The sequence below is a fragment of the Platichthys flesus genome, chromosome 23 (genome assembly GCF_949316205.1).
Source record: "Platichthys flesus chromosome 23, fPlaFle2.1, whole genome shotgun sequence".
Lineage (NCBI taxonomy): Eukaryota > Metazoa > Chordata > Actinopteri > Pleuronectiformes > Pleuronectidae > Platichthys > Platichthys flesus.
In genome coordinates, this window is record NC_084967.1 from 14,328,792 (window position 1) to 14,397,861 (window position 69,070).

Consider the following 69,070-nt stretch of genomic DNA (forward strand, 5'->3'; position numbering starts at 1 on the left):
TCGACCCCGGACCACATGACCCACATAGTGTCGGTCAATGCTCCCCCCCCCCCCCCCCCCCCCGGCGCTCCATCACTTTCATGAGTTTGATCTAATTGAGATTCTTTTCCACGAAACAGGAGCAGTTGATATCCTGCTTCCTCCAATTTTTTCGAAGACGACATGAAAATGAAAAGTGACTGGAGTCCTGCAGCGGAAAGAAGAAGCCTTTTCCCTGACACCACACAGACGCCATTTCCTGACTCTCTCTCTCTCTCTCTCTTTTTTACGGCCAAAAAAGAAACCGAATAAAGATTTGGGTCATCGCAGACGGCAAAGATTCATCCGGCGAAATAAAAACAAAATTGTCATCACTCTGCTTTTGCTGAGGCAGAGTTTAAAGGGAAGAGGAGGAAGCCGGCGGGGGGAATGGGTTCACAGGGAGATAAAGAGAGAGCAGCTGTGTTGCTGTATTACGCTCCTGTCAGCCTGGGCTTATTGAATTGATGTCACTCCTTTAAACTCCACTGGGCTGGGTCGCTGTGTGCAGGTGTGCATGGGAGAGTGTGTGTGTCTGTGTGTGTTCGGGAAACACTGATAACTGTGGCTTTCCTGTGAATCTGCACAACCTTGCGACCTTCCAGAGACTCAAGGAGGTTTCCAGCAGCTCCTCCAAAAAGAAATTCACCTCCAATTCGATAAAAAAAGAAACGTGTGGGTTCTTCCTCATGCACATTCACGTCGGCGTGTGTGTGTGTTTGTATGTGTGAGCAACATGCAAGTGTGTGTTTTCAGTCATAGCCTCCCACACACACACAGACACACACACACAGGGCTGTGTCAGATTGTCGTCAAAAGTTTCCCGCGCCATTATCAAAAGGAGAGAAATCAATATGCGACCAAAATTCAAGGTAGCGAGGCTTTAGAGTGCCTCGCACAACGTAATCAAATTGTGCGTTTAATCCAATTTTGCAGGCTGCTCTCAATTCATGTGTGAAAGAGGAGATGAGATGAAAAGAGGACCCCTCCGATGGAATATGGAGGAGCAGCGTCTCCCTCTTTGATGGCGGTGGAGCCGGCTCCTCGTGAGTCACCGTGTGAAGAGCATGGAAATGATTTGTCGACGCGTCACAAGTATTTTAAACTGAAAAGATCAAATATTGATACGGCAGAAAATCGCTTCTGGTGCCCTCTCTCCCCACCACCCCCCCCACACCCTTCCTCTCTTGCCTCAGTGGCAGCAATTACAATTACCAAAGTTGGAGATTAATCTCATAATGTCCTGTGCACTCTGCACACTGACTCAGCTGCTGCCCACTGACTGTAATCGTTTTACTGCAGGGACTTTCAATACGCGCTGGAATGTTATTATCCTGCACATATCCTTCAAATATTGAGAGAGATTCAAGTGCGGCTGGAGTCAAACAGCTCCGTGGGACACTTGAGTAGACGAGTAGCGTCTTAAATGTGTCGACTTCTTTAGTTTATTTAATGTTTTGTTCTTTCCTAATGTCCCCGATGCATCAACGCGCTGTAAACTTCACCGCCTCAACAGGAAGCTGTTTTAAAATAATACCTGCATCAAATGGCTTCTGGCTGATGCAGATGGCATCATAATACAACTTTTAATTAACTTTATTTATACAGCAGTTTTTCACAATGCAGCACAAGTTGCTTTGCATTAAAACTAGTTTAAATGGAACAGAGGATTAGAAACAGAACTTATTATTATTTGATATTTCCCTCAGCAGGTGGTGGAGACTCAACACGGAGCTAAAAGAAGAGTTCAAGAGGCCAAAAACTACACTTGAGGCATGTTTCGCTAATTCCACGATTCCGTAAATCCACCGGCTCCGGCCGACTGTTCATGGTCCAGCGTCCCCCCACCACCCAGCGGCGTAATGGACTATTGACTTTTTGTCCCACATTTGCAAATAGGCTTGTACAAGGCTGAAATAAATATGAAAGTGTGATGCGTCACTCATGATGTTTTGTAATGCCCCCCCCCCTCTCGGCTGCAGTCATTAATACCCAAAAAAGAGGGGGGGGGGGGGGGGGGGGGGGAGATCGTGCACAGATGGTTTTTGCAGCTCGGCTCCGTCACGGCTTGGTGAGTGGTCCTGATGCTGTCTGTGAAGTATCATGTGGTTAGACAGGTCTGACTGAGGTTGTCTCTGCATCGTGTTCGCCCGCCTGTCCTCATTAGACGCTGGGAGATTGACACAACACCCCCCCCCCACACGCACAAACGCACACACATACACACAACAAACACCTTCTCTCTCTCTCTCTCTCTCTCTCTCTCTCTCTCTCTTTCTCACCCACCCTTCAGCCCTGATGAAGCCCTGCAAACGCCAGCAATAATGAATCCCTATTAGCCAGGGCCACAATGGCTGACAGCCAATTTGCAGGGGGGGGGGACTGTGACATCCAGGTAGATGTGCACGTTGAACAGCTCCACCCAGAGGTCACAGGTATTTCTTCTGTCGTGCTTCAGAAAGGACAGATCAAATCTCATCTCCTGATGTTTGTCTGTTTTCACTGACTCGTCTGAATGAAGCTTCAGGGGCAGAGGAACGACTTCCTGCCAACGTGGGTGAATCCTGACATCTAGTGGCTGCTGGAGATACTGCAGCGGAGGGGACCTGTCAACTTCTGAGTTGAAGCTGGTGACACATTTTATTGCTCAGTGTCGTGGGATCAGATTTAAATTGCATGAATCAGAAATGATGACAGATACTCAAAAGCTGCAGTTCTTTTATAAACCTTCCTGTTTCGCTGTCTTCTGAGACTGAGGCAACATTAGTAGTTCTATTTATAAAACAGACTTTTTTATTAATCTGAAATAAGAGTAGATACCATAAAGTAAATCACTTTTATTAAAACTATAAAAAAAACAGGAAATTAGTTTGTTTTACTGGATTATTCAACTGCTTGATGTTAAATATAAAATGAATATTAAATAATATATATAATTAGCTTTTTATATTAGTCATTAATTAATTATTTCAGTTTATATTGAAAAAGCAAAACTATTATTTAAAATTAGAAATGATTTAAAAAGAGCGAAGATTAAACAAGGTAAAATATGTAACAATAAACATTAAAAAAATAAGTTACATGGATTAAAATAATAAAAATAAAATAGATATACCAAATAATACAATGATGGTGTATCCTATGTAAAGAGCAATTGCGAATAAAAAGGTTTCTAGATCAAAAAGCTGTAATGGATTGAACATATTTCCTCTCATATTAATATATACCATTAACTAAACTTGTGGCACAAGAAGTGTTAACAACAAAAACATCTTCACAGAATTCCACAAAGCACAGATGACATCTTCCAATTATAAATAAAATAACTTTGCAGCGTGTGAAATCTTAAATAGCTTTGTAAAGACCTTTATTCATAATTTATGAAACAAAATATAAACAAAGGAAATGATTTATGGCTCAGATGCAGCCGAGCTCAGCACGCCTTTAAACAAATAATAACATCCTGAGTGGTTCCAGGAAGAAGAAGAAAAAACAAACTAACAACCTGGAACATCTGCTGGAAACTCAGCTTGTCTGGTGCGGACGTCAGACAGAAACATCTGTTCCGTGAGAAGACGGAGAGGAGCAGCTGAAGAAATCTCACTCACAAGCAACTCGAGGAAAGAAAGTGTCTTTGTGCTGGAGCTCCTGTTCGAGGTGACGGGACAGAGTGAAGGTCACGACCCCTCCATCACATCACAGGGCCAAAGCTGCAGGTTTTTGATGACCTTCAGTGAAATCTTCCTCTGCAGCCAAAACCTCCTGAAAGTTTTTGGTTTTAATTTTTTATTTGTTGCTATTAAACGAGGTGAAACGCCGTGATTGAAAATAACCTGCTGTGTAGTCTTTAACTGTATTTTATAACTTTTCTTATTTACTCCATGTTACACTAATGGTTCAGTGTTACTGCTTTAAGTCTTATTGAATCTTTTAGTTTTACACTAATGGTTCAGTGTTACTGCTTTAAGTCTTATTGAATCTTTTAGTTTGAACTCAAACCAGTTATTCTTGACTTCACTGGTTTGTAAATATTTGAAAGTGACGCATAATCTTGTGACTGCACTTCAGGCAACATTCCTTTCTTTATTTTCAAACACTTCAGAGCCTGTAGAGGTGGATGTTCACCACCGTTCACAAGTCAAAAAGCAAATATTGTTAAAACAAAACCATAAAAATGAACATAATTGTGTATCTGCTCTGTCTTCATGCTTCAAACTTGTGAAAAGCTGCGTAGATTGAGTGTGTGAGAGTGGTTGGGGTGTGTTAAGGGTTAAAACATTGTGTCTCCTCCTCCTTAAAGTGACTCAACACAACAGGAAGTAGGAAGTGCTCTCAGTGCAGCACGTCTTCCTGTCACAGGCTGTCGGGTATGTTTACATCCAGCTCCTCCTTTATAAACTCCCACTCAGCTGATCTGTGAAAGCTTCTAAACACCGGTTTGTGTGCAGCAGAGCTCGAAGTGGAAGTGCTTGTGGGTATGAACACAAAGTGTCCCTGTGCTCGATCATGTGTCTCTGTGTCTGTTCCACTTTCGTTTCCCAGGCGTCAGCATGGCCGGACGGCTCTCTCTCCAGGAGGTGGACCTCTCCTGTCCCATCTGCTGCGAGATCTTCAAGGACCCCGTGGTCCTGAAGTGCAGCCACAGCTTCTGTGCCGCCTGCCTGCAGCAGTACTGGACCCGGCGGGACCGAAGCCGCGACTGCCCCCTGTGCAGGACCCAGAGCGTGGACGACCCGGTGCCCAGCCTCACCCTGAGGAACCTGTGCGAGTCCTGGATCGCCCCCGAGGACGAGGGCCCCGAGGAGGGGGGGGAGCTGCCGGGCGAGCCGGGGGAGATGTGCCCTCTGCACGGGGAGAGGCTGAAGCTGTTCTGCCTGTTGGACAAGGAGCCCATCTGCGTGGTGTGTCACACCTCCAGGAAACACAAGCTGCACGACTGCTGCCCCGTCAGCGAGGCCGTGGCCGACGTGAAGGTGAGGTCCGAGGTGGAATGTTGAAGTGCTCCTCCTGCAGGCTGTTTGTCTCAGCCCCCGACGAGCTGCCGTGTTTGAAGACGTTACAAATATGAGGTTATGTTCATAAGTTTCTCAAAATATGAATTCTCTCCACTCAGGAGAAGATGAAGTCGGCCATCGGCGTGCTGCAGAAGAAGAAGGACGCGTTCGACAAGCTGAAGAAGAACTACGAGGACACGGTGGTGCACATCCAGGTGCTGCTTCCTGGTGTGAACGGGTTTTCACCACGTTGATCATTTTCCAAACCTTCCCCCGTCACACGCGGCTTCTCATTTCAGGTCCAGGCCCAATTCGTGGCGAGACGAACCCGCGAGGAGTTTCAGAAGCTTCACAGCTTCCTGCAGGCGGAGGAGGACGCCAGGATGGAGGAGCTGAGGAGCGAGGAAGAGGAGCGGAAGCGAGAGATGATGCAGAGGATCGAAGAGATTGAGAGAAATATAACGTCGGTGTCGGCGTCCATCACAGAGCTGGAGGAGGAGATGGCTTTAGAGGACATCTTTGTCCTTCATGTACGTAAACACCTTTAAAAATGAGCACGAACACATGAATCTCAGTTTTCTAAGTGAATGGTAACGTGTTTGTTTTTCAGAAATGCAAGGGGAGGCCGCCGAGGTAGAAACTCTCTTATATTTTAAACTTTAGTTTGTCTTTTACTGTATAATTTGAAACACAAAGTCCATGTCCTCACTATCCTCATGCAGGGTCGATGGTCCAGCTGAAGCTCCTGTCGCGGCCCCAGCGGCGCTCATCGATGTGGCCAAATACGTGGGATCTCTGACGTTCCACGTTTGGGAGAAGATGCAGAAAATCATCAAATACAGTGAGAACGTGCTCGGTTACTTTTCAGGTCACGCTGAGGTTTATTCTTTAAAGGTGACACGGGGTGGACTTTTACTTTTTAATTTCTTCTACTGCGTTTTGAAGTTTTATTTCTATTCGTCAAAGTTAAGTAAAGTTTAAAAGTCCAGACTAAAATCACACCTTGATACTTCCTGGTGATTGTGATGTCATACCCCCTCATTAGCATAAGCCATGCAGCGTTTCACCATTAGTTATCTTGAGCAGGGATTGGTTGACCAATCACAACAGATTGGTTCAGCTGGCCAATCAGAGCAGACGGGCCTTAAAGGGAGGGGGGGCCTTAAAGAGACAGGAGCATTCGGGCCTTCTCTGAACACAAGTAACAACCCAACGTAAAACACCTGAATCTGAGCAGACAGAAGGTTTCAGCTGCAGTTTCCTTTTAGATGTTTTGATTCAACCACATCTAACAGCAGCCCTCCATCTTGTTTCCTCCAGCCCCGGTCACTCTGGACCCGAACACGGCCGCCCCCTGGCTCACCCTGTCGGACGACCTCGCCGGAGTCTGCGACAGCGACGAGAAGCAGCTGCTGCCCGACACGCCGGAGAGGTTCGACCCCGACACGGCCGTGCTGGGCCGCGAGAGCTTCACCTCGGGGAAACACTCCTGGGACGTGAACGTGGGCGACAACACGGCGTGGGTGGTGGGCGTGGCCAAGGAGTCGGTGGTGAGGAAGGAGAAGATGTCGTCGGTGCTGAGGAACGGCTACCTGTGCGTGTACTTCTACCACAAGATGTACTTTGCGGGCACCTCTCCTCTGACCCGCCTCACCCTGAAGAACAACCCGCAGAAGGTCCGGGTGCTGCTGGACTGCGACAAGGGCCGGGTGTCGTTCCACAACCCGCTGGACAACGCGCTCATCTACACCTTCAAGCACCCCATCGTGGAGAGGGTGTTCCCCTACTTCTGGGTGGGCTGCCAGCAGTGTCCGCTGACCGTGGAGCCCAAGGAAGTTTCTCTGAAGGTTGTTGAGTATTTTTGAGAGATCGCAACTTTTTTCTTCCCAGCCCCCCCAAAAAAAAAGAGGGTGAGGAACATCTTTGAATAACACAAGGAGAGAGGCGGCTGCTCAGAATGTGAAATCAAACAGCATCAGATCTTTTGTGTTTCTCCACAGTGTCCACACGATGAATGCCTTATCTGCTCACTGAGAATTATTCAACTCCAGCTTGATCCCTGCACTCGAAAGCCCCCCCCCCCCCCACCCCTTGTCTGTGGTTCTTCATATCTTAATGCTCTGTGACCTTGAAATCAGCATTTAAGAGAATTATCCTTTTATGAATATAAGTTTTCATAATGATTCTGCACTTGCACGTCAAACTCTTGAGCCCAGTCCTGTTTGTTTTATGACTAGAAAAAGCTTTATGTGCTCACTAATGATGTCATTGAGGTTTGTGGGAACTAATTGATAATAAATCATTTACTAATATAAAGACTTCCCTTGATTTTGTGCAACCTATGAGTTCCTCCGGTGGTTTTAGGAGCCATCTGTTGTTTTAGCCTTAAAAGAGACAGTGAGTGGTTTGTTTGTTTGTGTTATAATAAAGCTACTGAACGGATTTTTCCAAGAAACAAAGAAGAACGCATCAAATTCTGGTTCTGATCCGGACAAAGGAGACGACTTCCCAGAGAGTAAGTCATGGATCCTGAGGAAGGAGATCAGGCATGTTGAGGAGACAGACGTGAGTGTTGGGCCTCGTGGAGGTGGTTTCAAGAACCTTAAAGTCTAAAGTGTAAAATATATATCACATTTTTAAGTTTACGATTATTACAGTAGACACAGTGAACAAATGCACATCAGCCATTTCAATACATAAGATGTTCATATCCCTACATTGGAATTGGATGGGGGGGCAGTGCAGAGAAACCCTGGACAGATGAAAATACCTTATTTCAGCTTAAACAATATATATACAGATCATATATATATGACACAGATTGCTCGTTTATTGTATATATATTATTATCTTTATAAATGATTTATTATTTAGTTATTGTTGTTATGTTACTATTATTATTATTATCAACAACCATTTCAGATGAAACTGAATATTTTAAAATGTGAATATGAATCGTTAATAATTGTTATTTCTGTGTATCAAAATAAAATTAACAAATCACATTAAGTTATTGGCTGAATTATGTGTGTATGTTCTTATTATTCATTCATCGTGTAAATTAATTTCTTACTTTAATTTGTTGGGCTCTTTCCTTCACCTTACTTCCTTCCCACCTTCCTCCCTTACTTCCTGCCTCCTCCTCCTCCTCCTCCCCCTCCTTTTTTTTTATATCGACGGACGAATCTTTATTTAAAAAACTTTATAACGAGTTAAAGTTGAGTTCGCACGTGAGTCAGTTGGTTTCCTCTCGTGATGAACTGAGCAGCTGCAGCTGGAACTCAAAGTCAACGTCCAGGTAAATCACGTTCCATCAGTTTCTCCTGTTGATCAGATGCTAACTCATTAGCTGCCGTGCTAACTGAGCATGTGGAGAGTAACTGCGTTTTAAAATCATAATCACGTGTTTAATAGTTCATGTTGTTTATTGGAGCTTCAGCAGATGATTTCCAGTGGATGGACCAAAAGGCAGATCATCAAATATTCAGAGAAATACATATTCATACGTTTATTATTATTATTATACCCTTATTATAACATCAGCTTAATTCTGTACTGTGGATTTTAAATGTTTTTAATACATTTATAATCTGGTTAATAGTCTAACATGTAATTCAGTGGATTTTAATTCAGTTTATCTTCCTCTTTGATCTTCTGAGTTTTCAAAAAGTGATTTAGGAAATTCAAGATGGCCGACGTCTCATCCGGCCGGGGCGTGAAGAGAAACATGGCGTCCGATGTCGTCCCGCCCCCGTCCAACTCGTCCCAGGTCACGCTCCTGAGCCCGTCCCTCCTCCTGCTGGGGATCCCCCCCGACACCGACACCAGCCTCCCGGTGTGGGACGCCGTGAGGTCCCAGCGCGTCCACGTCACCTGGAGCGTCAACGCCTACAGCGTGGGCGTCCGCTTGACCCCGGCGACCTCCGACCGAGCGAGGGACGCCTCCTCCGGTGGAAGAGAGGGCGCCTCCATCGCCGCCTGGACCTCAGCGCTTTCTCTCACGACCCAGCAGCAAAGTGACGCCTCCCAGTGCCCCCCCAGCGCCCTGCTCACCTTCTCCCAAACCGGCACCCATGTGTCCCCATGCCCACCTCAGATGATCCCTCCGAACCCGACCACCTCCCTCATCGTCCCGCTGCCGCTCATCATCTCCCAACGCCAGCCGCCCCGCCAGCCCGGCGCCAAGACCAGGAAATTGGCCGTCATCCGGACCCCAGCTCCTGCACCCCCCAGGCCGCCAGCCCCGCCCAAACCCCCCGTCCCCTGTCCTTTCCACACCAGGAGCTCCTCGGACGTGGACATCTGCGACAGGTTCCTCTTAGGCTTGTGTCGAGCGGGGGGGAGGTGCCGGAAGCACCACACGCCGTTCCCCTACCACTGGCAGCTGATGTGCTCGCTCACCGACATGTGGGTCAGCATCTCGCCGCGCTTTCAGGTGCTGCTGGAGCGGAGCTACTGCGACGCCGCCCAGGAGGTGGTGTCCATCGAGGACGGGTGAGTCGGAGCGCCGCCGTCTCCCTGAATCCAAAACAAGCAGCCGTGAGGTTTTGAGTTTGAGTCCTCTGGTGCTCTACCCCCTGCAGACACGTGAGCTGCACCGTGTTCTTTGAGTCCATGGAGCTGGACGAGCTGTCGAGGTACGGTGGAGTGAGACGGCTCTCCAACTCCGACAGGAACCCCTACTTCCCCAGCAGATGGAAGATCTACTGGTTGAACGACAGCGGCTGGGAAGAATACAAAAAGGTTCCTGTTCTTCTTTTACTGTAAATCTGTGTATTCGGTTTCATTACTCTCCTGTTCACCGATTGGTTGGTGTCCCTGCAGGACGTGTCCGAGCTGCTGATGAAGACGGTGGCGGAGCTGGAGCCCGAGTGCTCCTTCTTCATGGGCCTGCAGGAGTACAAGCTGGACTTCACCACCATGACCCAGACCCATGTCTCCACCGGGCTGCAGAGAGAAGTCCGCTGCCGGCCGGTGTTCCGCTCCCCGGAGTCCATGCAGCCGTACCTGCAGTTAATATCCTGGAGCTTCACAGGGCCACACACTCAAACCTGCAGGTTCCTCTTCATCACGTTAACATCCTTCCTTCCTCTTCTTCCCACACATCAGGACGGGAATCCTGCTCGAGCCCACCAGGCCTGCCGGGGATCTGCCCGGGGCCAACTTCAGCGTGGACCCCCTGGAGGAGTTCAGCTCCTGGTATCCTCCGGTGTGGTGTCTGGCCCCGGAGGAGGAGTTCAGCCTGGTAGACGTCCCGGCGGGGACGCAGACCCACCACAAGGTCTGCGACTTCTTCTACCAGAGCCTGTTGGAGACCAAGGTGGAGGTCGTCAGCATCCAGCAGGTCCAGAACCTCCTGCACTGGGACAAGTACCAAAGGTAAATCTGACAGTGAACCCGACTGTTGCCCGGTAGATTGAAGTATGTTTTCAGACAAGAGCTCTGGATCGTGTCCTCCGCAGGCACAAGACGGACATGCAGAGGCAGCACACGTCCACAGAGCCCCTGGAGAGACACCTCTTCCACGGCACAACCAGGGAGGCCGCCGAAGACATCTGCCACAACAACTTCGACCCCCGCGTGTCCGGCGTCAACGGGACGACCTACGGTTGCGGCTCCTACTTTGCCACCGCCGCCACCTTGTCCCACGGCTATTCGGCCAAGGCGGGACCCGGCCAGGTCCGCCACATGTTCCTGGCCAAAGTGCTGGTGGGGAAGGCGAGTGTGGGGAGGAGCAACTACCGCCGCCCGCCGCCGCTCAGCCCCAGGACCAAGCACCTGCGCTACGACACCTGCGTGGACAACAGGGACAACCCCACCCTGTTTGTGGTGTTTGACAGCTGCCAGTGTTACCCCTACTACCTGATCAAGTACCAAGACGTCCCCCAAGACGTCCCCATGTGAGGAGGAAGAGGAAAAGAGTTCACATGCGTTCAGATGTACGAAGACTTGAAGTTCAGTTTGCTCTCGTTAAAATTTACAAAACGTAGATTATGTGCAATGAAGTTCTACCTCAGAGCTAAAATGTTAAAAAATGCATTTAAAAAACAAAAACATGTGAAGCACTTTCTCGAAATGTCTTTTATTTTGGTCATTTAAAACATTTTTATTTAAACGTTTGTTGAAATAAGCACTTTTGTTTTTTCTACTTGGAGATGTTCTGAATAAAATTGACATCTGTCCGTTGATGAAAATAAACAGTTCACCGGATACATTCGTGTTTCACTGCGTTTACATAAAGTTTTTAGTGTCATATTTTCCATCTGTTAAAATACAAACATACCTGATAGCGTGTTAGTTTCAAATAGTCTCTTCTTTTAAAAGTATTTCAAAATATCTTCTATAAATCTTGATTTGATTTTCAAACCAACATTTTTGGTTACAAAACACGATTTTCTATACACTGCTGGCACAGTTATTTTTTAAATATCTTTAATTCCTTTAAAACCATCGATTAAGGATCCAGATGAAAACAATTAAAAGTAACTGTGTGTAATACACAGTTCTGTTTCCAGGGGTACTTCACAGGCGCACAGTACTTTAAATCAAAGTACTGGTGACGTTCGATGATGATGTAAAGCCTCATAAACTAAACTGTCCCTTTAACTTCCACTCATAATTCAAAAGAGAGGTTGAAACAGACGAGATTTAGACTTTAAACAAACGTTCTACAACTCAACAAAACGTCACTTTAAAACGACATCTACAGTCGACTGAAGATTAAAGTGAAATCTTGGTTAAATAATGTGTGTAACCATGAATATATGATTTATCAACTTAAATCCTTCATTTCAAATTTCCATTGAAATGGCCTTAACCATTTTAAGACTTGAAAAGAAATCAGAAAAGATATTACATGTTCTTGTATATACAGTTTCTCTTAAAATGTGCAATGCTGCGTTTGTTTTTTTTTGCTAGTTTTTTTTTTACCATTATACAAATCATCTTTAAGACAAAAAGGAAAAAAGTAACACGGTCACATGATTAAAAAAATTACACTTTCAAAAAGAACAGGTCTGTCCTGAATAATGCACTTTCCACACGGGAACAAATCAGAGGGCTGACGACACGAGAACAAAGGAAGGAGGTCAGACTGAGCTCTAAGGGAAGGATAGAGAAATCACACAGACAGGAGGGAACAAGGTTAAAAACCAAGCTAGAGTCGAGGATGGATGAAAAAGAACTGGTTACTGACAGATATAAGGTTTGGCCAGCAGGTGGTGCCAGACGAGTGGACACGACAGAAAAGACAGGATTAATACACACGTCCTCACACAGGGTCGGAGGTTTGAGTGTCTAACAAGAGCTCCTGTCTCCAGCACAGATAAGAGCCGTGTGAGTGTGTTTCCCTTTCACTTTGTACACACGTGCATTTGTACACACTTACAGTACACAACGGGTAAAAACTGATTGTGGAACAAACTGTAAAAATTGGAACAAAAAACTCAAAAACAGGAACCAGGAGAGTCGTCGGATTCACCGACACGTGACCAACGTCGTCTTTTCACTCTCATCACAGTTTTTTCTCTTTTTATCCGTGCGACTCCCGGGACGCCCATGTGACAGCGGTGCTGCCGGGGCGACCTCCTGAGAGGAGATCTGAGGACAGAGGCGGCGGGGGGGGTGTGTGCGTGCTCATTCGCAGGCCAACTTGCTGTCAAAGCTCGACAGGCCGATGGCGAAGGCTTGGAGGGCGCACATGGGATAGTTGTAGTCCAGGGTGAAGATGTCCTCGGCCACGCGGCCAAACTGCATCACGATGTAGTCGGCTGGTTGGGGGGGGGGAAACAGACTCGATCATACACTGGATGGAAATATATGAAAGTATGCAGAGAATATATGATATGAAATGTCAAACATTTTAAACACACTCGTAGATATTAGTTCACTAAATACGTTTGATTTATTTAATCAAGATCCATGAATTATTAGTTTCCTAGAAATATATTTCATAGTTTTTGTGTAATCCTCCTGACAAACAAACAAACAAACAAACAAACATACAAAAGACAGAGGGGAAATCTAACAACGATCAGGACGGATGTGAACTCACGGTCGTTGTCGTGAACTATCTGAAAGTTCTTGACGGAGGCCTGAGTGACGCGGCCGTGGAAGTTGAGCACGTAGGACTGAGTGTCGTCGTTCCACACCGGGGCCTTGTTGTGCAGCTCGATCAGGTTGTCCAGTGAGTGGCTGTTCCACCTGCTGAGGAGGCTCTCCTGCTCCTGTCACACACACACATCCCTTCTAACAACCTACACAACAGGTTTGTGCTCAATAACACAAGTTTGAAATAAAAGGAGGCGTCACACTCACACTCTGAGGTCTCACGGGGACTCGCTCGAAGTTCATGTTCATGCCCGGGATGACCACGGTCATTTTCCGTGGTCCTTTGAATCCCAGTACGTTGGTTTCCTGCCAAACGGCACAGAGAGTTCCGGTTCATATAACGAATGAACAGGAGACACACTGGTTGTTACTGGTCTGTCACTCACGTAGCAGATGGCGGCCAGTTCCTGTCTTGTGTTGCTCTCCTCCAGCAGAGCCCCGGGGTTCTTGCAGGGGTTGGTGCCGTTGTCGTACACGGTGAATTTGGTGCCCATGAGGTTGGACCTGTAGTGGGTTGCATGGATAGAGCCTTTGGTCATAGTCCTGGTGAGCTCAGCTATTTGTCACACACTTGTTCAAGTTGATTTTATACCATCAGCACAAAATTCCATTGCCAAGCACGACCCCAAAAAAGCTTTTCAGGAGGATATCAGGAGGATTTGACCGTGACCTTTCACATTTAAATTCAGGAATGTTATTGACAAGCAGGCGGATCTGAGAGGAGATTGTGGTTTTACCTCAGTTTACCGATGAAGCTCTCTCCCTCACGAGACAGGTCGGTGGCGTCCACTGAAATAAGGTAGTTGGACGTCTTACTCTTCTTCCTCTTCCTGCCTGCCAACAGGAACACCTGGAAAAAGACGATAAATGTCTCCACATGTCCCAACAGGGATTTAATGAATTCTCAGAATAGCACGGCCCTCTCTCACCTTCTTGCCGTCATCTCGCTCCATGTGCATGAAGTAGGTGGGGTACAGGCCGCGGTCCATGCCCTTCTTGTCCCGGGAGATTCGACACTTCACCGTGATGCCGCGTGGAGCCGGGCGGACGACGAACTCCTCCAGATTCGCCACGTCGATCAGAGAGCTGTCCGGTGTGGGGGATCCTGGGGTCACGACCTCCTGGGCAGAGGGACACAAAAACATTTGAGTCATTCGGATGACATTGGGATTAGGTGGTCTATAACCTGAGGCTGGTCGGTGACTCACTGAAACGTCTTTGCCGCTGGCAGCAGACTCAGGCCGGGTGGAGTCTGCGTGAGGCGACAGGGAACGTGTCCGTTCTTCCTCCGTGTCCTCCTCGTTTTCACTGGATTCATCGAAGTTCATGCTGCCACAGAGGCCTGGTGAGGAAGAGGAGGCAAAATGAAAGTATTCATTATTCTCCCGCTGTGATGTTTATTCAAACAAGACATAAGAAGGAAGATAAGTCCCAGAGGTTCAAATCAAACTACGGAAGAGACTGAAAGACTTTATTTTGTTTCTTCCCAGAAGGTTTCTTTACTCTTGGTACAAAATTGTCCCTCAGGTGTATTTTTTATATGTTTCTCAAGAACTGAGCAACAGTTGAAGCAGGGAGTAATGGATTACAAAGTTACACACACTCCCTTTGAATAGTTATATATACCGGATGATAACAATTAGACAAAGTGAGCTTTTTGAGTCATATTTTACATTAACAATCTATATTTTCTAGATCTAAGTTATATATATTTTTTTTAAATGAAGACTTTTGCGTTTCTCTGAAGTGTTTTTCTTCCACATGGAGGAGACTGACTTCAAATCTGAAGCAGCAAAGGAAGAAAATGGAAGGAATAAGTGAATCCAACCGAGTCATCTCCAAATATATCTTTTTATCAGACTGAACAACACGATAATTCAGTTTGCTCATCCAACCAACAGTTTACAAGTCTCTACTGAAGCTGTACCTGTCACAGTGGATGAATCTTTCTATTAGTCAGTTTGTGGGTTTCATGTTTGGAGATGAAGGCCCACGTCCCTCCGTGGGGCTGCGTGTTCTCCACAGAGACGACTCAGTGCGGCCACACAGTCGTGAAGATGTGAGAATGGACCTGGCTGACTGCAGCCGATCTAGACCGCTTGAGACATCTGTCTCTGCGCTGATAATTGGATTTATCCGCCGGGTCGCGGCTCTTGGCTGCAGCTGCGGTTCCATCTGAAACATCTCGGTGAGCAGGGGAAACTGTTTCTGATGTGTTGACGTTTGTGATTAAATGTAACGTGTGAATCAAAAGCTCGACCAGAAATGATGATAACATCTATAGAGTATGTTAAAGTTGGACTAATTACATGGCGCCATCTTCACACACACTGAACACTTTCTACTTGCTCTCAGACCTCAGACACTTCTGCCACCTCCTCCTGGATCTTCAGCAGATTCTAATGAGGTCAGGGTTTGAATTGACTGATGCTGTTTTGTATAAGGCGAGTGTTAAAGTGTTATTTATCACTGTTTAATAACACGATCGCAGGTTCGTTTCTGGTGTTTTTACAGTAGCTGAACCGTGGATGTGCAACTTTCTACCAGACAAAGACCGAGTCATTACAAATACAGATTGAGACCCACAGTGACTACAGGGCTCCAATTAAAATACCAAACAAAGTTGTGTGAGTCAGTGGCTCATGAAATCAACCATCTGGAAACGTCAGCGCGGACTCACAACGCTCCGATCAACAAACTGCTGAACAAAACCGTCCACAGAAAAGTTTGCACAGGGCAGAAAATAAAAAATTCACACATCATGGACAAAAACACAGACTTTGACTGAATGAGCTTTCACATATTTCCTCTATGTCCTCAGGCGTGGGGATAATAAGCAAAGACGGGAAGCTAAAGATAGAGGACGTCTTCCTGTCTTTAACAGGACACTAACAATGAGCGCTTCCATCAATGAGAAGCACAATCACATCTTCTACTGGAGCTCAGACCGGGGCAGCCAGATTCTTGTGTAATGAAAGTACAGATGTCAAGAAGACAAACTTTATTTTGTCTACAGGGGCAAGTGGATAACAAATTAAACTATAAATGCCGCCCTAGCAGCTGGTGGGGTGAGTGTGGCTGGCAGAAGCTGCAATGGTGCCACAGATAGACGGCAGTGGGAACAATGCTCTGCCCTATTATTAAATGACCCATTTCTCGCTGCGTCACTGTCAGTCCCACCAGCGTCTGTATCTCCGCTCTTCACAGCAGCAGGAAAGCTTCAGAGTCAGAGCTCCTGATCCGTGACTGTGATCACTTTAACTGAGAGTGGATTCACACACTTATTAAGACGACAGCTCATCCTGATCTGAGGAACCTCCTCTCGTCTCTCCTCTCTTCAGTGTTTGTTTATATCTGAGCTTCACTTCTTCCACCTCATGTCACACTGAGCTTGTGTTGAACTGTCTAACATTGTTTACTAAGACTGGGAATGAGATCAGGAAATAGAGCAGCAACAAAGCAGCTCTGCACCATGCTGCCAACAACTTGAATCGAATTCAACTTTTGCTGCGATGCATCACGGCGTCATCCGACAAGACGCAGGATTGGCCAATCACTAACATGGACTCGAACCAAAACCAAGCAGGATGTTTAAAACTCTTTTTGACTGTTAGGCTGTTTTTGGAGTCAGTGCACAACTTCATTCTACCAGAAAAGATCATGTGTTGTGGATTTTTAGTCTCTGCTCTCCGGTACATAACTTTTTTTGACAGATTATCTAGGTTTAGGAAGTTGTTTATTAATCCAAACACTTTGGTTCTTTGTTCCAAAAACAACAATTAGACAGCTCTTTTCCTAATATGGGTGATATCTGTCTTGTAAAGTCTTAAGCTTTGTCAAACGTCTCTGTCGGGACTCACCTTGTTTCTGCAGTAACTCGTGGATGTCCGTCTTGGGCTCGAGCAGCGTCTCAGTGTCTCGGTCTCTCTCGGGCTCCTCACAAGCTGGAGACTGAGGCTGGGATTGAAGCTGGAACTGAGACTCAGACTGGGACTGAGGCTGGGACTGGGACGTGTTCTGGGTTTGGCTCGGTGAGAGGATCTGGATTCTGGTTCCGAGATCAGGGAGTTCTGAGCTCATGAAGGCGGCTGGGCCATCAAAACCTAGTGAGAGAAACAAGCTGTAAGTCAGTTGGACCTTAGTTGTAAATGTTCTGGTTGTAGGAAAGAATCATAGACTGTAAAAAAACGACGCTCCCCAAATGTGAAGGGGGGGGGGGGGGGGGGGGGGGTTTATGATGAGTTGTTTCCCCCTCACCATCCATGTTGACATCGTTTACGATACTGGGTTGGAACTCCACCAGTGGCGCCTGCTCCTCCCCGCGCCGCGTCCTGGAGCGCCGGGGCCAGGCCTCCGTGTTGGGCTGGACCATGAGCGGCTCCTGACGCTTCCTCCGCTGCTTCTGTTCCAACAGTGCCCTCTGTTGACCAAACGTTTAACCCTGTTAAATATATTTCGATATGGAAATAAAGCCATCAAATAAAGACCAAAGTAATGGATGCAGAGTCTCATCGGTGTTGTTTGCTCGTCCATCACAAGAAGATTCTGTCTCAACATCTTCAAACTGTGACAGGACTTCTCCCTCTTCCTTCTCAGCTTAGTGACTAAACCGAATTGACATGCTCCTTTGGCTCCTGTGATATAAACCTATAATGACTTCATGTTATATCCGCTCAACCCTGCGCCCCGGCCTCTGCGGTCAGAGCAGCCCATGGATTATGCAAGCGCGTTAATTGGCGAGTCAAAGGCACAGCGATGAGTCCTGTTTAGTGATGCTGTTTAGTGAGCTGGAAGACACCGGGAGGCCTTGTCTCATATTTGTCGGGACTAAAAAGCTTTCATAACTCAGCGGTCATTGTGCCAGAGCTCAGGGTCGGTCTTGCTGCCCCCCCCCCCCCCCCTCTTTACAACCACACAGTAACCACTCATCTGTGAAAAACCTTATTTAATATGATTACACGTGAGAGTGTTGCAAATGTGGGAAATAGTCATTTAATTGGCAAGCTGTAGCTGAGCGGTACAATCCAGACCTTCATCTGTCTCTTCAAAAGACGGAGGATTTGCACGCTCGCTTTCAGCAAATGAATAAAACATGAAGCGGAATTTTTATAATTATTAAATGGTGATCTGGGGAAAAAAGAAAGTCTAAGGATGAACGAGTTCCACATCTCCCTGCAAATGTTTTGATGCACCATGAGTATTTAAACATTTATAGTTTTATACTCATTATAGATTCAGCTAACTGAAATCACAAAAAGTTGTTTATATAAAAAAAAAAAAAAAACTGAGATTAGCGGCACACTGAACTCAGGTTGAGTAATAAAACAATATCAATAATTATCACAATAAAAAACTGTCATCGATGGCAATATAACAAAAGTCCAATATAGCTGATACAATGCTTATGTATTGTGCTCTGTTAATCAAGTATAGGTAAGAACTTAAAACCATAACCTTCACTCAGGAGCAGAAATCTGTCCTAAAAGTTAAAAAAGCGATATTGATATACTTGATCTCATGATTGACCATATCACCAAGCCCTACCCTGAACTTATTCTACACACAATCAAAGTTTGACCAGTTTGTTCTCTCTTCCTTCACAGTGAACTATTTTGAGCCAATCTATTGTAATATTCCTTCTTGTGTAAAGACTCGGCCCAGGATGTGACTTCACTCAGGCTTTTACAGTCTTTCCTTTGTCTGGCAAAACATGGGAACAGAGATGGTGACTTGAAACATACTGTATAATCATGTGTGCCCTTTCAAACAATCTGATAACAATTACATAGGGAGGAGAAGAAAAAACAACGAGGGCACACACATCACAAACTGAGAAGTTTAAAGTTAAAATTGCTTGCTGGATATAACTGGAACAATCTTATCTGGAGACAGATGAAAAAGTTACAAACCCGTTCCATTGACATCCTGTAACAAGCGTGGGGCAAAGTTTCTCTACAGGAATAGCATCACAGGTCCTGGTGGTCTGGAGCTCAGATACAGCTAAGTCCCAACAGCAGCGTTTCTCCTGAGCAGGACTTTCTCTTCCTGTCGCTCATTCCTTCTCTGGGGCTGAGCTGGAGGATCAATAAACCAACAGCCTCCTCTGGAAAGAAACCGCTCTGTCTCTCATCCAAATACTGAGCGCTGGAGTGTGTGTCTGTGTGTGTCTGTGTGTGTGTTGCTGACTGAATCAGTGGTCATTAGCACTCCAAAAGGAGAGAGAGACAGAGAGACAGAGAGGGAGAGAGGGAGAGAGGGAGGCTGTGAAGCGCGCTCAGAGTGAGATATACGCTCAGTCACAATCATTCTGGATTTAATATCTGAATGATTTTCATTTGGCTCTTTGAATCAAGGTGAGGGAAAATGCCAACGTGAGTGCAAACACAGGGGAAATAATAATATATGTTTAATATATTTATTCCTCTTTACCACAACTTTCATTTGATCTCCCCTCTGGACTCGATTGCATGTGTGTTTGTCCTTGTGAGTTATGTAAGGACAAAAGACTCAAGTGAGGCTGTTGGGGCTGCAGCATGCACAAACAGGCGCCCCGCAGTAAATCCTCCTCACTTTGAACTCACCAGTCTGGTTCTCCTGTTTCTCTCCGCCTGACGTTTGAGATAGCGCCGCGCGGCTTCGAGCTCAAATCAAAGTGCAACGCCGCCGCTCTGCAGCGACGTTCGGGGATAAAGCGTCTCACGGAGCGTTCGGGAGGAGAGAAAGGATGAAAGGGGAACAAATGTGCGGCGGAGGAAAGGCTACGTCTCGTCATGTAGCAGACAATCTTCAGTGTCTCTGCTTCAGCTGCTGCTCGCGTTTTACCCAACAACAAGCACAAAGGGCACATTTCTCTCCGATGCTCATTTCCGTTCCGTTCCAGTTCAATTACGGATTGATTTTTGAAATCTGTTTGATATATTTAACTGCTCAGTACCAGTTATATTAGAGAGCTGCTGTCTCATATGCACCATAAGCCATATGATAAGATCTTCCTACCAACAATTGCTAGCAGTGCTTAAATCAAGGCCAGTAACTGGGGGTGACTGGTTAAAATCTTTGCCTAAAACCTGATTTTAAACTGGTTATAATGGACATTTGTTTTTCTTTCATTCAATCTTCCTTATCTGTGTTTTCTCTTGTTTTCCTTCCCATGCATTTCGTGAGGCACTTTGTATTTTTGTAACGAGCGACAACAGGGAGCGGTTCAGGGTTGAGGAGTCAGTATGAGCATTAAAATTCCAAGTGACTGTGCAGGTGAAAAACACTAATCAGCAAACTGCACACCGCTGCATGATGTTGAAGCTGCTCCTGCCAACAGCTGGCACCCCTCGGTGACAAAAGGAGCAGAACACAGGGCCTCCTCTGCCCTTTCATTTACCAGTATCACTCAAAATCTTAGCTGGAGCTCATAAGGTCGATGTTTGCCCTCAGCCTAAAACAGACATCTTAGTGTGAGTAGTAATAACAGCAGGGATCTGCACCACATTGGAGACACCACTCTCTTTTTAGAACAATGAAAGGAGGAAACAACAGAAGCTTCCGACCTGTTTTTCAAGCTTCTGCTGCATAAGACTGGCGCTGTCATCTTCGATGCCGCTGCAGAGAGAAGGAGAAACATCGTAAGGAATCAGAGATTTCACATTTCACAAGGCATTTAGATTGGATTTAGATGTTCCCTGCTCAAACCAGTAGAGGGCATCACTGCTGCTGCGTTAATATAAAGCAATGAAGCCCTTTTATCATGTATGATATTTAATCAAACATAAACTATTCAAGGCGTTTCTTTTCATCACAGTAGCAGCAGTTTTAAAAAGAAAATGTAGTGATGGAAAGAGAATTAAAGACATGTAGCTTACAGGACCCTATATGGACTTAAACTTAAAATAATATGACAGGGATATCTTTGACCTTCTGAGACTGAAGCTGTAACGTGGCACCGCTCGCTCATAGAGGAAAAAACGGAAGAAAGCGAGTTTGTACAAGGAAGAAAGAGAAGGACAAATCTCCAGCTGAGAGAATGCCTCGCACACCGGGTCCTCTGGGCGTTCACCCTGGACACCTATCTGAAGGGACTGGGTCCATGTTGCTTAGCTACATGGAGGAGAGAAAAGGGCAACAGCAGGAGTTTGTACTGTCAGCGTCTGAGTCAGAGACATACACTACGTCTCTGCTGTCTTCCTCTGTGTGCAGGGTCACAAACTCCATTTCTCATATCTCTCATCTTACTCAGTCGAGTGAATCTTCAGGTATTACATGTTCTGCTTGGCACGAATGTTTTTTTTGATAGAAGGGAATTAAGGGGAAGAAGAGAAGCGTTATCTCCCCCATAAGCTCATCAAATGTTTGACTCATTCCTCTGTGTCTCTCAGTCGCTTTCGCATCCTCTCTGAAGGTCTAGTGTGTATAGGTGATGACACACACGCTACTTAAGGATCTCGAGCCTGATGCTCGCTGACGTAACACATCACAGCTCATCTCCGGAGGACAGTAGGTGAATGACAAAAGGTGTTGAGTGCCGGAAACTCATTTGTGCCTTAATAATCCTGTTCCACTCTAATAGAGAACACTGAACACAATCAAGGGCTGAGGACTAGAGGAAGTAAGACATTTGGGTGACAAACACACGTGGACACAGAGGAAGCTGTTGATGAGCTCTTCCTACTGTCACACAATCATTTATTAATCAATTCAGTATTAACACTGAGCCAGTGAGTGTGTAAGAGAAGTGAACAGTGGATAAAACCTGTGAATCACTCAACACATGTCAGCCAGATAAGTCAGCTAATAAAAAGTTGAAAACAACTAAACCTCAACAATAGTAATCCATGTTTGCACTCTGGTAAACAAAGAGATTTACCTGGTGCTGACAGGCGTGATGAGCATCGTGTGAAGTCATTAGCATTGTGTCAACACACAGCACAAGCTCGAGTGTCAGAGGAAGTCATTGAGTTCATGGTGGCAAAGATGCAAATGTGGCATCAGAGGGAAGGACTTATCAGAATATCTGTACCCTCTCACATCCTGCTGTCAGCTGGTAATACGGTTTAAAGTTATTAAATAGTTACTGATCTATAATTATTAGTTATTCAATGTCAGTCAGATAAAGATATCTGCTATCATATTTTTCTTTATTATTATGAACACATATTAGTGACGTCTTTTCAAACCCGATGTTTTCTACCTGCAACACGATCTCTGTTGTAATGATACTGTTCTCTCTTTGTCTGAACAGTGTGATTCAGGGACGTCTAACCAGATAAAGACCTGCCAATTAGTTTGTTTCCAGACAAAAGAGGAATCAAAACTAGTGACTCATCTTATCAAGGAAAAGGAAATAGAAACTATGAAAAGATTAATTTGGTATTTGCGTCATGGATGCTTTTTGAAGATCTCCCCTCGTACTCTAATTGACCATGCACCAAAGTTGCTGGTCATTTAATGATGATCTGTAATTTGAAATCCATTTTTAAGTCTGTCGGTAATCTTCGAGTAATTCAACTCACAGGTGTAACAGGAGATGCTTGTTGTGTGAGTGTGTGTTGTGGGGTGTGTATGTGTGTGTTGCTGTTTACCTTGTTGTTGCGTTTGAGGAGAAGCTGGCAGAGCTGGAGGGTCTGGAACATTTGGCAATTTGGCACAAAGCACCGGACATGTCGGAAATAAGAGAGTGACACAAATTAACAAGATCCAAAGATGTATGGGATATTAAATAAAATCGACAAATCCAATCATCCTGTATGGGTTAATTGATTTGTTAGTTGACTACAAGCAGAGGCGTTAATTAAGTGGACAGTTATTGATAATGAACTCAGAGGATAATTGCTGAGCAGGTGTCAGGTAAAATAAAAGACATGATCCCTTAGAGTTTATCATTAAGACGTCAATCTGCAGGGCGTCAAGACAACCCCCCCCGGGGACACACACACATACACACACACTTGGTGCCTCATCACAGCTGTGAGTGATCAATGTTTCATCAGAGAGCGACACGCCACTGTTGTCCCTTCCTTGTGTATCAGACCAAAGTAACCATGGGGATTCCGGCTCCGTCCACAGCTCGCCTCCACCAGCATTGATTAAAAACCTGCGTCCAGTTCAGTACAGCTCCATCGTAACTGGACGCCTTAGCACTGTGCTGTAAAGACTCACTGAGCGACAGAGGAGGAGGAGGCGGCGGCTGAACCAAGGCGTGTAATTGTTTTTCTGCTGCACACCTAAATACAAATACTCAGGACTAATGTGATTTTGATACGCCATTGGTTCAGAGGTGACAAGTCGATCAGTGACTTATTTCCAGAAGACAATATCAAAGCTATTTTTAAAAAGAAAATGTGCCTGGCATTAACCAGAGGGCTCTTATAATTGGAGTAAGGTCCAATTTGTCTGTTGTCAATTTTAATTAAAAGCCTTCCACTTTGCCTACTTCAAAAAGAAAATTTGAAAGTTGAATGAAAGTGTAATTAATTTCTGCCACAGGCTGTTCCAACTTGGAGAGCATGCAGGATTAAATGAGAGCTGATAAGATGAAATGCTTCATTGCCTGTGGCTGAGAGCAAAGTGAGCACAAAGAGAAATTATACCAAATTATACCAAAATGACATGCATGAAAGGAGGATGGGCACAGTGTAGCTCTATGGACAGGCAGTCTCTGGTGGCTCGTGTTGGGTAGAGCTCACATAGGGCGGTAGATTGTTTGTGTGCAACTGAGTGAGCATATAAGTGGGTTTACCACTGAGCAGCATCTGCAGCTATAATGATAGTTTATGGTCAGGGAGCGCAGGTTTTGCTCTATGTGTCTGTTCAGACACTGTGGTACAAAACCTGATAACTTCACCATCACAACACTTTCACTGTGAAGCTAAAACGTAAATAATTATGCCACTTCAAAACTTCTGGATTTAGCTGTGGAGCAGCTTCAAGAGGTGTTGAGCAAGGATCTGATGATGTTGTATCTTTTATCTCTTTCCTCAGCATCACTGTGTCTTCCCACATGCTAGTCAAAGACCAGTAGATCCTTCAGGAAAACATGAAGTGGTTGATTTACAAATGCAATGATTTCAGACAAAGATGTCAAGTTGGAAAGACTTGAAGATTCAAGCTTCCAGAACAGAAATTATAATTCATGTCCTGCCTCCTGTGTGCTCTACCCAGGCGCCACTCCTCACATGAATGTTTCCTGTGAACTTGTCATATGTGAACCAATCTTCCGGATATTTTCTAGAGTTCTTGTCCAAAAACAGTACAAGAGTAGTAGTGATACTGTGATTACGAAAGCATCTAGACATCACGGAGCCTCAACAAAGAGACGCATTTACCAGTCAGAAACAAATTCAGCTGTTTTAGAAATCAGTGGTATCTAGTTACGCATGTTTTAAGTTGTTTATATGCCGTTTTAAAACAGCATATAGGAAACAATTTGGAGTAGACACACGCACAAATCGTCTGGACTCTGGTTACAGCACACAAAGTCACAGCCTGATACTCTGAATAAGTAAAGACGTGGTGGTGGAAACATGAGCAAGAGGCAGATCTTTGACTGCAGGTCGACCATCCAGCTGGGAATCCTAGCTCCAGTGTGACTGGAAGAAACATTACAACAGCTCCAACCTCCGTCCTGGCAGAGGCTGCTCTGCAATTCTAAACCCTGAAATACAGCTTGGACGACTGAAGCCAGAATCTGTGTCTGTGTTGATGTACGAGTCCAACTCGAACAAACAAACTGTAAGTCTTCCGAGGGCAGCAGCAGAGTGGGATGTGTGCAGCTACCTGTATGACCAGCGACTGTAGACAGGCTGAGATCCCTCATTCTTTAAGGTGTCCATGGATGCGGCTGCAGGAATGTATAGTCCTGGGGCTGTCCTATCTACACTGTTACAAAAATATTAATTTGGAGGTACACCAGCGTTACTGTGCAATCGTGCCCAGCGGTAAGCCCTGCAGGCACCAAGAGCTCTGCTGTTATGTCACCGCGTTAGAGTAGCTGTGTCCCACCGAGGGGAGTAACATCTCCCAGTGTTGAGGCAGACTGAGGTTGGGAGGGTTGGAGCTGGTGTTACCATGACTGCACACTTCAGGCAATGCACAGGGATTCAGCTGGGGATAGGTATGACAGTGACGGGCTTAAATCATGACATATCACCTCATCAACATTAACAGAGCAAAGTGGGAATGTTCGACAAACTTCCCCCAAAGTTATATGAACCGACAGGACAGGTAGCAGCAGGGGGCCGGCGGGAACATCTCTGGAAAACTGTTTGACAGAAAGCTGGAAGTATTTCTACATTAACAGCCGTCACCAAAGTTCCTGTATTTCACTACTTTCGACAACTTTCAGAATCACTCAGCTATCCGTCATTTCCTCTGACTCATACAGGAAGACACTGTCTGTTGCCTTGTCTGGCATCTCATAAATCTTTAAATAACCCAAATGTCCCCTTAACATCACTACGTTGCCCGGTATTGTCTGTCAGCACTTGAGTAAAATATTCCAGTCTTCATTCCCCACAATATGCCTATAGATCATCATCCTGTCTAAAAACAGACAGTGAGGGGGACTTCATCTAGTTGCTAGGAAACCACAGCCTCCCAATCGTGTGTTTTTTTTTTCCTGTGCTTATTTGCAAGAGCAGGGGGGGGGGGGGGGGGGGGCATCGAGGTAAATGATGAGCGTGTTTGTGTTTGTTTGTCCTGAGAGACGGTGGGATAATGACAAATATGTCAATGGATGATAAGCAGGGGAGTCGTTCACCAGAGGGAGTAATTACTGAGCTCAAAACAAATGATGGAAATGTGCTACAAGAGCTGGTAATAATACCAATTCTCTTGGGGACCACAAGGAAGACACATGACGCTTCCTACAGTGATGCTCCATCTTGTTAAGGTGGATATGAAATGAGAGCTGCTGCTCGTTAACTGTTTTACAGACGGATTCTTCTTCGGGTGAAAGCAGTCTTCTTAACATGATGCTAGAAACTCTACCTCGTCCTGAACATACAGCGAAAACTCTACAAAATGTTGGTACGTCTGAATTATTCAAGTGAGTTTTATTACAAATACCAGAAATGTTTCATCTTCCAGTCTCTCAGCACGTGAGATACTGAGTGTGTTACTCGGACCAGCTGGGCCGTGTGTGTTTGGAATCCACGGGACAACCACAGTAAATCACAACTCCACCACAAACCTAAATGTTTGAGGCTGCAGCAGTCCAGCGCTTACCATGAGGAGAATTTGTTTTAATTGACTTGATTTATAAGGATGGTAAAACTCTGCTCTTATAAGATGACACGCTGATTTTAAATGTCATACCAATTCCTTTTTAGGAGGCCTGCACCACATGCTGTTTGGCCAAACCCTGGTTGGTCAACTCCATGTTTCAACTGCACTCACAATTTCTGCAAAACCCTGATATATATATATATATATATATATATAAATATATATATATATATATATATATTTATTTGTGGGGGAAGCTTATTCGTAGCCTTTCTTTGCTTGTTCAAAAGTATACTCTGCAAAGATTGTACATATAATGTTTCATTGTTAATCATTTCTGGATAGTGGGAGGAAGTGGAGGCGCATCATCATTCTTTATAAAGTCTATGGTTTTAACTTTCTAAAATTATAGTTGTAATCTTACGCAATCGTGTTCACTATGGTGAGTAACAGACAGTAATGGAGCTGTTAACTGTTAGTTATCATTATGTGTTAGAACCGTGCAACAGAAAGGAGGAGACACATATATCAGCCTCCCACTTTTAACACAACACTCATGTTGGGAGTCTTTGCAACTTTACACTTGTGATGCTGTTGTGAAACTGTCTCTCCTCAGATGTGTCAGCCAGAGACCACCAGTCACCAGTTCAATTGAAGGGGAGGAAATGTTACGCAAGTTCTCGTTCTTTGGAAAATTCTCCAGTGACTCGCTCTTACAAAGAGCAATCGTAAGAAACAGGGACTGAGATTATTGCAATGCTGAAAGATGAATAAAAAGGAAAATTAGAAGTAGAGACAAGTACCTCATTAAACCGCCTTTCAAGACTGATCATTACAAAACGCTGCAACAGACATCTGTGAACCAACACAAACTGTGTACATCACAGCTGGTGTGCTGATCAGGAATGAGACCACGGCTGTGTCTCACATTACCAAACCGACACAGTAATAAGGCCAAGACTATTCCTTGGGTAAGATCGCAAAGCTTGTTGGACATCTGGGGGAAACATAAATATGGTGGTAGCTCTGCAAAGTAGTCGTTTCTATCTTATAATCCTGGATAAAGCAAGAAACATACAAATTTGTAAGGTTACTTGTAAAGAAAATAGCTTTTCATCACCACTATGATGTTATAAACAATGCTTTGGATTACATGTCTGATAACATCTAATAATCAGACTGCAACTGTAACAGGAAAAAGGTGGTGGCTACTCTGATTTCTATCTCCCTGCCAAATGAAAGCAGACCTCTGCTCCCGTGTTTGAAATTGCGCAGCTTCCATCGTGCACCCACAGAAGCATATACGACCCTTTCTGTCCAACACCTGTTTGTGTGACCTGTCGAGTGCATGTCAGAGGAGAGCTGCAGGAAGCACTCTGACGCACTCTACATTGTACCTGATAACATGACGGTATACTTTCCCCAAAATGAGATGCAAAAAGATGATGAATAAAACGACAAAAAATATGTATATAACAATAAAAACAGCCCAATAAGATCAATAAGACCCAAACATTACAAGACAGACACACACACCCTCACCTAACTCCCAATCATAGCTGACTGTATCTGGGAGTGATCACACACCTTCCATACAAACTCAACAGGAAGAGAGAGGGGAAAACCATACACAAAGACAAATATACACACGCAAATACACACTGGGGTGAATCAGAAGGCAAGTGCTCCAAACCGTGAAGCAAACAAAATTCTCCCTTGAGCCGCTCAGTGAATATTTTATTATTTCAATTTTGAGGATATCTTTGAGGCATTGGGATATAACAGGAGTCTTGGCAGTAAGAGCGTCATACCACTGGCTATGACAGATATGACTGCAACTATTGAAGTTAAGTAAAAGGGACATACTTTAAATTCCCGTAGGTATGAAGCTCTGGGCAAAGCTCCATCCCCAGCTCCTGCTCCCATTTAGTTCTGGCTTTAGTCGTACCACTATCTTTAAATAGCATGTGGTGAGTTATAGATTTGAAAAATGAAGGGACTGTGGTGTGGAATTAAAGATGTGCTGCGACAATCGAGACATTTTCAAGAGTTTTCCTTTCACACAGAACACAGTAGGAGGTTGTCTTATTTAGAAGAGTACAAACAAACATGAATCCACTTCAGGATTCTTGTGTTTTAACTTGTTCTTTGTCTTTCCAAGGTGACATGTCTTCTACCTGTATGGCACATCTTTTTCATCCTTAGATATTTGTTTTCAATTCGTTTTTTCAGTTTTGTGTCTGTCAACGCACCCACTCACTCACTGTGAGTTTCTGGATAGTATCGAGCTGCAGACTCACATGGGCTCACTTACAGATTCTCCAGAATTTTAACAAGGGGGTTGCAGAATTACGCTCTTCTTGCATGAGATCACAGCCCCTCAGCAAAGTTATATTAAGAAACATTAGACTTCAGGGCAAAAGGTGGGAATTAAAAGAGGAAACACTCTCCATATTCCAAGTCAGTGGACCATGAAGTATGTTTTTGCTACATGGAAGATAAAAAAAGTTGTAATGTGTTGCTTTAAGGTTTCGAAACAGTTGCCAGATTTTGTGTAACTTTTAAATAAAGCACACATGACAGGAATGTATACGTCCGCGGCCGTATGGCTCATTCGGGTGGTGTGGACACGAACAACCCTACAGGAATGCTCTGACACGGCACAGACAGACGCTACAGACTGACGTGCTCAAACATGACATGCAAACCTTGTTGTGTTTCGCCTTGTTTGTTTTGCATATCACTGACTGTAGTCAAACACAAGGCTGCACCGTGGGAGCAACTGGACACGCTACTGTAACACAACCGGTGATGCAAATCATGTAGCATGTTTAATGACACTGGGATGTGGGCTTGTCTAGTCATTTAAAGATAGATAGATAGATAGATAGATACCTCAGAGCTGTCACTGATAAGAATTATAGTGGAGATATTGACAATATAATATTTTAAGTTTAAGTAAATACCTGAAACTATAAAAAGTTGTGCATTAGACTAACATTGCCTGTAAAATGAATGTTGCAGCAAATGTAAGTTTATTTAAAAAGAAGGTGAAAACAGTGCAAGAATAAAGCTTAAAATATAAAACTATAGATATCAATAAATAGAAAATGCCATATATTTGCATGTATGCTAATTCCATTGAAGTTAATGGGTAAGGACATTGCTCGCGATGCAGTGTTTGTAATGACAAAGACCATCAGTGTTAAATAAACATGGATGGTCTTGTACAGAATTGCAGAACACAGTGTTGCCCACTGTTTGGTGCGTTCCTCAACTCCCACAGGTTCGAGCACACGTACATTTAGCGCCCTGGTTACGTGTGTTAGCTTTTTGTGGTTCCAGCTGAATGTTTCTTCTCCGTTGTGTTGCTAAAAAAATTGTGCAAGTATCCCCCCCCCACACCCCCGAGTATGGCTTCAATGTTACGGGCGTTAACTCCTCCGCTGAGCTCCACGTCCAGGGGCCAACACTCATCGTCGAGCCCGACAAACCAGCTCCTAACGCGGCCGCTGTCACTTGTTTTCCTCCCCGCCAGCTGGAGCTAGCTTGTTACCGTTAGGAGCAGCTAGCGTTAGCCGCCTGGACGCCGCGGAGCTCGGGGAGAAAGTTGCGGGGCGAGAGTGAAGTTTCTCGGGGGAGGAAAAACAAGAGACGGAAGAGCCGCAGGTTCGCTTCTCACAAAACAGTTTGCGGGGCTGAAAACCCGCAACGGGAAAGTAACGTGTTTTATGAATATTGTTTTTTTTACCTTATGCTGTAGTAACTCATGTTCGTCCACGGTTGCTAAGGAAGATCCTCGTGCGGCGGCTCACGGTCTGTGGAGGACTGATGTTACTGCGGTCCTTGGTTACCGAGCACACCAAGAAGCCGCGCTCCTATTGGTCGGCCCGCGATCTTAGCTGGACGCTGATTGGAGGATGTGTCCGAGCGGAGGAGGAGAGTGTAATTGAAAAGGATGGAAAGGAAAAACCTTTTGTAACAGAAAATATATCTTATTAAATATATATATATATATACACTCTATATGTATATTTATATATCTCTATAAGACCTCCATTTGGCCATCACTACAAAAATATCAGATTTCTGGAAGCATGACAGAAATGTTTTGCCTAAAGTTTTTTATTCAACAGTGTGTTTTGATTTTAAATTTCATTTTTACAAGCATAACAGCTACCTGCCCCCCCCCTTACCTACACTGCTCCTCTTTCTTTGCACACGTATAATTATTACACATCTCTTTTGTTGTAATACATGATGTTTAGAGATACATGGGATTGCATCAAAAACATAGATCAAATTTTCAATTATTTTATGAAACCCATGATGTTGTGTCATTGAGAAAAATATGGTGATATAATGTCAGTTATAGTTCATGTAGGCACAGCCCGGATCAATAGATTTTGTTTCTACCAGAGGTTGCAATTTGAAAAAAAGACTTGCCTTTGATTTGCAACATTATCTTGAAAAGCCCTGTATTAGTGGAATCTGTGTAAACATATTCTGAGAAATGGATATTGCAGTAATTAGACCTATAATCAGATTTATTCAGTATTAGATTTGAGTCTTATACAGACAGGATGGGTAAGGCAGTTATATCATTACCCCCTTGTCTTGTCATTAAAATTTAATAAACAGTAAACAGACAGTAACCTGATGTTTGACAATCAGAAGCAGGAGCTCAATTCAGTTCAGTAAAATGCTTGATGGAGAATTCTGAGCACATAAATTGTCCAGTGAATAACAGGGGTTTATTCTCTGTTGACATTATTGCCTGATTCTCTTCTCACCAAACCTGAACATCAGCTGTGAATGATCACATCTGAATCAGAGAGAAGACCTCGTGTTTTTAAAAGCAACATCAGACCCTTCCGCTTCCTCCATGTCACCTTCAACCCATAATCCCTCTCTGGTGTGTCTGCCACCAATATGTCAGGTGGCTGATTACTTGGCGGTGAACATGATTGAGCCACTAGCAAGTGTACGGAGGGGGAAGAGGGACAACTGCTCCCCTCTTGTGTTAGTTTCGGAGTGTCCACATCGGGTGGTGGGCCGATACTGCTGAACTCAGCTGAGTTGGGTGTTAAAGCGTTCGCTGGAACTGTGCATTTCTCTCCTCGAATAGGTGAGGCTTTAGCCTGGTCAACACATCTGCTGGAGGATGCAGCACCGTCAGAGAATGTCTCCACTTTCTTTCTCCTAATTGAGGCCGACTGTCTCTTTGGCATCTGTACCTGCTGTGCACATGAAACTGCCTTTTTGATTCGGCATGATTTGTGTGGTAGATTTCCCTCATCGGGCACAGCAGCCGGCTCTATGGCTTTCTTTGCGCGTGTGCTCTTCGGTTGATTGTCCCTTGACCTCGTCTGGAACGATAACGAGGGGAATTTGCACACACTGGTTTTCCTGGACAGCTGACTGCAACGGTCAAGGATGCTCGTGGTAGACTGACATTTCCTCCTCCCTCTTCTTGCTGGAGGTGCAGCCGCGAGTGAGGTGTCAAATTGTGGGTGTACCTGAAAGATTGACAAGTCATATAATATTCATATTTAGCCGGTGAAATAGCTGCACAGGAAGCTCACATCGACGCACAACTTACCCACGAATTAAGAGTGGAGCTGCTCTGGGCTTGTGTCTCTGTGAAGAACTCTTTGGGTTGAAGAGCTGCTCGCACATCGGGCTCATTTTGGAGTCTGGCTCCGTTCAGTGGTCGCTCCAGAAACAGCAATGGAGGCTTCCCTGTGTTTGAGGCTTTACGGGGCATCAAAAGAAGTCATTCCCGGCCAGCTAAATAAATAAAAACACCGATAAAACTCTTTTAACACATTAAGCAGAGCATCACAACAACGTACACCCACAAGCAGCTGCTTTGTCTAGTTACGTTTCCATTCGTAGTTACAGCCCAAATATTAAACTTACCTTTATTTGGTTCCTTGCGTAAGACACATGCGTCATCACTTGTTATTAAGACACATGTATTTTAAAGTTAAATATTCCGTTGTTGTTTTTGTTTAACTCTGAACGTTTTGTTTTGCTTTCGTCGCGTTCCAAATCATTTCCCGGTTTCCGCCATCCTCACCTCTGATTGGCTGCCTCGCCTTCTCCCGTTGAGATGCTATTGGTGGAATCTTGCATTGACGTCATCACAGCGGGCCGGGGCAGCGCCAAAATTCAAAAACGTCTCCGGGCTGCAGAAGACGTCATGTAAATACAAGAAGGAGCTTTTTTGTTTTATTGATATCATGGCATATTTGGATTATTTGACTCCTCGCTGAATGAAGACACTGGTTTGAATCCCCAGCAGCAGCAGCGCAGGTCGAGCGGAAGAGCCCGGAACATCGCAGTAATGTGAAGGTTCGTCTCTGGTTCTTCACAATAGCACAGGGCGACTAGCCATCCATGCTAACGTGGCTAACCCTTAGCCTCCCTGTCACATTTAGCCCAGAGGAAACCTCTAATGTCGGATAACTCGTCGCAGCAGCTTGTAGCCGGAGATTCATTCAGGTTTATAGAGACACGAGAAGTCTTTCGATTAATTTAGCTGCACGACGTGACGCCATTGTTCCACCGATTCCCCTCCTGTTGAATTCAACCCCCTCAACACGCTATTTTAACGGTTTCACCACTTCCTACTCACGTTTACATCGTAAAGCAGATATTTGTGATGTTTTTATCAACAATTTTACGCAACTGTGTGATTCGGCATGGTTTAGGTCAACAACACATCACTTATTGTGATTAAAAAATACTTATTTCGGACTGCACCGCCCCTTGTAGCCGGTACAAAGCAGCTGTACAAACTGTCCTCAGATCAGTGGAGCTGTTTGTGGGTTTCTTTGTTATCCTGGTGTTTTAATTAAATTTCAGTTATTTGCATTACACGTTACACAGAACCCGGCACGTAACTGTTGTCTGTTGTTCTAGATCAACTGATTCGTGCAGACAGATAGTTAGTTAGTGCAGAGCTGAGAAACTGAAACACAGAAATTCATTTTAACCTTTATTATTATTTGAATATGTATTATTACCAGTTAGGATTGCTTTTCTTTGTTTCCAAAAATCTATTAGCGAAAGGAGCAAAGGTTTGAAACCAGGCTAACAGGCAGCTAGCAAGTAGCTCACCATTTTCATATGCTTCATGTTAGAAAGCTTAAACACAGAATGAGAAACAAATCATTACAGTAAAATGGAGAATACACACATAATGTTATTTTTATAAATATTAAATGGAGGGTTAAACTATTACCACTCACTGATTTAAAGTTTGCGAGGATAAACAGTTTATAATCAGATTTAAAAGCGGAAGCACTTGTAGCAGACCTTACGTCAAGTATAGAGTCTATTATAAGTATTAAAAGGACATCTTTAACTCAAATTTAATTTACAGAGAGTTATTGGTAATGTTACCCTGTCTTTTTGACAATCTTATGTGTTTCTGAGTCCGCTGCTTGTGTGTTTGCTTTGTACAGAATTCCAGTAAAGAACAAGCGGCTTTTCAGTGATCTGCTGACCATGAGACGGAGTCCAAGGAGACCACTGATCCTCAAAAGAAGGAAGCTGCCTTTTCAGCAAAATGACGCGACAACAGCAGCTGGTTCACAAAGCCAGATTGCTGAGTCCGGCTCAGAAGAATCCACGAAACCGGACGTGAATCGGTGCTTCCCTGATGGGATCCGCATCATGAACCACCCCTCCATGCCTGACACTCAGGTGGTCGTCATTCCCAAGACAGCTGACCTGCAAAGTATCATCGGGGCCCTCACTGCCAAAGGCAAAGAGTGTGGCGCCCAGGGCCCGAACAAGTTCATCCTTCTGAGTGAGAGCAGCAGCTGCAACAATGGATCCTTTTGTCAGACTGCTGCTGAAGTGGATGGTGTCTCTACAATGAGAGCAGACGGACAACCAGTGAAAGTGGAAACTATGTGCAAGCCCCCTGACGCTAAACCGCTCACTGGGATTAAATCATGTAAAGACCTAAGATTATTTTTGCGCATTCTTGTTAGTATCTTTTTTGTGTAAGCTCTAATCTAGGTTTATGTGTTTTTTTCTTCTCAGTTAACAAGGAACTGGAGTGTCGTCCTTTAGACGAAAGCCTCACCAACATTCAGTGGCTGGGCAAAATGAGCCCATCTACCCTGGAACCAGCTCCTCCCAAGCAGGTGACCGGCAAAGAGAACCTCAACACAGATGTACAAGCTCCTCAGGTCAGCTGCTCCTTCTCATTCTCTCACTGGTATTGTGAATGTTCATGTGTAAACAGCTGCTTCTGGGGGAGGAACACTGATCTCAGGCATGTCCCAACAATGTCCTTTAAACTGTCCTTTAACCAGTCTGTCACGGAAACGCTACCATTTTCTATTCTTCTGTGTTTTAATTCCTTTTTTCTACAGGCACAGAATAAACCAGCTGAGGAAGAAGCTGTTCAACAACCCAATTCAGAGAGGCCACCATACTCCTACATGGCCATGATCCAGTTTGCCATCAACAGTCAAAAGAACAGAAGGATGACACTGAAAGAGATTTACACTTGGATCGAGGAGCACTTCCCTTACTTTAGAGAGGTGGCCAAACCAGGATGGAAGGTACAATAGAACTATACAATGTATAATTCATGGCCACGTATTCCACAATACATGACAAAGTTAACCTCATCACAGACTGAAACATGCATTAAAGATTTTTCTTATTCACTATTATAGAATTCCATTCGCCATAACCTCTCTCTGCACGACATGTTCATTCGCGACACGTCACCGGACGGTAAAGTTTCTTTCTGGACGATCCGGCCCGAGGCGAATCGATGTCTCACTCTTGATCAGGTTTACAGGGTGAGCGCAACTGATCCATTGTTTTGCGGAATTAAACTTTGTGTCACTTTTGACTTGTTTTGGATTTCAACTTCTGTATTTTCCCTTTCTCCCTTCCCATCGCTCTCCACAGCCGGGCTGTGACCCAATGACTGCTCCAGTCCAAGTTCCAATGCTTTTATTTCCCCATCAAGTAAGACTGGTTTACTCTTCTTTCAGCATTTCCGTCAGGCAGCAGACGAAGGGACAGTAAAATCAGGAGATCCAATGAATTCAGCGGCAGCCGCTGATGTGAGGTTTAGGGAAAATATATTTTTGTTGAAGGAGGCAGATTTCACAGTGATTGACTAGTCTGCTTTCAGTGGACAAACATGTATCCAAGTAGGAACAGACATAAAACAAGTTGTTCAAGCAGGTTGTCACAAATGTATAGTCAAAATATGAGTTATGGTACTAATGCAATTGTTTTGTTCTTTTTTCCCCCCAAAGCAACAAAAGAAAGTGCTTCCTGATGCAAGAAAGACACAAACTGGCTCTGGTGAGTTAACTGAGGAAACAGGAACAGCAGTTTGAAGCAGGAAAATTTACAGAAATACTATTTTTAAAATGTCCTCCTCTGAGTCACTGCTGTCTTCTTTGTCCAGAGAGAAAGATGAAACCTCTCCTCCCTCGAACCGACTCGTACCTGGTCCCGATCCAGCTCCCCGTCTCCTCCCCCTTCTACCTGCCGTCCTCCTCGGCCCCGTTTCTCCTGTCGTCCTCGCAGCAGAAAAGAAACATTTCACGAGGAACCAAGAGAGTGCGGATAGCCCCCAAGGTAACGTCTCTGCCCTGCACCACACAATGATGGATGAATCCAAACAATCTTTAAAGTACGAAATCTGGTATATTTTACCTTATTGGTCACATGGGATCAGTTTTTACAAAGAAATAGTTTTTAGTGTGGGTAGATTTTGTATTTCTGTGTTGAAACGTGTGTGAATTCGATGGTATCTTTGTCTGACAGGTGGAAAAAAGCGATTCTCCAGCTGTGGTTCTGTTTCCTGAGAAGAGCGATGGCTATCAGAGGGAGATAAAGCAGGAGCCGGTGTGTGTTCCGATTAAATGCGTGACTCCCAAAGCCCCTCTGAGGACACAAGCCAGCAGCTCCAGGCGTAAACAGCGTCTGATTCGCTCTGTGGACGAGGAGCCCGTCCTCCTCTGTCCTGACAACACCTTCTTTGACTCTGGCGTCGCCTCCGATGCCTCCATGTTCCACGACATGCAGGACACTACGGTGGAGGAGCAGAAGCCTGAGCAGCACACCCCCGAGCGAGAGTTCTCCTTCAAGACCCCCATAAAAAGTAACAGCCAACTGACTTCCTCCACCCCCAGCAAGCCCCCTTGTAACACCACACCCGAGACCTGGAAGGTGACCCCTGCGGGCAAAGGGCTTCAGACCGTTCTGGATTTCAGCCCCATCCGCACACCGGGGGGGCCTGCCGTCACCCCCCGCCACGACTACAACTCGTTCAGTTTCAGCAGCACCCCATTTAAAGACTGGCCTCTGTTTAACTCCCCCAGGGAGCTGCTCAACTCCGCTCCCTCCAGAGTCACAGGACCAGCTGACTCCCCCACCGACAACCCCCAGAGCAGCTGCTCCAGAGAGCTGCTCCAGGCCGGAGGTGTCACACCCACTAACCGCTCCATCACAGAGGGTCTCGTCCTGGATACCATGAACGACAGCTTGAGCAAGATACTGGTGGACATTAGCTTCTCCTGTCTGGACGATGACGACCTGGGTATGGCCAACATCAGCTGGTCCGAGTTCATTCCACAGTTTAAGTAGCTGTGAGGCAGGAATATTGTGTATATATTACAGAGCAGTGACTTTCTTTCAAAACACTATGGGATGGATAGCTGGAAAAGAAACAGCAAAGCAGGTGCAAAAGTACAAGAAATCTGAGATATGAAGACCACAAGCTTTTGGGTAAACAGGAACAATTCATAGGTTTCATAACTATAACTGTCAAGTTTATCAGCACTTCATTTGATTTCACTCCATAGAAACACTAAAGAGAAGCTGCTCTCCATGCTGTAATTTCTGCTGGAGTTAGATTGGGCCTAAATTGCAGCTTTAAACTGAAGAATGCTTCTTTCCATTCAGTTGCTGTGGTTGTTAATTTGGATTACCTTCCCTTTGCATCTGCTTTGCTTCCTTCATATGTTTCTGGCTTCCGTTTGTAATCGAATCCTTTTTTTTACAGAATGATTGACAGTAAGTCCTATTTCCTCCAACCGCTGGCTCGTTTTGTTTTTTGCATCGCTCAATAATCGGTGCTGTTTTCTTTTATCTTCTATCCTTCCTGTTGTGTCCGTCTGTACTTGTGAAGGAATCTAGAGAAGAGAAGTGAGTATATTTGTATGTTGATTTGCACATTTTAATATATTTTTAGCTTTTTACATATATAAATGTAAATACATTTATATCACTGCTTGATCGGCCAGCGAGGCGTCTCTGTGCCTTTCGGGCCGGTCGGGTTCCTGGAATCAGCTTTTAGACGTTTAGATTGTGATGTAGAAGTGTTGGTAATAAAAAAACAAACGGCAATAGGATTGTAAAAAAAAAAAACATTTAAAAGTTGAGAGGTCACAGTAATTGTTCTTCAGTTGGTTAGTATCTATCTTCAGGGCACTTTGTATCAGCAAGAGGGATTTTTGAACATTTCACATCTTTTAAAAACAAAATGATTCATATGTTGTGTCTGTATATCACAGATTCTGTTTCAATGAGAACACCTACTGCCTTTTTTAAATGATCATGTAGCACAGACGGGAAAACAGGGAACATGTCAGAACAGTCTTTTCAGCGCCATCATTGAACGATGGATGAGATGTGTACTTTTTTGTTTTCTTTTAAGATTTCACAAACTAATCACTGACTAGCGAGTGTGTTGTGTTTACTTCAGAAGACTTAAATCGCAGTAACCTGATGTGTTTGCAGTTGCAGGATCAGAATGTTGTGGCCTCTAGCAAACAGCTTCATGTGCCTTCTTGGTGTTTGTATGTGACTGTACAATAAAACTGTTGGTGTTTATACCTGTGAAGGTTTTCAATCATACAGATCATCGTGGATTCAAGAGTTCCACAAGTTGACGTTGGCCACTGGACTTGCTTGTACTTACAATATACATTTTTAAAAAGCTAATTTACAAGAAAGTCTAAAAAATGAAAAGCAGCTGAGGGGGGATACCAATCACAGCCTGACAATGCTTCCTTTTAAGATGGTAAACGTTAGTCTTACAATGTAGGTCCCGCTAGTCTCTCGAAAGTAGTAAAACTCCTTAATTTCAGCTTATATAACTTATAATGAGGAAGAGGGGAACATCAAATACATTTTTCTGAGAGATGGTTTCTTTCATTTGAGTGTGTTCTCATCACACATCACTTCTAATAAGTTTGGTTTGAATTAGTTATTTGATGCGATGAAAACGGGGGGGAAACTTCATGATTGACAGCTGAGACTGACTCGTGATTGCTCGATGGTGTGTATCTGCTGGACCTCACGATAACACGTCTCCATCCCATAACGAATACTGCGAAAGATGGCTGCGATATTTTGACTTCATTTCTGAACTTTGGGCTGGAAGTGGAACTGGCCGTACTTCTTTAGATACAGAATATTCTGTAGCCCTAATATTTTGGTCATACCTTGGAAAATTTTATTTTTTTGTGGCCTTTATCTTCAGAGATGAGAGATGTGAGATACACTCACACACACAGATATGAAAACATTGTCCATCTTGTGTGGCTGTGCCGGGTAGACAAGAAAATGTTCTAGGCTTTTGTTAAGGTGGTGTTCATGAGGTTTGCCAGTAGGGGGCGTGATGTCCTCATCCTCAGTATGTCTGGATTTCCTGTTGAGCCACTTCCAGAAGGATCTGCATCTGCTTGCTGCAGAAATCTGTGGATGCAGAAGAGAGAGAATCCGACTTATGCAAAAGCTGAGACGGCTTTTCATTCCAGTCTAGCAGCTCCGAGCTCGAGGTTAGAACAACGGCCTATTGTATCGTCTGAGCTATGTTTAGGGCATTTTTGTATTTGAAGAATATACTTCTGCTTTTACTCGTCTTTAAAAGAAAAACAACATGTTAAACTTGTCAATACTAAACTACATGCAACTGATCGCCTTGTTAAGATGAATTTGTGCATCTAAATGGAAAAAAAGCATTTAACTCTTTGGAGTCCTGGGATATTTTGGCTGGTTTTTAATGCTTTTGAACTTCATGAAGGTCCCTGATGACTCACTGAAGACGCGCCTGCACCTCTTGGGCAGACGGAAGCGGTGGACGGTCACGTAGTAAACTGGGATTCCGGTCAGCGTGAGAAAGCAGCTCGCGCCTGTGTTGAACGGGTCGGAAAACAGAGACATGCCCACGATGAAGAAACAAGCCACCGTGAAGGTGACTGCGATGAGCACGGGCACCTGAGGGTTCGTTGGGAGAAGAGCAGACATGAAGACAGTGGTCAGATCAGGTCAGGGCACAGAGAGATAAACGGTAACACAAAGTTCTGGCGGTCAGCACGATGCACTGGAACCTTGAAGGGCCTCGGGAGGAGAGGGAAGCGGTGGCGATGGATGAGCATCCCCAGGGTTGTGAGAGCGATGAAGAACCAGCGAGAGAAGGAGACGAAGTTGATGAGCTGGTAGATCTCACCGTTGAATATCATCAACATCGCCAAGGGGTACTGACGACAGACAAGACTGAGTATCAGAATAATAACAATAACAACACTACGACTACTAATGATAATAATAATTTAAAAAAGGCGGACGAGTTAAGTCCCTTGAACCTCTTTACCTGAAACATCACAGCAGGTAAAGGTGTCTGCCTCCGGATGTGAATCATGGAAAAGATCAGCGGCCAGTGGCCCTCCCTGCCTCCCACAAACAGCATCCTGCAACACAAAGAGCGAGCATGACACACAACCAGGTTCTCAGCCCGACCACAAACACACACACACACACACACGAAGGACAATAACCATCTCTCTGCCTCCAGATTACCTTGGTGATCCAAACAAGCCCCCATTGAGAGCTCCGAGGCACGACAGGGCCACGAGGACTGGGATCACAGGAGCAATCGTCTGGATGGCTCGGTTGGCAAACGTCTGCAGAGAGACACAGGAGCAGACAAACGCTCGACAACAACACACACAAGTTGTTCTGTTTGCTCCAGATCTTGCCGTTTGATTTCCGATCACTGACCATGGCCACGGCGTCAGACAGCAGCAGCTCAGCGGGCGTCATCATGGTGTAGTAGGCCACGTTGGTGAGCACGTACAGGATGGTCACTGTCACCATGGAGCTGGTTATGGCCAGCGGGATGTTTCTGAGAAGACACAATTCACACAGAGGACACAGGAATGTTGTTTCACCACAGAAACACAAACAGATTCTGAATGACAGACTAAAGAGTGAAGGAGAAGTGCATTGATGCCACTTGAAACCACGAGGTCTGTGTGGATGGTAACAACTTTATGGGCCATAGTGCAATTACAAACAGTGCTGCACACAGATACACAATAAGAGGCAACGAAGCAAAACACTACACAACATTGCAGTGTTTACATCTATTTCAGCTCATCTGAGTCAGAGGAAGAGAAGACGTATCGTCCATCCTCGCCCATGAACCACAGAGAAATGATGTCTGAATGTGAAATACCTGTTTGGGTTAATGACCTCCTCTGTGACACAGTTCAGATAAAACCTGAGGGAGAAAACAGAAAAGTCAGACTCACAAGCACAGAGTTCAGATTGTCGGTTGCAAAAAATATGAACCTACCATCCACCATAGGCATATAGGCCGTTATAGAAGGCCAACGGCAGCCTGTCCAATGTTAATGAGTCGACCTCAAACCCGTTCTGGAAGTTCTCTGTGTGTCCTGGAAAGAAAAGAAAGAAAAGCAACTGAGCGTCATCGAGAACTCATAACTCCGCCTGTGTCCTCAGAGGGAACCATCACATCCTCTCACCTTTGCCTAATGCGATGAATCCTGGGACGATGATGAGCACCAGAGCGAACATTTTAACGAAGGTCAAGGCGATCTGGGTGCGATAGGCCAAGGTCACACTCCAGCAGTTGACCACCGTGACGAATGCTGCACAGACACAAAGACAAACGACAGGTGAAAGAAGAGTTTATATATGGATCCTAATCAGAGATCTCGTGTCGGGGGGTAGAAGGAGGTCGTGTGAAACCACTCACTCACTCCGAGGACGCTGACGAGTCGAATGAGCCCCATGGGCGGCTCACACGGCTCAAAGAAGGGCTCCACCACGTAGCGGCCGAACGCCAGGGACACGTAGGCAGCCACGGCCGGTCTGGAGATGGAAAACATGTTTGTTACTCACGTCTGACAAGGAGCTTAGGTTTTAATGTTTGTCTGTTGGTTGCAGAATTATGCAACAACTGTCTAATGGATTTCTACTGGGAAGATGGATGATGGGCTGAGAAAGAGCTCATTTAAGTTTGGTGTGAATACAAAAATGACTTTGCATTCAGCACATATAAATAAAGACATAAATAAAACAGACAAGGGGTATATGTATGAGTAGTTTTCTTAGACTCTCCGGGAAATAATTCATGGATCTAGCTGAAAAAGAGTTTTTGAAATCTGATGCAGCTTGATTGAATTTAACTGGACGCGTTCCACCCTCAGTCCAAACTAACCTGACGAATAAGAACTCTATCCAGAGGCGCAGGAAGGCCGGCAGCGGCCCCAGAGTCTCCAGCAGGTAGATGTATTGACCCCCTGACTTTGTGAAACTGGTGCCCAGTTCAGCGAAGCACAAAGCCCCTGACGGAAAGGTGTTTGATGAGAGTTAGATGCAACACAAACAGTAACCTGACACCATCACATTCAAACAACACAGGCCTCTTAGGGAAAACACAGTGGAACCCATAGGCTCTGTTTAATACATGTGTGTTTTATGCACATATATAGATCAGGGAACACTTTACCCCTGAAGGTCCTTATAGCAACCCCAGTGTTTGAACCCCAGTGTTTGTTCAAACCCTGCAAACAGCCGTGCCCCCCCATTGGCAGAGAGGTTTAGGGTTGTTTAGTTACCGCTTGTTTACTGGAGCTTTTGTTTCTTAGCGAGATTTCCCAGTGGATGGAAGATGTTCGGGTCAAAACAGAACTTGATTAAAAATTGAGTTCGCTCAACTTGGTGCAGATCCAAATAAAATTGCAGATCTATTGAATTTAGTGTTCATCTAGTTAATTGTTGCACTAAAAATTCAATAAAACGTAATTTTATTGTAAATTAACACTATTTATAAGTGTAACAGTTTGAAAAGGATCACACAAATTTCATAATCTTTTATAAGTTATCAATAACTTGTCAAATTCCATATATTAACTCAAAAGCTCAGTAAATAACAACCTGAAATAAATGCTTCAACTCTCAAAACTTACTTTTACCAATTTTAACCATTTCTTTGCCTTTACTTCAATCCTTTGAAATCATGTTGTATTATTTCATCTGCTGTCTTTTTGTCCTCATCAGTATTAAAACACAGCGACATGTTTTCAGGTCTCTTACCGAACAGTGAGAGGATCCCGCACAGCGCCCACACCAGCAGAGAGAGTCCCACGCTCCCACTGTTCATCAGGACGCCCTTGGGTGCGATGAAGATGCCACTGCCCACCACCGTCCCGATGATTAGGGACACGGCGGGCAGGAGGCCTATCTGTCTGCGGAGGTGCACCACCTCCTCATCCGTCTCCGGCTTCTTCCCGTCTCCCTCTGTCTTCCTCTGCGTCCTCTCCATCGCTGAGTGGCTGCAAACTGACACTGTGAGCGAGTCTCCTCTGCTCCTCTGCCGGTTGGAGCTTCAATTTGAGTTCTGTCCAGATTCAGATCTTACATCTGCTTCCCTCTCTCTCTTCCCTCTGTTGCTCTCCCCAAAACAAGGAGCTCTCCTCTATGTCCTGCAAACCCTCTGGACACAAGTTTGAATTAGTGTGAGGCTGCAGAAGAGTGAGGGACCAGCTGCCCCAACATGCACCCTCTCCCCAAATGCCCCCCTCATTTTCTCCTGCATGTATTTTGCTCCCCTCATTGGCTCTCAGCTCGCACCCACCCAACTCGAGGAGGCCAAAGAACGAGCCCCAGAAGCAAATAGAAGCCGTTTAGAAGCTTGCCACGTCCCTGATTTGAACAGTTTTTCTTTTCAATGCATGTGTGCTTGCATTCCTGTGCAGCTCGGGGGAGGCCTCTCTCGGGTACAGGGGGGGGGGGGGGGGTCAGGGTTTGTGAAAGAAGCAGCTGCACAGGCCGCAGGAGGGCGGCTTTTCACCGACGACACGCCGTTTTCTAAAACTCTGTAAAGCTCAACTTCTTAGTTGAGCTTTACAGCTCCTCTCTTCACAGTTTATATATACACGTGGATCCGAAACATTGATGGTCCAGCCAGGATCAATCAGGCCTCGGGATAACAGAGGAAACTCTATCAGCTTGTTTTTCCTCATTCACACTTGACTGACCACTGCATTGATGTCAGTTTCATTTCATCAGCGACTCTGCAGCTCATTAAAATTCCTCCACACACAATAAATACCAAGATGTTGTTTTTGGTAAAGATGTGTATCTGCAGGTTTTAGATGTGAAGGGACAGTGCTGTGGGATGTGATGGCTCCTGCTGTCAGTCTGTCACATACGAGGATGTTTGGGATGCATAATAGCATATATTTGAATTCATGACTATTGAAATATAGAGAATCATCCCTTCTTATTCAGTTTGGTGCATATCTCTCAGTCCCTCAGTATCTATTCATCCTTTCCTCTAAGTCAATTTCACTAAATCACACTGTTTTGAAGTCCATGCCTCCAGCCTGCACAGTTTTTTAACCATCGGGATGTTGTTCTTCCTTTGGCCAGCAGATAGAGCTCTTTTACTTCACTGTGTTTTTTCATTCGTACTGGTGATGCATTTGAGAGCTTCTGTCACTTAGTCCTCTTTACACAGTTCTTACTACTCTCTAATTTCAACTTTGATTTGACTCTCTCCTCCTGAGCATCACAGGTTGAAATCCCACTCAGCTCTGAATCTGTACCTCCACCTCTCTCTCTCTCTCAGTGGGTGAATCTACCCCCAGCTTCCACACCCACCACAGGAGACGTGAGCCTAACTCCCCTGCCACTTTTCCACCTGATCTCCCAGGAGTCCCATAGGCTCATCTCACTGGGAGCAGAACACAAAGGGAATAAACCCTGACATCTCCCATGAGCCATCTACCCAGGAGGGTCCCCGAGGCTTTTTCCCATTCTGTAAATCAGCTGTTGTCAGAGTCAGGTACACAAAGGGCTTTCCAGCACAAGGAGGTGTCATTATATAATAATATGATTTCCCTGAGTACACATGCCAATTAGAAAATGTGTAGAAAGACCCGTGTTGATCACAGGATTTATTCTGAACATGTTTTTCAGGTGTACACGATTAAACGTGGACAGGATCTTAATATATGTCTCTGGTTAAAAGAGGAACCTTGGGGAGGAAGAGCCGACGTGACATGAAAACATGTGAGAACCTTCATAATGAAGATAGAACAAACTGCAGGTGCAGGGGGGGGGGGGGCTGTAGCAGGGCAGGCAAAACAGGCAAGGGTTCATCTCTAATGTTATTGAGATTAGTGAATAAAAAAAAGAGAATAATGCATATTAATTAAATTTCAGATTTACAGGGGGTTCCAAAACATGGGATGCTAAAAATGATTGAGTTTAAAACCTCAGATTTGGACACTAATTCAGACCAAATCAATCAATAATGGAAAAACAACAATAAAGGAAAGTTAAGATAATAAAAAAATTATAATAATAATTAATGATAGTGGTGTATATAAATTGAATATAAATAACAAACAATTGAATAACACAACACTGTGTGTCTGCAACAACACCAGGGTCAGAAACCCCCTAATGAGGCCCCCAGCCAATAGAACACACTCTGCATTTAGTCTATATAATGTTGATAATGCTTATGAATAATTTGAAGACATGGAATTAGTGTTTCCTGAGGTGGGGTGGGATTGTTGGTTTGGCAGTTTTGCCCAGGGCCCCCAAAAACCCTTGAGGCTCTCCTGCTCAGGGTTTAACATGAATCATATCTCTCCTCATAAAAAAATATATCATCAACTTTCCCTTGTTGAGAAATTGCCCACGGCAACCAGGTATTTGAATGTGTGGAGCAGGTCTGGGCGTGTGCGCTATCGTCCTGGGAATTAATTAACACTTACACACACACACAGACACACACACAGACACACACACACACACACACACATACACACACACGTATGTCTCTATATATTATCATACATGCATAAACGAAACTCCTCATGCTTTTAAAGGTTTCCTATGCAATTACAAATATTTGTATCCTTCTGCTTGTTTTAAATGTATAATACTTGACTGTATTGACCTGCTTTGGGTTTCCAGGTCCTTATCATTACTAAAACTTCATCTCTGAAAGTAGAGGTTCAAAAAGACGTGATAACAGAACCAACCTTCAGGTCAGGGGTCGCAAACCTTTTCCCTTTGAGGGAGATTCTAAATTATTGAACACATTTATCTGTATATATCACACTAACTTCAAAATGCTTCTCTTCGGCAAACAGCTGATGTCAGGTGGTAGTGATGGCGATTGCAGCTGTAGTTCCAGGTTTGGATCAGTAGAACAAAGTTTCGGTTGGTTGTGGAATAACAAATCCTCAAAAGTTGTCCCAAACTAAGATGTTAACTCTTGAATTCCCTTTGGAATCAATGATCTATCGATGGGGGAAGATCTTAGTAGAGTTGAGAGAGGGTGTTGTGTTTAACTTTCAGGTTTTCCTTTTGTTGATCTGCCACGAAATGCCTGAAGGAGTTTTGCAAACTCCTCAGCACAGATGTAATTTCTGTTATCTGACTTGGCAGATGCTTCTGTACAAAGTGAACTATAGCTTTGGATTGTGCAAAGAAGGAAAACATGGACATTTCTTGTGGTGTTTTCAGTTTTTTTTGTGTGTTTTTCATTCTTTTAATTCATAATTTTCACTGATTTATATATTTCTCTGGTGGTTGGTTGCAGAAAAGAAAAAGTTTTATGAAGTAGCATCCTGCACATTCTGCAGAAATGAAGCAGGAAATCGGATTTCAGGCTGTTGCTTCTTTTTTCCCTGTAGATGAACGATAAAGTGTGATCTAGAGGATTTTGATTTTCTTCAAGCATCTGGAGTGTAAATGCAAAAAAGCCTCTGTCTCTGCAGTGCAGTGATACGGAGGAGGACCCCCCACTGTCCACAAGGCGAGGCGTAAGGAATCCAGTTTTAAATAAAAGACAAAAACAAAACATCATCCTCTTCTCGCTCGATGGCTCCCAGAAGGAAAATCTCTTTCTCTCTGTGGCTAATCTCTTTTTCTGTCTTTATCGTCGTCTGTTACAGACACAAAGAGTCTGGACAGACACACACAGGGTAAATGAACTTAGAGCGTTGTGTTCTCCATATCGGCAGTCTTAAATACCACATGTTTGTGAAAAGCAGGCGCACGGTGGTTCAGTGGTTAACACTCTCTCCTTACAGTACGAATCCAGGCTTGGCCGGGGTCTTTAATTTACTGTAGGATCACGTCTGATGTTAGTGTATTTTAGATCAATGAAATTCTTTGTCTTAATTATTGTGGCAGTGAAACAAGAAAACAATTTACAATCAACCATAAGAAATATAGTCTGTTATCCTCACAGTTAATGAACACAATTAATAAACCACTCTGCTGTGGTCGACGTTTGCCTGCAATCATTTGTCTTAAATGTACTTTGCTGTCATGGGCGACATCATCAATTATGGATTTTATTGTCGTCTCTGAATGGTTTTTTTTTTCTTTTTTTAAAGATATCAAATAACATCCCTAAAAGCTCCATATAACATAATCGTGTACCATCCATTATTTCCTCTTTTACTTTGAAATGTTACTGAGACTTCCTGTCCTTTCACTTCCTGGATTCACCTGCACCTGCTCAGTCCTGCCCCTGTACTTCCTGTCAGGAAACCCCTCGTACAGGCTCATTCACAATGGGGCCTGTAACATTTCAAACTTTGTTGACATGAGCCGGTGATTGAGTGATGCCAACACACGTGACTAGTTAGCAAGTTTATGACGTTTTACTTAAGTTATTTACGTTCTTCACGGCCGAGATGCTTCACAGACTGAACTTATGATGTCACCACGATCCAGGCTCCAGTGGATGAGAGGTAATTTGTCAACACAACAAATTCAGGCTGTTAATCAGCACCGAACTGTGTGTTTAGATAGTAGACAACAAGATGGACGACAAGACCTAAGCTTCTCCATCGCCTCCTAGTGGCTGGCTTCAGTTTAGTCAAATCATTTTTTTCAATGTCAATGTTTTTTGCTTCTCTATTGTGTTTTGTTTTCCACAACGCTTTGAATTGTGAGTAATTACCTTTTTGTCTGGAGAAATGTGTCCTTTATTTTTATATATCAGTTCTCTAAACTACATTACAATATGTAGTACATGTTACATGGTGCACAAACTACCATGTTATTATGAGCAGGTATCTACTAATGACTCTTTGGACCTGTAATTGTTTCGTACACTTTCCCACTCGTGCGCTACTGTTTTATTTTTCTACTTTTAATTATATTGCCTCCTTGTTTCTCCGTGGGACGCAACAACGTGAAATACACTTAAAATAGAACACGTCTCATTTTAGTTTTAGTGCTTGTACGTGCGAAGGAAAAGTTCCCATCATGCATTGTTTTCCGTAGATGACTCCTTTTTATGAATTTTACGAGCGCATTAAATGAGGAATGAACCCACGGCGTCCATTTGGGTGCAACGTAATAAATTGCTCGTTAAAGCTAATTATCATTCAGCAGATATTGATTTGGCCTGAATTAAAGTCTAATTACGTTGTGTTACTTCCTTTGTGATGGGCTGTGGGGGGGGGCTGGTCTCTGCTGACGCCTTCTCACGCCGCCGGTGCTGAGCCGGGCTGATAAACCACAGTGGCTGGTGTAAACTCGCCGGCTCCGTGTCCGTGTGCACTGTAAAACACGACAATAAAAAATGGACTCTGAGCTGTTTGTCGGTGCAGGGAACGGATTAAAATCTGACCACTCATGCACGGTCAAGGCTTCGGTCTGACTTTTAGTAGATTCCATTTCCTTTAGGGTTGATTGGTTTTGTACCTCTTTTAGTGGACTCTTTGTAGTGTACAATGAAGTGTATCCCTCTAAGTAGAAGTCCCTATATAGTGAGAAGAGGCTGATGAATGGGCTGGTGGTTTTGGTTTTGGTCTATATTTGGAGGAGAAGGGGGGTGGAGCCTGTACACCCGCCTAAACTTATAGGAAAATGTTTACAGACGTTTTCAATCAAGTGAGAAGTAGAGTCACTTTGTCGAAACTGCGTTCCGTTGTATAAGTACTTGTACTGTGCAATGACAATAAAGTTGAATCTAATCTATAGACTTCCTTTTGCAACAAGGAGGATTCGCCCTCTACTGGTCATTCAAGAGAATGCAGTTTCCAGGAAGCTGTGCATTGGCTTCACTTTCCAGATCCAGAGTTTCAGTCACAGCGATGCAGAGAGTAGAACATCACTTCCTGATTTGTTGTAGATTCAGTGCACTACATTTCCCAGAGTATCTGGAGTCTGTGATACAAATGAGAACAGCAGAGCTTTTAAACCTCTTTAGAAGAGGGTTGGAATTAATATAATGGTTGAGAAAGCATGTAATACCTACAATGTTAATTTTCTGTTCCAACTCATATATATGATGTGTCCTTTATTTAATCAGGTTTTTCTTTTAGCCATGAACCGTTTTGTGTCCTTAAAAATAAATGTTTTTTAAAATCCTCAAACGCTGAAGCATGATACTTGAATTGTGGAGGAGACTAAGACATTTTTTTTCTACACAGTCAGAAACTTATCAGAATACTATTTGTGAACATTATTGGTAAAGATCATTGTGGGAAAATCTGGTGGAGCCATAAAACCACACATACCAGAATCTCAACTTCAGTTTAGGAGTCACCACACATACATCTGAAAGTCTTCAAGATAATTAACGACCTTTCTGTAAATGTCATGAAAAAATATCATCAATCTTCAGATGGCAATAAGCTGCCAAAAGCTGAAAATACACTGAAACGTCTGTTATTGTTAATTAACGTCTCCGTCTGCTGCGTTTGTGAAAAAGGAACAGGGAAGATGTAACCATGGTGAAGCTGCTCTGGATTATTGTTATCTTGAATAATGCAGTTTAGGATCATAAAAGGTTACTGGAGCTTTATGTATATGCAGCAACTCTGGCTGGAGGGCGTCGTGTTTTGGGGTTTCGTGTGCATGTTCGATTCCTGTTGAGGTCACTGAACCCCCCCCCCCCCCGCAAGCCCTGTTATTCTGGCCTCTGAACTGTGATGTGTGAAGAATTCCCCCGGGGGGAGGTTTCTTCAAATTTCAGCACAAACAGAATCAAGGTGGTCAGAAGTCAAGATCACCGTGCCGCCATCGTCCATGTGATGAAATTCCCTACGTGCAATCCTGTCCCCCCCCCCCCCCCCCAAGAGAGAGAGAGAAGGTGTGTTGACGGAATGGAGTTGTTCTTTCTCTCCGGATTAAACCCAATTAAAACTCCTCGTGAGAAACGTCTTGTGGTTATTTTTTTAAATGTTCAGATAAACTCATCACTTCCCAGAGACTGTCCATTGCTGCAGCACCCCTTTTAAGTCTCTGTCTGAAACACTGAAACCCCCACCTGTTCATAAAGCCTGCTCTGATTGGCCAGGGGGCGTGTCTGACCAATTGCATGTATTATGCTGATTGTGGGGAATTCTGTTGACACATGACGTTGCGATTCCTCACCACTGCATCTCGGATGTTCGGCCGAGCTCTCGTTGTTTACACTTCCCTCCTCACGCGGACGTCCTCACTTCGCCCGACTGCTTGTTTTAAAACCCCCCCGGCCGACAGGGTCATCGATTGTGGCGTTTTATTACCAGCGGGGGGGCGTGTTCATCTCATCTCTGGGTGCTCGATCAATGTAAATCCGTCGGGGCGGGGGAATTTACGCCCCACATGATGAATCGCTCCGCTTTACTGCGCCGCATTAATTTGACGGAGCTGTGATGTCGTCTACTGGAATGACAAGTGAGGCGTAATTCATTCAGCTCGACGTCGGTCCTCCGCTTCTCTCAGGGTCTGTGTTCAGCTCTGCAAAGCACACACATCCCATAACTTTTCATTTTTAACACTATTTATTTTCTCATTCTATCCGCACACTTGTTGAATTTGTCTCCGTACTGCACGGGGGTCAGTTCCTCAGACCCACAGAGTCGAGCTAGCGTCTCCGCTCTGGAACCAGCAGCTGACCCAGTGCTTCAGCTGGGAACCAGTTGCTAGGAGACGTCTCCTCGCTGCCCAGTGGATGTATGGGTCGTTTGGATCGGAGCTGGAGAGCGAGATGGTTTTATGGCTGTTACTTATTTTCTAAATTGTATTTTTATTAACGTATAAAACCACAGCCGACATATTGTCTCTGTCTCACACTTGTTAGAAATTCCCTCTCATAGATACAGATATAAACCGTCTTCTACATTGATATTGAAAAATAAGTCTGTTACAAGCAAAACAACATTTATTGTTTTTGGGGAGAAGATCCAAAAAGACCGAAATCACCAGCCTCACAGCAGCAGAAGTGAGCATGAACATCTGGAGCCGAATCCATCGATGTAACAGATGTTTGTTATTTTTCGCTGCCGTGTTTGGAAGCTCGATCCGTCAGCAGCTGTGCAGGAGGCGAGGACACAAACGCACCGAGAGAAAAATTCACCTTTATTAACATGAGCTGCACATCAACCTCACGGCTGCTTCCTTTATAATACATGTAGAAAATGGCGGCCTACTGAAACTCGAGTCAAGAGGCAGAAATATCATCACGTTTTCCTGAATCTTCTCTGAACACAAAGAGGACTTTGTTACAGCGGTTTGGCAAAAAGGAAAAAACTGATGTCTACTTTTCTTTATCAGCTCCCTTCACCTCATTTGAACCTCACACACTGACACATACACACACACACACACACACACGCATACACTCCTCCAGTTAGAAGATGTTCACTGTGTTACAATCTTCCCTGACAGTCAGTGTAGTGCATATGGGAAGTAGGAGGAGATGCACTTGTGTGTGTGTGTGTGTGTGTGTGTGTGTGTGTGTGTGTGTGTGTGTGTGTGTGTGTGTGTGTGTGTGTGTGTGTGTGTGTGTGTGTGTGTGTGTGTGTGTGTGTGTGTGTGTGTGTGTGTGTGTGTGTGTGTGTGTGTGTGTGTGTGTGTGTGTGTGTGTGTGTGTGTGTGTGTGTGTGTGTGTGGGCGGCTGCTGCTGTCATGTGTGTCCTCCTGATGATTTATCTGATTCTGTATGAGGCAAAATTAAGTGTTTTTAACTCGTGATATTTCTATGGTTCAGATTAATTGACATGCAACCGCTTGTTGGAGGGAAAAACAACACAATCCTCTGATCTTTGAACAGGAAGTGATGTCCAGGTGGCACACCCGTCTCCACCCTGTTCCCTCTGCAGCCCCTTATCTCGTTCACATCAACAGACACAGGTTGAATCATCTTCTATTTGGATAAAACACGGCCGAGACTGTTTATGAAATACGTTCCTGATGTCGAGGCCCGAGCTCATAAAAAGCCAGAGCGCCATTATCTCTCTCACACACACACACAAACAAACACACACACACACACACACTTCATAACTGAGATTAAATCACAGGCGCTGCGGCGGAGCTCACGGCAACAATTTCACAATTACACTGTTGTCTGAAATCGTCTGCTCTCCCTGCAACACTATCGATTAATCAACGAGACAACGGGGCCGAGCCTTCACGCACGTTTGACTCAAGTATTCATAAACCACAACAAAACATAGATTAACACTGAATTATGAATTACCGCCGCTATAGTCAATATTCTACTTTAAATATTGAATAATTAACTGTGTGAGAAGAATCGGCCGTCGTGACAAACCCAGAAAAGGATTCATCAGCTTTGCCTGCAGTTTTCCTTTCACATCTTTTACTTCCTCCACCAAGGACGCCGTGTTTTCACTCCTGTCAGTTCTGATTTGTTCGTTTATGATTATGCAAAATGGAAGAGCCCATTAAATACCTGGCTTACAGCTCAGGTTGCTAACCCTGGAAGAGAGGACGACAGCAGGCTGTTATTTCAACAAATAAGATAATACGTGTTTTAGAGACAAATTACTAACCCTGGTTTTAAGAGGAATACTTAAGAACCGATTCACAACTCAGAACTGGAAGTGAACCAGGCAGTAACTTGTTCCCAGTTCCAGTTTCATCATGGCGCTCTAAGTCTTTCTGTTCCTTCCACCCACACAGAACGAAACCTACTTTCTTCCCCTGACCCCGTGCGCTGACTCACACAGCCTCTTTGTTAACGCACCCTCCACACAGACCAGCATGCAGGGCAGTATAGTGTATATATATATAATATGTGAATAATGTTGCGTTAAACACTCAGTATAACATGTTAAATACACGCCTGAACACTGAACCAAACACGGCGGTGTGATCCCAGCCCTGTGTGATTTTTAGAGATGTCTGCATTCTGGAATCAGACGTGTGACGTGTCTGACCCACCGCGCCGCCCCATTCTGTGTTTGTACCTTTTCAGACAGAATAGTGAGGCCTTGAATAGCTTGTGTAAATACAAGTAACCGTGGTTGAGACACAAACACACACACACACACACACACACACACACACACACTGATTCTTAAATACAGAATCAGATTTGGCCTCTGCGTTCACACCTGTAGGAGTCCGCTTGGGATCTGATCACAAAAACATGTGTTAATAAACATGAGCGATAACGAGATGTTCCATAATCAATCCTCGGGGGACAGGATCAGATTTTAAGACTAGATTTGGAGTTTTAGAAACCTACAAAAAATGACAATTTGGCCTGATAATTTAAACCTTATTTTCTGCAGTTTTTAATTTAAACAAGTTGTAAGATCACCACCACTTGAACTTGCTGACTTTTCACCATTGTTCAAAATCTTAAAATCCATAAAAGTCCTCGTGAAATTGGCCGAACTTCACCTGGAGGACGATGTCTTCTCCATCTGATCGGTGGCATAATAGAATACGTTTTCCATAGAGAAGTGTGATGAATAGATTTGGAGGGAAAAGGGAGAGAGCTTTTCTTTCTTGTCTCTTCTATTGATTCCCCCCCCCCCCCCCCCCCTCCAGGTCTTCCTGTGAGGATGGTCCGAGCAGAGAGCAGTCATGAATAAATCATGTCTCAGCAAAGCATGAAAGAAATATTGAAATGAGGAGTCCAGTGTCTAAAGGTGAACACCTCTGCTAACTCCTTCAGTTTGGCTTGGAGAACACAGCGCCCCCTGGAGGGCTGCTTCGGTTTTGTTCTTCTGGACTCAACGCGATCGAGGGCCGTCCCACCCGGAGACACTGTGTCCAACAGGCTTCATTGTGTCCGCTGGAGGGTTATTAAGATTCAGCTCGACCACGGCCGGCTGACCTTTGCTTCTCCGCACGATGTCCTGCTGTTAATGAGGAGGAAGTCGATCTCAGCCCGTTCCCAGGGCTCCAGTGTGTGTTCTCACTCGCTGAGCTGCCATCCTTGATTCACACTGGCCCGAGAGGATGGACGGCAGCCAACGGTTTGGACCAGCGTGCGGTCGGGGATCTCTGTCGGCCAGAACAGGAGCTCAAGAGGCTAATAGCTTCGTTCTATTTGTGACTCCAGACTAAACGCTTCGGTGTGAAATAATGTTTATGCTTATTACAGCGGCCGGATGCTGAAATAAGATGATATAATTTGGCCTTAAGTAAAGTTTATACAACTCCTTTGACCATCAGCATCTAGTCATGGACGTGTGCAGCCTGGTTGCTGTGGGACCAGGTGGGAGGCAGTGGCTAATCGCTCAGGGTATAAATCCAGTGGAACAAGCTCGTCCCTGGTCGAATGGGTCGATGGAGTCTGACCTGCCGTGATTAAGGGGGAAATGTTCAGGGCTTTAAAATGCATTTAGCTTCTTTCCTGCTGGGTTCCTGGATGCTCTCGAGGGAGGGACACTGCACGACCTTGTCCCTCTGGAGGACGGGACGTCTGGACCCATGCGTCCAGAGGATTTGGCGCTAGGCTTCAATTTGAAATTTGCTAAAATCCATTGTCTGAAATCCCGGTATTCCCAAAAGAGACGAGGAAGATCACTGAGAGTTGACATCTAATAACTTTTTAGAATTGATTTAACCTCTCAGTGTCGACTTATCCTGTCTTATGATCCAGAAATTGATCAAATAGGATGAAATCACATCGAACAACAGATTGTCACCTTCATAAAACCAGATGTCAATAAGCTCTGACTCCCAGCTGCCACCTCGATATCTCTTGATTACAGGCTGTCTGCAGTTTTGCATGATGCATGTTCTGAGTCACACATTGAGCGGCGGTCTCACTGTCATGTCATGCCCGGTGGCTTCGGCTAATTAGTCTTTCTGTTTAATTCTAAACTTCTCCACTCTTGAGGAGACTCAATCAGCCGGCCTGTTTTTTTTATTTTTTAATTTATACCTCCGCTCAGCGTGCTAAATATAGAGCGTCCGTTGCCGCGGATGCTCTGTTTAGGAGGAATTGGAGGGAAATGGACATTCCCTCCTCGGCAGCCGATTCGAGGAATCCTCCCCTGGATGAGTCCCGACTATCATCTCATGAATTCATTCAGCGATTCGATGTCTTGACCCGCCTTCTTTTAACAGTGTTTTTCTTTAGTCCCTCGGAGTAATGAAATCATTTCCCACTCGCTGACGTAGGTCATCGCCTCGCTTCCTTGTTCTATTTGTGGAGCCGAGCCGTCACTCCATCCGGGATCTTAACCCCGGCCAATTACAGCTGCAGCCACAGCTCTCATTCCATTTATAAACTCCAGAGAGCGTCCGCGCTACTGTTTTCAACCCCCAGAATCCTCCTGGGTCAAAAAACCATCCAGAGACGTCAGAGCTTCTTCTTCACCCCTTGCTCCAGCCTAAATAACCAGTCCGCCACTGGTGAGGTCTCTCAGGAGCCAGTGTGTATCCTGCCCTTCGCAGCCGCTTGAATTATTTATGTCTGCTGCCTGGCCTCTCAGCAGGGCCAAGACACTTTGACGTTTTGAAATGGAGAGCACGAAACCTACAGGAGGAAATGATGCAGCGTGCAGAAGACGACAGGATGTTTTCCATATACGTCAGCTGTTGAGGAACTCATTTCCTGTCACATGGCTGAGGAATGATTGGCGGTTTGAGTAGATTTAAGATTGAAGGGCTGTGGTGTAATATACATTTGTGGAAAGAAACTCAAACTGCTGCATGTTGCACGGACTTCCACCACAGTGAATAGAGATAAACACCTCCACTTCCTCTGAAATACATCACGTGACTTCAAACTGTAATGATTCCTTCCCTCGCCGCGTAGTCCCATGATGCACCAGACAGGTGGTCCATCATTTCCCCCCCCCCGAAACATACAGTGGACACCACAGCAGGCGAGAGTACAAGGCCCTTTGACACCGGCCTCATAAAACCTTTATGGGACGCCATCAATCAGTTGTTGCCGGCAGAGAGAAAGTGTTGGGAGACCTTGACGGGCGGCTCTTATCTATCCTGGGACCCGGAGATCTGTTTTTTTTTTTCCCACATCAGAAGATTCATCGTGCAGCTGACGCGTCGGACATGAGGTGATCCCGAGTGTCCAAAAGTGTTTGTGGTGATTCTTAGTCACCGCTGAGACACGTAGAGAGATGATGATGAGACTGACGTGCAGCGAAAGGATTAGATTCTTTTTATGTTTTATTACATTTCCTGTGTCAAAGTGCTCGTTAATCTATTTATTATAGTTTACCTAGGTTTTATTACTGAGGATTAATGGCTTTGTGCTATAGAAAAATAAAACAGTTTAGATGGGGGTGAAGATACAAGGCTTGAGTTTATACTTCTTTATCTACGGAATTTGTGCATATTGTCAATTAACCACAAATGAACTGACTCTATGAATGAGGACACTTTTAAGATGCAGTTTATTTTTTATATAAAATACATAATAAAATACCTTGTAAACATTTTATTCCTCTGTAAGATGGTAGTGAAGTTTGTTCTTCTTAAACCTGAAAGTTGCACGATAGCTTCGACACTGATTGTGAATGGAGGCGACGTCAGATATCACAACTGTTGCTTGTATATTGAACATTTGGTGGAAACAGGCCTCGGCTACACAGAACAGACACTGAATGAATCTCACATACGCCGCTCTGTTTGATTCATTCCAAGACGTTCTTTCGGACAGAAATGTGAATTAAGCCGGGATCTGAGCTGTGATCCATTCACACCAGGAACCAGCTCAGCAGAGACTGACCCGGGGACCCAACAGCCCAGTGACCGTGTTTCAGGGGCTGCACAGAATGGATGCTGAAGTCAGGCTGCACCAATGAACAATGCATTTTATAAAGCATCCAAGCAACATGCAGCAGAAGAGTCTCAAGCACTGAGACGCACAATAAAGAAGAAGGTAATTGCAGCTCTAGACTCCATCATGAATGCAATGAGCAAGTTTTGACACAAACATATTTTCACACCTTTTTATTTTGTGTGTTTGCAGTATGATCCAAAACTACGAAACAGATTTGAACAAAACTTAAGGGAGGATGGGACTTGAGTCAAGAGAGGACCCTATCAAGTTTGAAGTGGATCTGGGTAAAGGTACAGATTCAGATTTTATCTCTCTTTAACATTGTGAGTTGTTTTCATGGACCTTAATGATATAGAAAAATAAATAAGGCATATTTAGGGGACTGATATTGATGAGTGTTTCAATATAGAAGTCTGGATCCAGCAGATTTTAAATGTGGTTTCATAAGGAGACGGTTGGGCCTCGGCTGAATCCTTATGTGCTCCACTGAGTGTCATTCCAGTTCCCATTGAATCTTCAGTGAGTCTGAGCAGGATCTGCATGTGTGACCTGCTCCTGCACGGCAATCAACACTTCCCTCTGTGGTCATCATGTCTGGTGTGGATGCCATCTGTGTCCTGACGCCTCTGAATCCTCCATCTTTCAAAAAACCTCTGAGTGAAGAGGAGACGTTGGCTTCTCTCTCTGGAACCTTGTGAGCATGTATAGAGCTTATGGACGCATCTCCCGCCTTCCACTGTGTAAATATTAGTCATCGGGTGATGAGGGGGATGGTGGTGGTGTAAGAGATGGGGTATGTCTCAGACGTGATTGCGTTCAAGCATCCGACTCTGGCCCCTGTGGGAGGATGCTCCACACACACACACATACACACACACACACAAACACACACAGCGAGAGGAAGCAAATGAGTGTGGTGTAGATGCACACCCCTGCCTCGGTGTAACAGGACCACAGGACGTGTGATGCATGAGAAAAGAGGTAGGATAGCCCCCTGCTCCTGTAGCGCCCCCCCCCCCCACCCCAGCTTCATTAGCAGCTGTCCGTCACACCGCTGGATGGTTGCCTGGCAACTGGGACCCTGCTCGGCCAATCGGGATCAGATGCAACAGGAGTTCTGTTCTCAGAGAATACCTTCATCTCCAGTTTAACCGATTTGGATTGAGGATCATTCACCACCGCAGAGTGAGGAGGAGCAGGTGGACACACGAGTCCAGAAATCTGAATCTGACTGGTGTATCTCAAGAACTGTTCATCTTATCACACTTGGCATTTGCATGGTTAAGGGCCCAAGGAAATGCAGCATTTGAATTTGGTGCAAATGGTATTGAACCAACGGGTGAACCGCTCTTTGTTCTGGCCTCACCACAGCACAGTCACTGCAGGTCACTGCTACAGGTTCAGACAGAAAAGCTGCAACCTGCATCACCACTGACCAAACAAACAGTTACTGTACAACTCAGTAAAGTACATAAGCTCTTAAAAATCCTTGAACTACAGTTGTATTAAAAAAAAAAACAGATGCTGTGATGAACCAAAAGGTATTTCAGACCTGTAGTCTCTTAGCAACATCAGTGCAGCTAGAACTTAAAAAAAAAAAAAAGAAAGATGGAGAATCCACGTGTCTGCTCTGTGTGTGATTCTAACATATCATCACAAATCTTTTACATGTTTAGTAATTGTTTATATCTTCTTCTAAAAAGAGGATTTATTCTTCGGTTGCTACTTTTTCAGAATAGAGTTTTGTTTGTTTTTAAATACTTCTAATTATTACTCCATTTAAAAAAACTTGAAGCCGCACTTCCTCCTTGTTTCTCACCATCTCCTGCATTTGAAATACAAACAGTAACTTCACTGCATCGTTGTTAAAAAGCCCGGACGCATGTGTGGCGGCACACAGGACTGTCATCACGGCGAACAATTCATCACGCCGGGGCTACGGGCGTCTCAAAGCTCCACTGATGGGTTCAAGGCCGAGCTTTCTCTCGTCCCTGATGTGCTGCTACACAAAGTCTATTGGATTTTCAGATTGCGGAGGCGCACGCTGGATTAATACTTAATGGTCACAGTGGAAATGCTCGACTTCCTGTCTGTGCGAGGCCTGATGATGGAGACACACGTGGCCCTGACGCTCGGACGCTGACCTCGGACCAGCCAGGTCTGTGGATGACGTACACAGATTTAAAAATTAAAAATTAATCAAACACTGGAATGAAGTGATGTTTAAGTGTATTTTTCTTTTACATTTTACTTCATTTCTGTTTCCAAAGCTTCTGTTGCGTTACGTTCTCCCTCGGGTGTCGGTGAGAGATGTTTGAAACTGTTATGTAATGTTTGACAGACGTTCTCCCCCAGACGTCTGCCTTGTAGGTGAAGTGTGATACCAGAGCTATGAAACTTTCATCCACTTAGTCAGCGAGTCCTTCATTTATAATTTATCATCACTCGTTATCTTTTATTCTTAGATACTCTCAAACAAAAATCTAAAAAACCCATGCAGCCGTCTGTCCTGTATTCAAACAAACTGGTTTCATGCTTTTTCCACAGTGTCATAAAAACATAAAGTGCCTCTCATGAGGACACTCTATTCTAACGTGGCCTTTAACTCAACCCTCTCCTCCTTGGATTAATAAGATGACTCACATCTCTCAAGACACCGCGGCACACGGTGGGCGTGTAATAACTGTTGCGGTATGAATCACAAGCTAGAGGGGGGGGGGGCGTCGTTGGTTCGATTCCCTGCTCCTCCAGTCCATTGGCAAAACACTGGACCCGAAACAGTGAATGAATAGTGTGTGATAAAGGAAAGCGCTGGGTGTAGAAGTGTGTGCACAGATGGGTGGATGTAAATTTAACTGCCAAGCCAGTAAGATTGGAAAGGCACGATATAAATAGTGTGTTTATTAGTATTAACTCTCTTTAATGAGGGGACATTCGTCGGGAAGAAAAGACATGTAATCCTCCGAGGTCCGTCTCCTGCTCCCCCCCCCCCGCTCTGCACACCTCGACCTGATGTATGTCCTGGATGTGTGACTCTTTCCCCCCCGTGGGAGAGGGACGGAGCGAGAGGGAGGCTGTGGTGATGGACTTTTAAAGAGGGGGGGGTTCAAAAAGGACATGTTAACAGAAGTGGAAAGTGTCAGACATTTTCTGTGATCTCTTCGTGAAACATTCCCGGGGGGGCGGCACGCCACTGCCACCGTCCCCTGAGTTCACCTGGGCATTTTCTCAGCTGTCACATCACATGGGTGACTGCTTATTTGAACCTTTACTCATTAATATTAACCAGTGCACAAAACCCACCCCCTCCCCCCCATCGTCCTGCATGGGCCAACATTTGCCAAACCGTTTCCCCGCAGCCTGTGAGTGTGTGTGTGTGTGTTTCTAATCGGCCGCGAGGAGCTCAACTGCTCAGCCTTTATTATTTAGCCTTTTGAGATCCTTGAGATTTGCATGCTCGAACCCGGCGTGTGAAGAGAGGGGCCGTTTGCGTGACGAAGGGGAGGAGCGGGGGGGCGGGTGACTCGTTTAATGACATTCACACTTCGAGGAGGAGGATTCAGACTTGAGCAGCGTCACAGTTCTCTTTTTATAGCTTCCTCTTGATTCCCTAATCGCTTTGATCATTGGCTTTTAACCCGGTGCCCATTTTAGCATCATTTCAAGTGAGAGCACAGTCAAAGGATGCATCGTGCAAATCTATATATATATATATTTTCTGATAATGTATTCGTCACCTGGCTGCATTACGAGCATTCATATGCAGAGGCGTATGCTGACTGCTCCTGGGAAATTAATAACCAGTGAGTGACAGGGCCCTGTAGTGGCAGATGAGGCATGTGCTAGGTCAATAAGGGGGGTGGGATGCTATAGGAGCAGTCGGTTGCATGATAAACACACGACTATTATTGTTGTGATAGTAATGAGGAGCATTTATTCATATGGTGGCGGCTCCATCAACCAAATAGAACCCACGGATGAATCCTGAGAACTGAACCGGTTCATTTAGTTTCTCCATTCAAACGGAAAGGCTACTTCTCCCCCCCCCCACACCCCACGCCCATCTTCAAACCAATCAATGTCAAGAATTACAATCTGATAAACAAGAGGCTACGCTGATGTGATCGAGTAACTGATCCATAAGCCAAATCAAACCTGCAGCTGTGAACCTCGGGTTCTGGGTTCGTCTGTACTCGCCGGCTTCACCACCTGGAAGCTGGAGTACTTCTTCACCTGGTGGGACAGCCTGCACCACTTTGCCACTTTGCCACTTTGTTTGTTTTGGTCATTTATCAGATGAGAGGCAAAAAAGAAGAAGCTGGAGCTGCAGCAGAGGAAGGAGCCATCTGAAAGCGTTTTCCCCAGAAGGGTCCCGGTCGCTGCTAAAGTGAAGAATGAGACAGGAAACACCAAACTAGTGCATAATGTCTGTTGATTAAATGGCGAAGCCGGCGACGGGCGGCGGGAAGATAAATCAACCGGGATGGATGTTTTCCCAGAATCCAGGGAGAGAGGATTCCTGTGAATGGAGATCCACGTTCATAGATCTTACACAGTGATTGTGTTTTTTTACAAAGAGACGAGATGTAATTATCTAAGTGAAGACAACAAACAGTCTCTGAAGGACTTTGGTTAAAAAAGATAATTGTTTCTCCACAGACCCTCCCCAGTGGGACATAGTATAAAGGTATCAGCACCATGGACAGAGACAACGATTTGTCCCATTGACATCATGTGTGTGTTTGTGTACATGTGTTTCTATCTCTGTGTTCTAGGTCCCACCGGCCATTAGATGTTGTGTTTTCACAGTGTTTGCACTAATTTCTTCTTCTGAAAAGAAAATAACAATGGAGCTGCTCTGTGTAAAGCACGTCGCTGAGCCAAGGCCAAACAACCCAACGCACCATCGTTTGGTTCGTTGTTGTTGTCGAGATATAAAAGAAAAATTGGCAAGTGCACTGACAACATATTTGATTTATCTGTCATAAAAGAAAGTTGAAGAAAGATCTCGTTCCTGGATCTGTTGGTTAATCCACCTCCATTTATCCGTTATGTATGAAAGCTTGAGTTAGTTTTTATATACAAGTCTTTGTCCGGTTAGAGTGAAATTTTGGCCACAAAAATTATAAATCAGAGTTAAATAATTGTTGTTTAACCATCTGTGGTTTGTAAAATCTTTATCTCATCCCATCATTTCACTGGTGCACATCTATAAACAAGAGACAGATGATTTGTTCTTTTCAAAACGATCTCTGCAGCTTCCTGGAGACGCACACAGGCTTTACTAAAACATTCATGCCTCCCTTTTTTTTTTCTGAAGCTAAATTATAGGAGCTTCAGTGACACTCAGGCTCAACTCATTCAAGCTCTTTAATATTTGATGAGCAGAGAAATGGTGTTATTCTTTCTGCGGTCACACCATCACCGAGCCGCTGGGTAACATTTCGCTTCGGGTCGAAAGTTGAACCGTACAGAAACACACACCAGTGATGGACAATTCTGTAGAAGAGAGAAGCTAAATAATGTTATATTCCATAACTTTCAACATGGAATATGAGAGCTCTGTATGTTTTCAGCAGTAAGCATGAGGTTCAGGTTGGATTCATCACCTGCTGTTTTGATCTCCTGTGATTCAAAGTTGATTTGTCATTAATCCATAAAACCAATCATCTCATTCCCCCCAAAACAGAATTAAGACAAACAAATCAGAAAGTAAAACCGTTAAATTGCATGTGTGGCTTTTAGTGGCTCCTCCCACTGTTAGTTCTCTTGTGAGGGAAACCGACTCAATCAATACACAGCAGCACTGACACGAGGCTGAACTGGTTTTGACCCAGTGTTTAGATTCATGCTGGTTGGCTCAGTGTCGGGTGTGGACAGTGTTGCAGTGGTGAGAAGGTTCCTGGTTTGAATCCCAGGCACTTCTCTGGGTAATTCAAACCCAGATACTCCACAACATGTAGTTTGAATAATTGGGTTTATTAGGAGACTCTAAATTGAAACCAGAAACCAGAAGATTAGTGTGATATTAAACCAGTTCAATCAGTTTGGGCATAAAGTGAAAATGATCACAAGACTAGCCAAAGACTTGTATTCAAATATACCATTCACCATCTCTTTAATATTCTTTTAAAAAACGATATTTTATCAGTGATCTTAAATGAAATGTAGTCTCAGAAAATAATCCCAGTAAAATCCCAGTTTCAACAATTGGAAGCTGGCACAGACCAACTGGTTGACTGGAGAAGGTGAAGCTGCTGCAGCTTCCAGTGGCGGCAGCTTTAATGACCCTGGGAAAAACTGAATGGAAACATAAACGTCACACTCATAATGTATGGACAGGAAATGAATTCATTTCAAACTCTTATGTCTCAGTTATATGGGATTTGTGTTATTTTAATAATTTGTAGCCTGGTGTTTCCTCTAATCTGTTTTTAAAGATGCTTTGATTTAAAAATTGGAAAATAGCTTCAGAAACGTGTATTATCACCCTCATTGTTACCAGTATGAGTAGTAGTAGTATCGGTAGTACTGGTAGTATTAGTAGTAGTAGTATTGCTGTGGAAAGAATTGCACAGCTGCAACTTTAAGACTCCGCACGCCTCCCCTCCCTCCTCTACAACAATGGTCTTTTCCAGCTCCGCTTGTCACAGCAGAATTTGTAACATGCCATAATTTCTCCACCGGTGTGTATGTGTGTATGTGTATATGTGTGTGTGTGTCGTCCCCGGAAATCAAATGTCATCACCTGACGCGGCTAATTTGGCGACCACCGGCCCTTCGCGTTTTTGACGATGCCCGCGGCGGGGACCAGCCGCACCTTCAGCTCCATCCTCGGATCCTCGGCGTCGCTTCCGCCGCTGCTGCCGCTGCTGCTGCTCGACGAAGCCTGGTAGGACCGTGCGTGCGGCGGCTGCGTGGCTTGCGGGGACTGCGGTCGTCACCGATCAGCTGCCGGAGCCTCTCGTCGTAGCGGAGGAATAAATTGTGAGTATGCACCCGCTGCTCCCGCCGGTGTTGCGGTGACCTACATTGCCCCGCTCCCGCAGCCTCAAGGTGATTTTTCCTTGCGGTGCCCTCCTCCTTCCTGAGCATCCTTGTTTTTTTTTTGTGTATTTTTGATTTGTGCAGATGTGGGCTCCAGATGTGGATGGATCCTGCATGCATGGTGTATGTGACATATGCATTGCATGTGTGTGCATGTGTGTGTCTGTGTGTGTGCGTGTGGTTGACATTGTGGGGGCTCTGCAGGAGGAGAGAGGGGAGGACAGAAGCAGAGGAGGAGAAGGAGAAGATGGGGCCGGCTGTCACAGGAGAGAGTTAAAGGGGGGGCGGGATGCAGACTGAGCGGCTGGAATGATGTAATGCACTTGAGACAATGGCCAAGGATTCTCCCCAATTAACATTTCACAGGATGTGGAGATGTTACAACGCTGCAGTCACTGTGTGTGTATGTGTGTCTGTGTCAGTGTGTGTGTGTTTGTGTATGTGGGGTTCATAACAATAAAAGAGAGGAGCTGTCATAGCGAAACAGCTGCCCCTCCTATAAACGATATCATTACCGGCTATTATAGAGATGCAAAGAGGGAGAGAGAGGTTGATGCTCTATAATAGATCTGTGTGTGTGTGTATGTGTGTAGCAGCTCTCACACTTCCTATGTGGCCAATCTATGAATGAATGAATGAATGTAAATGAATGAACACATGCAACACATGCAGGAGCTGGCTTGATTCCACGCCACAGGCAAAGCGATGCTCCTGCTCTGATCTTGCAAATTAATATGAACATTTTCAACCACGATGCTGCACAACATGGCAGCATCACCCCCCGTCACAAACACACACACACAAACACACACACGACAACCGAATGAAGTTGTGTTGTTCACTATATCTGACTGTAGCACAGAGGTGGAACGCCTCATTTGACGTGTGACTCCACCGTGCAGACCAAGCTTTGATTGTCCAGAGCAGAGGGCTACTACCTGTGGCAGGAGTCTCCTAGGCCAGGGTGCCTCCTCTAGGCCAATGGACGGAGCCTATACCTATAACCAGGAAGGTGTAAGGTTGGTGTAAGGTTGGTGCTGGTGGCGCCCGGCGTGTTGCAAACCACTTACAACCTGCAGCTCGTCTCTTTTTCATTCACCTCGATCTGTGCTCTTATTCAATCTGTATCGATTGATGGTTTGTGTGACCTTGCTGCAGGAGATTGTGGGCGATGCGAGAGGCTGCACGCTGTTCACTCGTGCTTTCATGTGCACGCGGACTTTACTCTCAGTTCAGCACACACACACATCAGAAGAGCTCCCCCCCCTCCCCCCAAGCTGAGGCTCACCCACAGGCCGAGGTGTAGCACCCTCAGAGACAAATAGAGACACACTCAGTCTCCACAGCAGCCAGGGTGTAACTCTACACCCGTGCTATTCTCCGTCTCCTTCACCTTTCTACTACTCTGTGTGTCTACTATAGAGGAATGTTGTTTTTTGTGTTAATTCATGTGACTATCCTAATTTGATATTTAAGGTAATGAAGCAGCAGCTATCAGTAGATTTTAGGTCCCAGGAAGGCGACTGTGAATATCTGTCCTCCTGCAGATGAGGACAACATGGACGGAACGTGCATAACTAAGATAAATCAGAGGTTTGGGTTCCTCCCAGTAACAATGGGACACATGGTTTATTCTCAGCTGTGGTGTGGACAAATACCAGTGCACCTGTGGCATTTATTCCAGATCAGGAAGCTCCTACAGGAGCAAAAAGCAGCGACATTTTAAAATGAGAAGATGTCAATTAAAGGCTCATAGTCTCCATTTTCCTTCAGTCTTTCATGAGATTTCCCTTGACTGTCCTTTATGATCTCTTTCCTCCGCTGCCTCGTCGCCTGGTGTGTGTATCCCCGTCGCCCACAGGTACAGTGAGATGCTCGCTGAAGGTCATTACTCTAAAACGCATTGAACTGAGCGCTGGCGTTCACAGGCTGCAGGAGAGTGTTTTTAAAAATTCATTACACTTAACATTTAGCCGTCTAAAGTGCCGATTTCCCAAAACGTTGGTTTCTGTGTAACCGTGTGAACATGTAGAACAGAGCGTTTGTGTAGCATGCCGGCTTCAAACTGGTTTGTCTGCGTTTTATTAACACTGCTGGTGTGATTGCAAGTTTGAGGCTAAATTTAGCATCACTGCACCACATGACATTCACAGGCGTACGTCTGCCTCGCCCGATATCACCTGGACCACAGCGTTCTCCTCTGGTATTTGATGGATCATCGATATTTTGTGTAAAAAATAGCATATAGACGAGTCAATATTCTAGTTATGTATTTTATTTAAGGAGCAGTTTCCAAGTTGCTCAAAGATGATTCACAAAACAACAACAAAAAACAGCCTGTGTAGATAATGACTGGTCTGGGATGGAAACACAACATCTGAGGCTCCTTTCCAATATGTTTAATTTTTATTTAAAGAGTGAAAACTGCACTTCAGGTCACAAAAACACAGAATTCCCAGAATAAACACAGCTGAAGTGACCTCTGTGACCTCAGTGACCTCGGTGACCTCAGTGTATAGCTGTAAACCTGCATTAAAAGCCAGTCCCACTGCAAAAATCACAGCCTTGTGTGGTTTATGATTTCTACATTTGATGTCCCAGCCTCGCAGTGTCAGAGCTGAGTGAACCGGTCACTCCATCTTCTCGCTGGACTCCACTCTGAGCGTGATTGTATGATCCCGTGGCTCCGATTGAATCCAACAGACTTGAATTGCCGTTTTTCTTGGTAGCTCCGTCTCTTTGCTTGTCTCCCTAGCACAGGGAGCCAGATGAATGGGATTTCTCTCGGTGCAATCTGGCCCGTTCGATTCACAAATAAAAAAAAAACGCTATGTCACCCTCCCCCCCCCGACTGCCGGCCTGATGCCAAAGTGGGGAAGGAGTGGCGTGCAGCAGCTTCTCCATTCCCCTCTGGGCTCATCAATTCGGCCTGCAGGTGCACTTTGTGCCCAGCGCCAAGACATCACACACAGACGTTATTTAAAGTTTATTTAAAGGTGGAGTTCCGCAGCAGTCAGCTCCCCCTGGTGGCCACAAAGCAACGCGCGCCATCAGTCTCGGGTGATCTCGACTGTTTGAGAAGCTGACCTCACGTTTGATAAAGACATTACGTCCTTAATAGGTATTTCTAATTGGTCTCGTCCTCCTTGTGTCTAAATGAACATCTCCCTGCGTAACGAGTGAAAGAATTCCATGCTCGATGAAAACAAAGCTGTAGAGACACCATGAAGTGACGCTGCTTCTCTTCCCCAGCGCACAGGGGCAGCGCTGCTTATCTCCAAAGCCGCAGAGTGTCACGTTCGCCCCGCTGCCCGCTCTGCACACGCTCCACACACGACTCTTGATGTTTCCCAAGCCGCGGGTAGCGCTGAATGTGCCCCGCGTGGCCGTACACATCTCAGGAACGTGCTGCTGTTTCGTGCACGGCTCCTTATCTGCTCGCACAATTGTTCCCATTAATGAGATTAACCGAGGACAGTCAGGGAATCAGCCGCCGCTTGCCGATTTTCTTCTTCTTGGCCACGATTGAGAGGTTCTGCACAAGTGGCAGAATTCACGTTCCTGTCCTCAAACGGACGGTTCACCGCCGGTTCCTTTTGTCAATTTCTCTGAACCGAATCAATAGTCGTATAGAAAATAGAATCAGTTTCTTTAGTTTCTTGTTTTTTTGTAGACAATCTGAAATAGTCAACCCTCTGAGGAACTTTTATAATGTTCAATACCAATTTCCTTTGAGCAGAGTTCGATACCCGCCTCCTTCCTACCCATCTGTTGTCTCAATTACATGTAGGCCAGTCTTATTTTCACATTTTCTTTAAAGGAGATATATAACACTCATATTCAGGCTCATAGTGTTGATTTGTGTTGTTGCTGGAAAAGGTTCACATGCTCTGTACACTCTGTTGTGATTGGTCGACCGCTTCCTGTGCATGTAGGAAAGGTCGGCCTCTGCTCTCACTTCACCTGATGTGTGTTAGCGACGTGTTTACGGTGTTTTCCGGGACTTGGAGCTAAAAGTGCTTCAGATAGAAGAGTTGTATGAAAGTGTGTCAACGGGTGAATGTGACTTCTGCTGTCAAGTTCTTTGAGTAGTTTTAATAAATGGCATTTGCGCTATATATAGAAACCATTTACTTTGTGCATGGATGTTAATTGTTGGTGTAGTATTGTGCAATAAGCTATTGTGTTACTTTCTACATGTTGCCAAGCACATTGAGCCGCTGAACAGAACTGAAGACAAAAGTGAGAATGAGGATCTTGGCACAGTTTCCTGGACTTTTACATAAACTTTGATTTGTTTGAGTTCAGGTTTCTGCTCTGTCTGACTCAGTCGCTTCTCTATTGGATCACGAGAAGCTTTGTTCTCGGCTCTTGTGCTCGTTGAACCTTTGCTCAGCAGGTCTGTGCTTCTGGCTCAACTGGCGTCTAAAAACAGACGACTTCTGGATCTGTCTCACCGATTGGGAAGACAAACCCCTCCCTCCCACCCCCCTGAATAATTCATTGATTGGCATCTGGCAGGGAGAGAAAAGCCCAGTGATCCCTGCCTGTGTGTGTGTCTGTGTGCGTCTCTCGCTGCATCTGCGGCTCACAATCTGCTCAATTGAGCGTGCCGCTGCTCCTCCCCTCCTGCGATTCCAGAGTCATTTTTAGCCTCAGATTCCACATCTTTAACCAGCCGCGCTGAATCCAGTCACTTGAGCTCCGTCTTGTTTACACAACAGTCTCAGGTCTATTACCACAAGTACCAATTTCTCTCCATGAGGATCACCGCTGGCAGATAAAATCAAACATATTCATTATTAGACATGCATTTATGCAAAGCCGGAGCCTGACACGCTCGTGGCTGATTCCCCCCGCCGTACGTTATCGTGATGTTGTGTTGCGGAGGGAAATGTACACACACTCTCTCACTCGTCTTCCATGTTGACCATTTTAATGGGGGGGGTCAAATTGACTTGAGGAAGCAGTGTTGTCAGTGTGTGCGACGGGCAATCAAGACAACATCTGCATCCCCGGCTGGCGGCGACAGCTCCGACGGCACATTCCTCACACTGCGGGTGATTAGTGTTTATCTGCTCAGGAGGATCCCAGTAACTCGTACCTGTCACCACCACCACCACCACCACCACCACCACCGCAGCTGGCCTGCACTTCACCGAAGACAAAAGAACGAGAATCTCAAGTTCAGCCAAACAGACGTTTCAATGGCACAATTGAGCGGATAAAACATTTCATTGAGCGATGTGGTTTTCCCACCTCTTTTTTTTCACGTGTGAGGATGAAGACAATAGCAGATCAGTCAGTCCATTTACCCTCCGTGTCTATTGAT

The 69,070-nt window shown here is 44.8% G+C and overlaps 6 protein-coding genes across 10 annotated transcripts; 3 read left to right on the forward strand and 3 right to left on the reverse strand.

The window, feature by feature from the left end:
* Positions 1-4,317: 4,317 nt before the first annotated feature.
* On the forward strand, positions 4,318-7,573 carry LOC133949031 (E3 ubiquitin-protein ligase TRIM35-like). Of its 3 annotated transcripts, none has more exons than XM_062383156.1 (7): positions 4,318-4,385; positions 4,561-4,991; positions 5,132-5,227; positions 5,312-5,542; positions 5,623-5,645; positions 5,735-5,853; positions 6,333-7,573. In XM_062383156.1, the coding sequence occupies exons 2-7, from the start codon at positions 4,569-4,571 to the stop codon at positions 6,875-6,877; spliced, it is 1,437 nt and encodes a 478-aa protein (XP_062239140.1). In that variant the 5' UTR covers positions 4,318-4,385; positions 4,561-4,568; the 3' UTR covers positions 6,878-7,573. The 3 variants fall into 3 exon arrangements, with proteins under 3 accessions (XP_062239140.1, XP_062239141.1, XP_062239139.1); XM_062383157.1 differs by having other exon boundaries at positions 4,328-4,454; XM_062383155.1 differs by having other exon boundaries at positions 4,343-4,991.
* A 1,121-nt stretch (positions 7,574-8,694) lies between these two features.
* LOC133949119 (protein mono-ADP-ribosyltransferase TIPARP-like) lies at positions 8,695-10,931 on the forward strand. Of its 2 annotated transcripts, XM_062383306.1 has the most exons (5): positions 8,695-9,506; positions 9,596-9,755; positions 9,837-10,024; positions 10,122-10,391; positions 10,475-10,931. In XM_062383306.1, the coding sequence occupies exons 1-5, from the start codon at positions 8,701-8,703 to the stop codon at positions 10,914-10,916; spliced, it is 1,866 nt and encodes a 621-aa protein (XP_062239290.1). In that variant the 5' UTR covers positions 8,695-8,700; the 3' UTR covers positions 10,917-10,931. The 2 variants fall into 2 exon arrangements, with proteins under 2 accessions (XP_062239290.1, XP_062239289.1); XM_062383305.1 differs by having other exon boundaries at positions 9,837-10,391.
* Positions 10,932-11,075: 144 nt separating this feature from the next.
* tulp3 (TUB like protein 3) lies at positions 11,076-30,152 on the reverse strand. 2 transcript variants are annotated; one of them, XM_062383307.1, is made up of 12 exons: positions 30,088-30,152; positions 22,694-22,735; positions 20,666-20,717; positions 17,379-17,541; positions 16,982-17,224; positions 14,330-14,463; positions 14,051-14,242; positions 13,859-13,971; positions 13,508-13,625; positions 13,329-13,427; positions 13,066-13,237; positions 11,076-12,781 (listed from the first exon to the last, which is right to left on the reverse strand). In XM_062383307.1, exons 1-12 carry the CDS (start codon positions 30,105-30,107, stop codon positions 12,648-12,650), a joined length of 1,482 nt encoding a protein of 493 aa, XP_062239291.1. In that variant the 5' UTR covers positions 30,108-30,152; the 3' UTR covers positions 11,076-12,647. The 2 variants fall into 2 exon arrangements, with proteins under 2 accessions (XP_062239291.1, XP_062239292.1); XM_062383308.1 differs by lacking the exons at positions 20,666-20,717; positions 22,694-22,735; positions 30,088-30,152 and adding an exon at positions 19,031-19,288.
* A 303-nt stretch (positions 30,153-30,455) lies between these two features.
* rhno1 (RAD9-HUS1-RAD1 interacting nuclear orphan 1) lies at positions 30,456-32,404 on the reverse strand. Its single transcript, XM_062382344.1, has 3 exons — positions 32,259-32,404; positions 31,939-32,126; positions 30,456-31,855 (listed from the first exon to the last, which is right to left on the reverse strand). Exons 2-3 carry the CDS (start codon positions 32,101-32,103, stop codon positions 31,142-31,144), a joined length of 879 nt encoding a protein of 292 aa, XP_062238328.1. The 5' UTR covers positions 32,104-32,126; positions 32,259-32,404; the 3' UTR covers positions 30,456-31,141.
* A 131-nt stretch (positions 32,405-32,535) lies between these two features.
* On the forward strand, positions 32,536-38,222 carry foxm1 (forkhead box M1). The gene is made up of 9 exons (XM_062383258.1): positions 32,536-32,693; positions 33,809-34,305; positions 34,395-34,543; positions 34,730-34,921; positions 35,039-35,167; positions 35,280-35,339; positions 35,636-35,684; positions 35,791-35,963; positions 36,153-38,222. Exons 2-9 carry the CDS (start codon positions 33,852-33,854, stop codon positions 36,972-36,974), a joined length of 2,028 nt encoding a protein of 675 aa, XP_062239242.1. The 5' UTR covers positions 32,536-32,693; positions 33,809-33,851; the 3' UTR covers positions 36,975-38,222.
* Positions 38,210-43,168, reverse strand: si:ch73-352p4.8 (cystine/glutamate transporter). Its single transcript, XM_062383259.1, has 12 exons — positions 42,738-43,168; positions 41,860-41,986; positions 41,395-41,510; positions 41,162-41,287; positions 40,972-41,071; positions 40,852-40,896; positions 40,395-40,518; positions 40,194-40,297; positions 39,988-40,084; positions 39,725-39,874; positions 39,434-39,611; positions 38,210-39,089 (listed from the first exon to the last, which is right to left on the reverse strand). The coding sequence occupies exons 1-12, from the start codon at positions 42,964-42,966 to the stop codon at positions 39,025-39,027; spliced, it is 1,461 nt and encodes a 486-aa protein (XP_062239243.1). The 5' UTR covers positions 42,967-43,168; the 3' UTR covers positions 38,210-39,024.
* Between the last annotated feature and the right edge of the window lie 25,902 nt (positions 43,169-69,070).

What these genes read in the sequence shown, in the direction of transcription:
- LOC133949031 (XM_062383156.1), top strand. Translation starts at nt 4,569, where the DNA reads ATGGCCGGACGGCTCTCTCTCCAGGAGGTGGACCTCTCCTGTCCCATC. An exon ending in AGGCCGTGGCCGACGTGAAG is followed by an intron (nt 4,992 to 5,131) that starts GTGAGGTCCGAG and finishes CTCTCCACTCAG; the next exon opens with GAGAAGATGAAGTCGGCCAT. An exon ending in ACACGGTGGTGCACATCCAG is followed by an intron (nt 5,228 to 5,311) that starts GTGCTGCTTCCT and finishes TTCTCATTTCAG; the next exon opens with GTCCAGGCCCAATTCGTGGC.
- rhno1 (XM_062382344.1), bottom strand. Translation starts at nt 32,103, where the DNA reads ATGCCCCGTAAAGCCTCAAACACAGGGAAGCCTCCATTGCTGTTTCTG. An exon ending in GCTCCACTCTTAATTCGTGG is followed by an intron (nt 31,856 to 31,938) that starts GTAAGTTGTGCG and finishes TCAATCTTTCAG; the next exon opens with GTACACCCACAATTTGACAC.
- foxm1 (XM_062383258.1), top strand. Translation starts at nt 33,852, where the DNA reads ATGAGACGGAGTCCAAGGAGACCACTGATCCTCAAAAGAAGGAAGCTG. An exon ending in TGGCCAAACCAGGATGGAAG is followed by an intron (nt 34,922 to 35,038) that starts GTACAATAGAAC and finishes TCACTATTATAG; the next exon opens with AATTCCATTCGCCATAACCT. An exon ending in AAAGACACAAACTGGCTCTG is followed by an intron (nt 35,685 to 35,790) that starts GTGAGTTAACTG and finishes TTCTTTGTCCAG; the next exon opens with AGAGAAAGATGAAACCTCTC.
- si:ch73-352p4.8 (XM_062383259.1), bottom strand. Translation starts at nt 42,966, where the DNA reads ATGGAGAGGACGCAGAGGAAGACAGAGGGAGACGGGAAGAAGCCGGAG. An exon ending in GAGGTCATTAACCCAAACAG is followed by an intron (nt 40,519 to 40,851) that starts GTATTTCACATT and finishes GTGTCTTCTCAG; the next exon opens with AAACATCCCGCTGGCCATAA. An exon ending in TACCTGCTGTGATGTTTCAG is followed by an intron (nt 39,875 to 39,987) that starts GTAAAGAGGTTC and finishes GTCTGTCGTCAG; the next exon opens with TACCCCTTGGCGATGTTGAT.
- LOC133949119 (XM_062383305.1), top strand. Translation starts at nt 8,701, where the DNA reads ATGGCCGACGTCTCATCCGGCCGGGGCGTGAAGAGAAACATGGCGTCC. An exon ending in GCTGGGAAGAATACAAAAAG is followed by an intron (nt 9,756 to 9,836) that starts GTTCCTGTTCTT and finishes GTGTCCCTGCAG; the next exon opens with GACGTGTCCGAGCTGCTGAT. An exon ending in CACTGGGACAAGTACCAAAG is followed by an intron (nt 10,392 to 10,474) that starts GTAAATCTGACA and finishes TGTCCTCCGCAG; the next exon opens with GCACAAGACGGACATGCAGA.
- tulp3 (XM_062383307.1), bottom strand. Translation starts at nt 30,107, where the DNA reads ATGAGTTACTACAGCATAAG. An exon ending in CCAGCGGCAAAGACGTTTCA is followed by an intron (nt 14,243 to 14,329) that starts GTGAGTCACCGA and finishes CCCTCTGCCCAG; the next exon opens with GAGGTCGTGACCCCAGGATC. An exon ending in AGCTTCATCGGTAAACTGAG is followed by an intron (nt 13,626 to 13,858) that starts GTAAAACCACAA and finishes AACCCACTACAG; the next exon opens with GTCCAACCTCATGGGCACCA.